Below are 72,089 nucleotides of genomic sequence, written 5' to 3'. Positions count from 1 at the left end.
CACCTCAAATCTTGAAAAATCAAAAGCCTTAACTCGGATTCGGACAGACCTTTCTTAAGGCTGAACGGGCTTTAATCGAAGTGTTTCTCAGATGAGAAACACTTCGATTAAGGTCCATTAGACCTTAATATTTTAGTTTGAACAAAACACGGACCATCGACGAAGACCTTCAAAGTTCCAAAAATTAGATCCGGGATTCGTGCTTCCCTGGTCAGATTCGGACCAAACCAAGCATGGTTTGGTCACGAGGGGGGTCTGGGGACTGTCTGGTGCGAAGTTGAGGTCGATTGGTGTAACTCGGGTTCCGACTCGAATCTTCAAATGAAGATTCGAGAAGGTGGGAAGGGATTCGAACTAAACGGCCAACAGATCGATGTTCAGGGCGGTGAGGGGGTTCTATGGTGTTCAGGCGGAGGTCATCGGCGTTCATGCCGCCGGGATTAATGGCGAGGGATAAGGGGGCGGCTAGGGTTTCGTGGGGAAGGAGGTGAAGACGGAAGCTGGGGTATTGGATAGGGGGCAGGGTGTGGTAGGAGGCTTATATATGGAATGGGGGGATTGATTTCAACCGTTGGATGAGACGAGATGGACGGCTTGGATCTGAAGGTTTAAACGAAACGTCGTCGTTTGGCTTAGTAGGGGTCAGAATTGGTTCGGGTAACGGGTCGGGTAGTGGGGTTACGGGTGAAAGATCCGGACCGTTGGATCGGCTTGGTTTAAACGGTTGTGATGGGTTGGCATCGAAACGACGTAGTTTTGGTGTTAAACTACGTCGTTTTATGGCCTGGGGGTGGGCTGTTTGGACTGGTGGCTTGGGCTGTCCGTTTGGGCATTATTTGTTTGGGCCAATTTTAATAAATTGGCCCAAATCCGGAAAGGCAAGGCCCCCCCCTTTTTTTTTATTATTATATAAAAAGAAATACAAAACTAAATAAAATCAAACACCCAATACAATTATTCACACACACGTTAAAATAATTCAAAAATGGGTAAAATTAAACAAAAAATAAAATCACGGACGAAGATGCCTATTTATGATTTTCTATTTAACGACCGGATTACGGTTTGAATTATGCAGGACACATATATTTTCGAATTTTAGTTTTTTAATAAAGTAAATAAATAAAAATGGGCCGAAGTCACAAATAAATCAACAAGGTGCCGCACAGAAATTCAAAATTGTACAGCAGGGCCAATTATTATTTTTTTTATTTCTTTTTGAAGCGATTGTCGTGCGAAACAAAAATCACATGCTCACAGCTGCCCCTCTTTGTTCGGAAACACGAAGGGTTTTCGTGCAAAGACAAAGTGAGCGTGTATGAGCGATTTTTTGCCTGTAGACCACTCCGCATGAAGCATTTTGAAAGATCCGACCGAATCTTGCTTCAAAGATTTCCTACATATCCTGGGCTAAACAGGAATCAGGTCAATGTAGTTCGGGAAGTTTTGGTAGCTGGGACTACCATGGGATTGCAATGCTTGCTGCTACTGCTGCTGCTGTTGTCACTGCTACGTTACTGACCGCCTTATTACAACCAAAGAAAAATTGAAACTGAACTAAATACTTATATGCATGTCAACTGCTAGTTACAAGATCCCTATTTATGATTCTTTGGCGACTTGATCTTGAGTCTTAGTTGATTGGGCTTGGAGACTTCGATCTGAATCTTGATGCTTGCGAGTTGTGGCGACTTGCTTAATCTCCGGGATACTCAGTGAGACGCGACTGGCAGAGTTCTGGACCTTAATCAAATCTTGGAGCGATCCGCCTTCCATTTTCTCCAGTATCTCGGGACATCTTCTTTTCTTCTTTGATTTTGAGTTGAGACTCATCTCGCGGGTCATTTCGATCCGTGTGGCTCGAGGTTAGACCTGCGGGAAAAAACAAACAAACGAACGAAATTTTCTGCCCCAGTTTCACTAGGAAAATTTCGTTAATTATTCACCAGGAAGTTCATAAAATTGATGAAAGAGGATATGAATGCCCAGTTCAGGGTTGGAGCCCCAACATCGGCTAGCTGGGGAGAGGTTCGGTTTAGGGTTTAAAACCCTAATGCTGACTAAAGGAAAATTCAGTTTAGGGTTTAAAACCCTAATGCTGATTGCATGGAAAAGCTCAGTTTAGAGTTTAAAACTCTAATGCTGGCTAAAAGGAAAAAGTTCAGTTTAGGGTTTAAAACCCTAATGCTGACTAAAGGAAAATTCAGTTTAGGGTTTAAAACCCTAATGCTGATTGCATGGAAAAGCTCAGTTTAGAGTTTAAAACTCTAATGCTGGCTGAAAGGAAAAAGTTCAGTTTAGGGTTTAAAACCCTAATGCTGACTAAAAGGAAAATTCAGTTTAGGGTTTAAAACCCTAATGCTGATTGCATGGAAAAGCTCAGTTTAGAGTTTAAAACTCTAATGCTGGCTGAAAGGAAAAAGTTCAGTTTAGGGTTTAAAACCCTAATGCTGACTAAAAGGAAAATTCAGTTTAGGGTTTAAAACCCTAATGCTGATTGCATGGAAAAGCTCAATTTAGAGTTTAAAACTCTAATGTTGGCTGAAAGGAAAAAGTTCAGTTTAGGGTTTAAAACCCTAATGCTGACTAAAAGGAAAATTCAGTTTAGGGTTTAAAACCCTAATGCCGATTGCATGGAAAAGCTCAGTTTAGAGTTTAAAACTCTAATGCTGGCTGAAAGGAAAAAGTTCAGTTTAGGGTTTAAAACCCTAATGCTGACTAAAAGAAAAATTCAGTTTAGGGTTTAAAACCCTAATGCTGATTGCATGGAAAAGCTCAGTTTAGAGTTTAAAACTCTAATGCTGGCTGAAAGGAAAAAGTTCAGTTTAGGGTTTAAAACCCTAATGCTGACTAAAAGGAAAATTCAGTTTAGGGTTTAAAACCCTAATGCTGATTGCATGGAAAAGCTCAGTTTAGAGTTTAAAACTCTAATGCTGGCTGAAAGGAAAAAGTTCAGTTTAGGGTTTAAAACCCTAATGCTGACTAAAAGGAAAATTCAGTTTAGGGTTTAAAACCCTAATGTTGATTGCATGGACAAGCTCAGTTTAGAGTTTAAAACTCTAATGCTGGATGAAAGGAAAAAGTTCAGTTTAGGGTTTAAAACCCTAATGCTGACTAAAGGGAAATTCAGTTTAGGGTTTAAAACCCTAATGCTGATTGGCTGGGGATAGAGCTCTAGAATGCTATACGATCATCTTTCTGAGTTTTCTTGTTTTAATAGAAAAATAAGAGGGAGTTTTGCGGGAACTTACCTTTTGAGTGAATTCCTTATTGCCAAAATGTTTCTTGTACCCGTGTACCTTCTTCTTTGGGCGACACCTGCTTCTTGCACGGTTGTCTTGGATTAATACCTGTTTCGACTTAAAGAACAATTGTTAGTTCGAAAATGACGGTCGGTTCGGTGACCTTGATCGTTCCCGGTTGCTTTGTTGCGTCTTCATTTCTGTTGTGAAGTCCCGCCATTGATTTGATTCATATGCCGAAACCCTTTAGACCGCTCAGGCTTGTATTTCCAGATTCTGTGATGATTTGCCTCGTAAGGCTCTTTTTTCTTTTCTCTTTTTTTTGTGTCCCGTTTTGCTTGGAGGTTCTCAACGGGGATTTTATTGGAGGTATTTTGTGGGGATTTGTACAAAAGGGAAGCTCTGTGGGGAATATTTACAAAGTGGATTCTTTGTGTGGATTTTTGTACAATGGGCATGCTGGGGATTTATTTCAAAGTGGGATTTCTAGGATTTGTTGGGGTAAGCTTGTTGGGGAATGTTTACAAAAGGACTCGCTGGGATGTGCTGGGGAGATTCCATTTTTTTTTTTATATTGAGGAGATTCTGTGGGAGATTGTACAAGACTCTGTTGGGATTTGTACAGGGGGAGACTCTGTGGGGATTTGTCCGAAGGTGGACTTGCTGGGGAAGATTTCAAGATTTCTCTCTTTTTCCTTTACTCCGGAACACCATCAAACGTCATGATTCATCATGCTTGGGTAATCATATCAACGAGATGAGGTGCTTTCCTTCATGAGACGGGATTCCGTGCAAACAAACCATGCCACCTACTCTTTCCGGTGTGTCCTGAACTCGGGGTTAAAATGCAAAAGGGATTCGAAAAGAAACAAAGCAGGGGAAAACAAATCAGAAAAGGAATACCCTTTTCGGGACGAGAAAGACTTATCTGAGGAAGATAACGCTGGCTTTAAATGACATGACATGCTCTTTGGACTGGACGTCCGACCTTCCATGAACTTGCGTTTTCCTGAACCAGAACAGATCTGTGATTCCAAAACCGGTGGAACTTTGCCGAGACCTTCTTGGGGTGGCGTCATTCCTTTTCGGCCAACAGCGCCCTTTGCGGGTTTTCACTGGCTGACCTCTCTCATTTCTCTTCCTGTCATCGCTTGATAGCACTCTTTGCGAGTTTTTACTAAACAAGCTCTCTCATTTTGGTTTCTCTACTCCCGTCGCCTCGTGGTGCCCGAAGGTTTTCACCGCCGAGACTCTCTCATTTTATTTCTCTCAACTCAGGGTGTGCCGGTTTCCATTTGTGATGCTTATTGGTTTCCCACTATCTTTGGTAATTGATTTGAAGGCTTGTACTTGGTAAAGAGAGGTAGCTGATACTAAACTTCTCAAGTGTCCGACATGCCCCGGTTTTCAATTTCAGGGTGGATGGGATTTTGTTGTTGGTGTGACTGAACCTCAGGGAGAGGCTGCCTACGTATCCTTTCGGAATCAAGTCAAACGTAGTTCAGGCCTCAATCAATGTTTTGTTTCGTTTTGTTTTCTTTTTTTTTTTTTTTTTTTTGTAAGCGGCTCAAAAGTTGGTAGAGAGAATTGGGTAGTGTTTGGGGAGCAGTGGGGAATAAACACCTTCGCCATTTTCAACGTGTCAGGACCACTTGGAGTATGATCTAGACGTAGTACCTCTTGACTGCATCTGCATTCACCGCTGTGTCAGGGTCATTTCCTTCGATATCACCTAAATACAATGCTCCTCTTGGCAATATTTTCCTTACGATGTATGGGCCTTTCCAATTTGGGGCAAACTTTCCTTTTGCTTCTTCATGATGCGGCAGAATACGCCTCAGTACCAATTGTCCTACTTCGAAATTCCGAGGTCGGACTTTCTTGTTGTAAGCACGGGCCATCCTTCGTTGGTATAACTGTCCGTGACAAACTGCAGCCATCCGCTTTTCATCAATCAACGTCAATTGCTCCAGTCGAGTCTTAACCCACTCGCTGTCCTCGATTTCTGCTTCGACAATGATTCGAAGTGAAGGAATCTCTACCTCTGCCGGTATTACGGCCTCGGTCCCATAAACCAAAAGATAAGGAGTCGCTCCCACCGATGTGCGTACCGTAGTGCGGTACCCCAATAATGCAAAAGGTAACTGCTCATGCCACTGTCGGGAACTTTGTATTGTTTTCCTCAAAATCTTCTTGATGTTTTTATTTGCAGCTTCCACAGCACCATTGGCTTTTGGCCGATAAGGAGTGGAATTCCTGTGTGTTATCTTGAATTGCTCGCACACATCTCCCATCAAGTGACTGTTCAAGTTTGCTGCATTATCTGTAATGATAGTCGCAGGAATACCGAAGCGACAGATAAGATTTGAGTGTACAAAATCCACTACAGCTTTCTTGGTGACCGACTTGAGAGTGACAGCCTCTACCCATTTTGTGAAGTAATCGATGGCAACCAGTATAAACCTGTGTCCATTCGAAGCCTTTGGTTCAATTGGTCCAATGACGTCCATGCCCCAAGCGACAAATGGCCAAGGTGCGGACATGGGATGCAGTTCCGTGGGAGGTGCATGAATCAAATTACCGTGCACCTGACACTGATGACACTTCCGAACGAAACTAAAGCAATCCTTTTCCATGGTCATCCAGTAATAACCTGCTCGAAGGATTTTCTTTGCCAAGACATACCCGTTCATGTGAGGTCCACACACACCTGCGTGTACTTCGTGCATGATCTTTCTCGCTTCCTCGATATCGACACATCTTAAGAGATTGAGGTCCGGAGTCCTCTTATATAACAATTCACTGCTCAAAAAGAAACCACTTGCATGTCGCCTAATGGTCCTCTTTTGATCTCCAGTTGCATGCTCGGGGTATTCTTGTGTCTTCAGGAATTTCTTGATGTCATGGTACCAAGGCTGCGTATTTGATCCCGCCTCGATTACACTGCAGTAACCGTGTCTTTCCTTGATTTGGATTTCCAAAGGATCGACGTGGGCGTCGCCCGGGTAGGGTAGCATAGAAGCCAGAGTAGCAAGTGCATCTGCCAGTTCATTGTGACACCTCGGAATATACCTGAATTCTATTGAGGTAAAGCGCTTGCTGAGGTCCTCCACATGTTGTCGGTATGGGATAAGTTTGACATCCCGAGTTTCCCATTCGCCTTGAACTTGCCGGATGATCAGGTCAGAATCTCCCATAATCAGTAAGTCTTTGACATCCTGATCGATTGCCATATGTATGCCCATAATGCAGGCTTCATATTCAGCTGTATTATTTGTGCAGAAGAAACGAAGTCTAGCTGTGGCGGGATAATGCTGACCGGCAGGTGAGATCAAAATTGCCCCAATCCCTATACCCTTGGCGTTCACGGCTCCGTCAAAGAACATCTTCCAAACATGAGCTTCCTCTGAGATCACTTCTACGGTGTTTACCTCTTCATCTGGAAAGTAGGTATCCAATGGCTGGTATTCCTCATCGACCGGGTTTTCGGCCAAATGATCTGCTAACGCCTGGGCTTTCATTGCCGTGCGAGTGACATAAACTATGTCGAATTCCGTAAGCAAGATTTGCCATTTAGCCAGTCTCCCAGTAGGCATTGGTTTCTGAAATATATATTTCAAGGGATCCAACCTGCTTATGAGGAATGTAGTGTGGGCTTGGAGATAATGCCTCAGCTTTTGAGCAACCCATGTGAGAGCGCAGCATGTCTTTTCCAACAGAGTGTATTTGGCCTCGTAGCTGGTGAATTTCTTGCTCAGGTAGTAGATCGCCTGCTCCCTTTTCCCGGTCACATCGTGTTGCCCGAGGACGCAGCCAAAAGAGTTCTCCAAGACTGTCAGATACAAGAAAAGTGGCCTCCCTGGTTCGGGAGGGACCAAGACTGGGGGATTCGAAAGGTACTCTTTGACTTTATCAAAGGCTTCTTGACACTCCGTTGTCCACTTAATCGCCGCATCTTTTCTTAACAACTTGAATATGGGCTCACACGTGCTTGTCAGCTGGGCAATAAACCGACTGATGTAGTTCAGCCTGCCCAAAAGACTCATCACGTCTTTCTTCGTTCTTGGGGGAGGTAGATCTTTGATAGATTTTATCTTAGTCGGATCTAGCTCGATACCTCTCCTGCTTACGATGAAACCCAAAAGTTTACCTGACGGAACTCCGAAAGCGCATTTGGCTGGATTTAGCTTCAAGTCATACTTCCTTAGCCTCTCAAAGAATTTCCTCAAGTCTTGGATGTGATTATCCTGTGTCCTGGACTTGACTATTACATCGTCCACGTACACCTCTATTTCCTGATGCATCATGTCATGGAAAATGGCGGTCATGGCCCTCATGTAAGTAGCCCCAGCATTCTTTAGACCAAATGGCATGACCCGATAACAGTAGGTGCCCCAAGGCGTGGTGAAAGCAGTTTTCTCGGCGTCCTCTTCATCCATCAGCACCTGATGATATCCAGCGTAACAATCTACGAAGGATTGTATCTCGTGTTTGGCGCAATTATCAACGAGGATGTGGATGTTGGGCAGCGGGAAATTATCTTTGGGACTTGCTCTGTTCAGATCTCGGTAATCTACACATACCCGAGTTTTCCCGTCCTTTTTCGGTACTGGAACCACATTCGCCAACCATGTTGTATATTGGACTACCCGGATCACTCCTGTTTTCAGTTGCTTGGTGATCTCCTCTTTAATTTTGTCACTGACCTCGGTTTTGAACTTTCGTTGCTTTTGTTGAACCGGAGGACAATCAGGATGAATCGGCAATTTGTGAACCACTAGATCGACACCTAGTCCCGGCATGTCATCATATGACCAAGCAAACACGTCTTTAAATTCAAGAAGAAGTTGAATTATCGCCTCTCGCGTTTTCTTGTCCGTGTGAATGCTTATCTTGGTCTCCCGGATTTCTTCCGGGGTTCCTAAATTTACCGGTTCAGTGTCATTCAGATTTGGCTTAGGTTTATTCTCGAAATATTCCAACTCTCGGTTTATCTCCCTAAAAGCCTCTTCCGCATCATATTCTGGTTCTGGGTTCATTAATTCGCAGTTAAATAGCTCATTGTGATCTGGGCGTGAAGTCCGCAAGCATGTCATATTTAAAGCCGCATTATTAGGACTGAAAAGGAAGATAAGAGGAAAAGTAATAAAATCAGAACAAAAGAAAGAATAGGAAAGCAATGATGATTTTTTTTATTTTCTTTGGAAAATTGGAAGACAACAACGTTTACAACTAGGAATTCGGAACAACAATTGAAAAGAAGAAAACGTTCAAGTTATGTCCCGGAGATAACTTGTGATACAGGAAAGGTGGCAGGACAGGTCTACCCGGACTTCCGTCTAGTTGGGAATGGCGTGATCTCCCAGTTTTGGAGCTTGGCGTTTGGCCCCATGTACATCATCTCAGCAGTGCTCGTGCCTTCGCCTGGTTGAACCATGTGGACCTCGTAGAGCATTTCCCTCATTGCCCCACATATTTCCTCGATTTCCTCAACTGTGAAGACCTCATCTTCTTCTTCTTCAGTGTACCTTGGCCTGACAAAAGTCGCATGTAAATCCGGCAGTGGTTGAGGCAACTTCCAGCCCTCATTTCTCCTTTTCTTTGCCCATTTTTCGTCTGCTGGAGTAGGTTTGAAACCTAGTCCAAAAGGTTTCTTGATGACTGGTAAAGTAATGGGTTCCGTCATTCCCTGAAGGGTTCGTCCAAGCCCCTTCCCTGGCCTAAATCCGTGTCGGATCATCTCTTTGGCCACCATAACCGAAGCGTTAGACAAGAAAGGCTGGGGGCAAGGTACTCCCTCTTCGTGCTTGCTCTGCCAATACCACCTCGAAAGCTTGATAGACCGTATGCTCGCTCCCTTCTCTTGGTTCAAGATACGGGATAGATGGGTCCCGATAAATGGCATGTTCATCTTCTCCATGGACCACGATCTCTTGGTCTTCATACTCGAACTTCACCATCTGGTGAAGAGTAGAAGGCACGGCTCCTGCCGCATGGATCCAAGGCCTGCCAAGGAGGAAATTGTAAGATGTGTCCATGTCGATCACTTGGAAAGTGACTCGAAATTCGACTGGTCCTATGACCAGCAGCAGGTCTATTTCTCCCATGGTGTCTCTCTTGATACCATCGAAAGCTCTTACGCAGACGTTGTTGGGTCGGATTCTTCCGGTCTCAATTTCCATTCTTTGCAGCGTGGAGAGCGGGCAAATGTCAACACCTGATCCCCCATCCAGCATCACCCGCTTGACATAGTAGTCCTCACATTTGACTGTTAAATGCAATGCCTTGTTGTGTGCTGCTCCTTCCGGGGGTAGATCGTTCTTGCTGAAGGAGATTTGGTTGACGGCGAAGAATCTTTCTGTCATCCGCTCTAATTGCTCCACCGAGGTTTCAACCGGCACATATGCCTCATTCAGGGTCTTCAGTAAGGATCTTTTGATGCTCGGCCGATCTTGTCAATAATGATAGCATGGACACCTGCTCAGGGTGCTTGCGCAACTGATCTATCACTTCGTAATCCGGCATCTTCATTTGTTGGAAGAACACTTCCGCTTCTTCAACACTCACGGGCTCCTTTGGAGGGAAGCGCCTTTGTGTGGCGTTGTTCAGTTCTTGGGTATTTGAGTACCCTCCAACGAAAGTATTTTCTGGAAGTTCTTCCATGACCTCCTTACCTTTGTATGTTACCAAAGTCTTTTGATAATTCCACGGCACTGTGGACGGGTTGGTCATTGGCTTTTGTGGCACGCGTCCGATAACCACTGGCTCATTCAGCCGAGGTGGTTGAATCGTCCCCCGGACCACATAGGCCCCTTTTGGCACGTACATAGGTTTTGTCTTTTTGATCCCGAAGTTCTGCGTCTTCTTGGCTTGACCCCGCGGTATGTAAAGAACTCCACCCTTTGCTGGTACCACTTTCTTCTCCACCTTCTTTTCAGGCTTGCTTTCTGCAGCCTTGACCTCCTCCCCCCTTTCTGATTTCTGGTCTATTTCAGGCCTCCTCCCCGTGTCGACAATGGCAATTATGGCTTTCAAGGCAGGGTCGAACTCTTTGTCTTCACAAATCATGCCGACCAGCGGCCCATTATTGTGAGCGGGCAATGGATTGTTAGTCACATTTGGGATCTCTTCGTCCCTTAGCACTATTTTTCCCTGCTCTATCAAATTTTCGACCACTCTTTTCAATGACCAGCAGTCGTTTGTATCATGTCCTTCGGCCCCTGAATGATAGGCGCATCTGACTCCGGCTTTATAAGAAGGAGATGTCGGGTTTTGCCTCGTTTGGGGAATTGGTTGCAAGAAACCCAACTGGACTAGCTTAGGGAACAATGTGGAGTATTGTTCACCGATGGGCGTGAAAGTCCGCCGTCGAGGTGGCTCCTGGGGGCGGTAGTTATTCTGCGGGGGTTGTGGGTTATAGTGGTTGCGGTAAGGAGGCTGATTTCTGGGAGGTGGAGCTGGGCCTCGGTTGGCTTGTTGTGGTGAATGGTTATAAGGTTGGGCATTCATGACCATATAAGGTTGATGAGCATATGCCACATTTGAGTGGGGGTAGTAGTGTTGTGGGGCCCTTTCCGGAAAATGGGGCCTGGGATGACGATACTCCCTTGCTTCAGAGGCTGCCATAGCCGTTTCTTCCTTCTTCTTCCCCCTTGTCGTCCCTCCAGACCCGCTTTGGACGGCCTGGGAGGTTGCCCTTAGGGCTGCTTGACTCAGAATCCGACCCGTTTTCAGCCCATTCTCTACCATCTCTCCTATCTTGATTGCTTCCGCGAATGGCTTACCCATGGCCGACATCATGTTTTGGAAATAGTCAGACTCTTGAGCCTGGAGAAAGGTAGTGACCATTTCCACTTCATCCATGGGAGGCTTCACTCTCGACGCCTGTTCACGCCACTTAATAGCATACTCTCTAAAGCTTTCCGAAGGCTTCTTCTTCAAATTCGACAGAGAGTTTCGGTCTGGCGCAATGTCGATGTTATACTGGAATTGCTTTACAAAATCTCTGGCGAGATCATCCCATATATGCCATCGGGACATTTCCTGATCCATATACCATTCCGAAGCTATCCCTACTAAGCTTTCCCCAAAATACGCCATTAGCAGTTCTTCTTTTCCGCCGGCTCCCCGCAATTGGTTGCAGTATTTCTTAAGATGTGCAATGGGGTCACCGTGCCCATCGTATTTCTCGAACTTGGGGGTCTTGAAACCCGTCGGCAGGTGCACGTGAGGGAACATGCACAGGTCGGCGTAAGAGACGCTCTTTTGTCCGCTCAACCCTTGCATATTCTTCAAACTTTGTTCAAGGCTTCTCATTCTCTTAGCAATCTCATTTTGTTCTGCAATCCTGGGGTTCTGATCCTGTCCCGGTGCGAGTTCGCACTGAGGCGGTAGAGGATTATTGTTGGTAGCGAACCTGGTTGGTTCCATTGAGAACGATGGTGCTTGGAATGTAAAAGAGGATGAGTCAAAGCTTGGCTTGTATGTGGCAGGCTGTGCCGTAGCTGGGCAAGGCGATGCAGTAAAGATGTTCATGCTTGCATCAGTGGCCGACATTCGGGGATGAGGCTCAGAAGGTGATCCTGCGGAGAAAGCGGAGTTGGCTGGGTACCCGAATGGGGTAGCAGGGTAATTTATGGGGACATTAGAAGTCCCACCTGACCTGGAGAATAATTCAGGGAATCCGGGGACGACACTTGGCGGCTCTTTCCCATTGTTCCAGTCATCCAGCATTTCCAACATGCGGAGCCGTAGGATTCTATTTTCTTCCGCAGTTGCGGATTCAGGCGTGAGGACGGCTGAGATTGAGCTCTCCTCAGAGACGGGGACTGTTTGCAATGGAATTTCCGAAGACATTTCCACACTTCCTTTTGACCTGGTGAAGTAAGTGTGAGTACTGCTTCTAGTCCTAACAACAGGTAGTTGAACACCTCTCCTTGATCTCGTGAAGTATGAATGCGAGGCCAGACTTTCACCAAACCAACCGTCTTTTCAAAAACCCTGGAAAATGCTCAATGACAAGTGCACGGTTAATTTGCAGCAAATAACGGATAGTTAATCTCACGTTGGGCATGATGCACCTATACAGTTAAGTGGATTGCTATATGTCTGCTACGAGAGCATGCGTCATTCCGGTATTTTTCCTCTTATTTCCCTTTTTTTTTCTTTTCTTTTGTTTTCCTTTTATTTTATTTACATTTATTTTTCTTTTATATTTTTTTTGTAGCAAAAGAAAATGCGATCGGATCCGATGAGGATTGCCTACGTATCACGATACTCAGTGAATCAGATCATTACGTAGTTCGAAAACACAAATGAGCGTGAAAGAAGCAAACTCTTTATTATTGAAGCAGTCTATTACAAACTACATTTTGCAAAAGAAAAAGCAAACTTTGAAAATAAACCTAGACTCAAAAAATAGACTAAAAATCACCCTGATGAAAAAACAGGCAGAAGATGCTAAGATACAGATTTGACCTATGAATGCATTATGGTTTTAAAAATTGGTTTCCGCGGGGCGTCGTTCGGCCTCGCCGCGGTCCTAGGCGTGAGATCCCTCTCAAGTTGCTCTAGCTCGTGCATAGTCTGCTTGACATAAACCATTACTGCCGAGAGGAAGGTAACACTAGACATGTTCTCACATCGTAGACATCGTCTGGTGATGGCGTGGGCAACGGCTTTGATCCTATCTCTGGTTTGCTTCTTCTCTACAAGCAGGTGCTTTATCTGATCGCTGCATATCTTGAAGACTTGAACATCTTGCACGTGTTGATGCTTCAATCGCCGTACTTCCAATTTCATATGGGCTATTGTGTCATACCAGTATCTGCTTTCCATTTGGAAATCCTTGGCCTGACTAGCTGCTTTGATTTCAAGTGCTGCCATCTCTCTCTTTATTTTAGCAACAGTCTTCTCGTGGTCGCCTTCCAATTGATTCAGGTGTCTGCGATGCTTATCTGCTCTTGTATCCCACTGTGCCTTGAACTCTGCTATGATGTTTTCAGATTTCTCCAAACCATCTCGCCATTCCCTGATTTCACCTTTTAGCCCTTTTATCAGCTGCTCGTCCGATCGACGCCTTGGTTGTCTATCTGCGTCCAACCTTATTTGTTTGATCTGAGCTCTGAGCATCTCATTTTCTTGAGTTAACCTGTTCCGCTCTCCCAGATCGGTAGCAATTTGCACGCTGTGCTCGTATTTCATGCCTTCTACTTGTTGTTTTAATCTGCTGATTTCGGCACAATAACCTCTTTCCTTTGCTAACCAATCCCAATGCCTTTTCGATGACTCGGTGAAATCCCGGATGTGGGGTCTCTTAGCTGGCCTTTCATGCTCGAGTTCCCTTCTATACCATGCAAGGTAACCTGGCGCCGTTTCTCCCTTGGCTCGATCCCGCACGCAAGTATCTGATTTCAAATATTGACCCTCATTCCAGATTTGGCGAATCTTCGCTTCTGGGAATTGTCCGTTAGGACTTATCTCAACTGTTTGAGTGCTAAGATCTTCCTCATGAGGTACTGTCTGGCACCTTCCGAACTGTCTCAAAACTCGGCAGGGTGCGTAAGGTTGAATGCTCTTAAGCCCCATCAGTAAGAAATGAGTTTTAGCCGCCGACATATATAAGATCTCATCAACAGGTAACCATCCCAACGCCCATTGTATTTGGCTGGCAGTAAGAGCTTGCAAGAACGAGGTCCATGCCAGGACTCCTTTAGGCCAAGTGATCTCTCTGGTTCTCGTGTAAGATTCTTCTATGCGGGTTTTTTCCGGGGAACCATGGCTCAATACCCCGGAATGATGGCAGAGGTGCTCGGTCATCCATATCTGTAGGAGCAAGTTACAACCTTCGAAGAAATTTCCCCCAGCTTTACAAGTTGTGAGAGCTCGAAAGATGTCAGATACCACCATTGGCGCGAGAGTGCTGCCACTTTGCGTGAGTAAAGTGCTGGCGACCCCAGATATCTTCAAATCAATGTTTCCATCTTTTCTCGGAAATACCAGAAGACCCAGAAACGTTATCATGAACGCCACCCGTCTGTGCTCGTCCCACTTCTGACGAACTCCTTTGCTGCACAGTTTGTTGATTGGATTATTGAATCCCCCCTCGTGACCGTATCTATCATATATGAAGCATGGAGTACAGAATCCGGCTGCTAGATCCGGGTTGTGGACCGTTCTAGGTATTTTCAATGAATCCAGGAACCGATGTACCGTGACGACTCTTGGGGCGACCAAGTATTTTTCCTTCAACGGGAGTTCAGTATTCCCGATGTATCCAGCCATTTCTTCCAAAGTTGGGGTGAGCTCAAAATCAGAGAAATGGAAAACATTGTGCGCCGGGTCCCAATAGGTAACCAAAGCTCTTATGATATCTCCCCGAGGCTGGACTTCCAACAGACCCACAAGACCTTTCAAATATTTCTTAACCTCATTTTGTCCTTCAACACCTAGATCATTCCACCATAGCCGTAACTTGACAGGGATTTTGGTCATTATTGAAAAATGTTCATTTTGCATCGTGCTCATCCTGCACATTTATTAAGGTGATTTTAACAAAATTGACTGACTCAAAAAATATATATTTTTTTAGAGAGGATCAAGCTTTGCCCACGGCCTTTAAACACTTCAGAGACAAAGATTTTAAGGCTGTGCGGGTCTAAAAAAACGCTAAACAAGACCCAAAGGTGGCTGTTTATGCAAAGTCAGCCTTCCGGCGTCCCTTTCGGGAACATTTGGCTATTTATGATAAAACAATGTCACCTGACTTATTTACGACTCTATTAAAAATTTGACACATCTTTTATTTATTTATTTACTGATTTTTGGCTATTTAGAAAAATGGGGTTGAACCCGACGAGGGTTGCCTACGTATCTCACATCCGGTGAGAATCAAACCGGCGTAGTTCGGGCATATCATGAATAGAGAAAACCTAGAAATCAAGAATAAGTATTATTATTTTGAAAAAAGATAAAGGCTTAAGAAAAAATATTTTTTTTTTTATGCAATATTTGGATCATTAGTCTGAATTTATAAAAGGGGTACTACAAAAGACAACACACTTTTTGAATTATGGATTTTCCATTTTTTTTTTACTTTTAAAATAAACACTTTTTCTTTTTTTTTGATTTTGAAAGTGATAAAAGAATTTTTTTTTTTTATTATTTTTTTTTTTAATAACTCTCAATAAAAGACAGTTTTTTTTTTAGTAAAAAAAATTCCGGCGAGGTTTTGACACTACTTGGACATTGGTTTTATTCTCCAAAAATAAGTAATTATCTCCCCTACGCTGCTATTTTCCCCTTTTTAGGAACCGGTCGACATGCGGAACCGAAGCAAATAAATGCACAACACAAATAGGATGCACCAGGGGGTCTTTTTCGTTTCAGGCTGCCTGTCCTAGACGGACCCAACCCCTGTGTTGAGTCCCCTAAGTCAAATGCAACATGATGCAGATAAGCGTTCCTACTAGGGATCCGGCATGAAGTCAAGTTATTCTAGGTTCGTAACCTGGGTATTTGTTCTAGACTGTGCACCCGAGCGGACAACTCGAGTCGAGGAGGGGGCTACGTACCGGGGACCCGCGAGATCGTCCGGCTTTGTAACTTGTCCGTCCTCTTTCTTATTTTAGGTATTGACATTAACAGAATAGGGAGTCCCGACCAGCGAGCTTCTCCCCGGAAGTAAGAAGAGAAAGGTTTCGGCACAGTTTATATACAGTTCAGATAATATCAAAGCGGTAAAAGACAACATTTAGCACGTTACGCAAAAAACATGTAATAAAAATCAGATAATAAAGCCAAATATAACAATTATTCTAAGCTCGAATTCTTGAACCCTGAACCAGTGGTTCTGGGTGTACAATTCCCCAGCGGAGTCGCCAGAGCTGTCACACCTCTTTTTTGCGCGCCCGCCCCGAAGGGTTAGAAATGCGCGGGTGGAGTTTTTCCAATTTAAGTGACAATATTCGAAACGGGATTATTTATTTAATTTAGAGTCGCCACTTGGGAAAGGTTTGGCTTTTGGTGTCCCAAGTCACCGGTTTATCTTGAATCCCAAATCGAGGAAATTTTCGACTTTTCCAAATGAAGTCTGCGAACCAGAAATTCTAAGTAAGGAATTCTGTTGACCCGAGGGAAGGTGTTAAGCACCCTCGAATCCCGTGGTTCTAGCACGGTCGCTTAAATTGTTATAATGGCTAAATATCTGATTCAAATACATGTTGTGACTTATGTGCTTTTATTAAGTTTTAACCGCTTTTATTATTATCATTTATTTTTATAGAATTGCAACGTCGTGAAAATGTATCTCGAACCACGTCACAATCAATGCACCCGTAATTGTTAACACATTTCGACTCCATTGAGATTTGAAATTGGGTCACATAAATGCGCACCCGAATTTAGGAATGTAATTTGATTAAGTCGCGCCTAAAGAATCTAACGCGTTATTGTCTTCGGGGAGGGGAGTGGAATTCACTAAACAGCCCGTCCCAAATTCTAAGTATTTATTATGACCAATTATTGAGGGCCCCGCAATTTGCCTTTTGATTCGGCGAGGCTCGTCTCATTATTTTAGAAGGGTACCCTACAAGGACTACATTTTTACTACATTTATCTTTAAAGGGAAGGATGATGCCGAATTTTGCTGGTTTAGACAAATACGGACTGAATCCTTATTATGTTTGCCGAACCTAAACTTGTTTGATTACCTGATTGATTGTTTATGAGGCGAAAGCTACGGCATTCTTTGTCTTCAACAAGTGAATATGCTTATTAATTCGCTAAGTGAGATTGCAAACAAACTAACAACATATATTGAGTTATGTTTTAACGACCTCCAAGTTCTATTCTTAACACTCTAACCTATTTGAGATTGATAAAGAAATCGGCTGTTTTATTAGGAAAAATTACTACTAATTGAACTCAAAAATGATTATTAGTTTTTCTCAACAATCATTACATCATTTCGAAACGAAGAATCTGTACCGAAACCTGATATCAAACCGGCATTGGAACAAATAAACTGACAAGCGAAACTGGCATTCATAGCCAGACTTTTAATATGACTGCATGAGAGTTTGTTTGGGATACATCTATCCCAGACCTAATACCACAGATTTGTCGATTCAGTGGTCTAGGCAGAAATACATACAAGTGTTTGCCCTGACTCTATGTTATACAGTCGTAACTAAACCAAACAGTATTATACTGAACTGAACGTATCCCAAATCAAACATGCTGTCTATCATATTGTTATTGCTATTGAACAGCGCTATCTAACAGTCCATCTCAGCAGAATGTATGCTAGTTTTATACAAAGTGTTTGCAGTTTGCAGTAAAATACAATCCCACTAACATTCGACCTATTTTTAACACCAATGTTATAACATGAACAGCTGTTCTTTTCTTTATTTCAACTTCAAACTTTCAACAATACAAAGTTTCAGAGGTTGTGTACCTGGAAATATTTGACAATTGAAGGAAAGGGGGAGTCAGCAGAATATAATGACAACAAAATGCAGCAGCAATCACAGCACTATCAGTAGCAGCAGGGCAGAAATAGCAGCAGACAAAGCAATACAGCAAGAACCCAGCTCGAGTGCAGAGATGCAAATATAGCCAATAGAAAGCAATAGCCAAATAACAGCAACACCCAGTGGAGTAGAATCAGAAACTCCAGATAGTAGTAGACCAATGAAAGCACTCAACTAATAGACACAACTGAGATTTCAAAGGATCAAAATTGGCTTGAACAAATTGAAACAACTGAAAACCCAATAACAATAGGAGGAAGAAGGTTTCTGATTGTTGGTTGTATAGCTTCTATCCCTTAACCTCTCTCTATCTCTGTTTGTGTTTTTCCTATTCAGCTCTTAAGGTTCAATGTCTATCCTTTTGTGTGTGTGTGTATGTATTTCTATCTCTCAATCCTGTCTCTAATTCTGTCTGTATCTCCAGAACTTCAACTCTCCTCTATCTATGCTCTCTCTGACCTCTATTATCCGATGGTATCCTCTCCTTTTTTCCTCTCTATCTCTGTATGTCCTCCCTTTTATAAGCTTTCACATTACCCCTTTTACAGCCTGTTTAGACCAACAGAAACCCCCTCATGTGCTGCCCTCTTTTCAGTTCCACTTAGTCATTTAAGTATTAACCAAAACCCCATCATATTCCCTTGGCAGGCTTACTTTTGTAATGTTTATTATTTCTGAAACTAAAGTAGGGTGTGGGCAGCAGGATGTATCTGACAGCATATGCTGTCAAAACATTTTTAAATCAAACAAAAGCCTTTATGCACATGTTGTGCACAAGTGCACAAATGCACATGTTGTGCACAAGTGCACATGCCCTCCAATTCTGACTGCAACTTAAACAAAATCAAACCCTTTACACTTCTGATTCAGATTAACAACTATAAGTAGCTAAATTCAATTCCCAACTGATTCATACAATGCTAAACAGGAGCAAATCAATTTGTATATTGTTCAAACATCTGAAACTAATTGACGACATATGTCGACTCGACTATACTAGTTATAACTCGTACAATCGAGACCAAAGTCAGACATTTAACAGTATCGAACACATGATTCGAATTGTACTGACTACGCAAAATTACATGGGAAGAATCAGTTGGTCAGTTCACATTTGAAACCCAATTAATTGCACAACAAATACATACATACAAATTATCAGAACAATTAGAAGAAAGACTCAATCAAACAACAAAGGTTCAGGCGAGATGGACAGGAACAGTTGATAAAACTCAAAACACAGATTAAAAACAAAACCAGAACAAATCTTTTAAACGAACATGGACTAACATAAATAAGCAAAGAGAATCAAAACTCACCTCAAATCTTGAAAAATCAAAAGCCTTAACTCGGATTCGGACAGACCTTTCTTAAGGCTGAACGGGCTTTAATCGAAGTGTTTCTCAGATGAGAAACACTTCGATTAAGGTCCATTAGACCTTAATATTTTAGTTTGAACAAAACACGGACCATCGACGAAGACCTTCAAAGTTCCAAAAATTAGATCCGGGATTCGTGCTTCCCTGGTCAGATTCGGACCAAACCAAGCATGGTTTGGTCACGAGGGGGGTCTGGGGACTGTCTGGTGCGAAGTTGAGGTCGATTGGTGTAACTCGGGTTCCGACTCGAATCTTCAAATGAAGATTCGAGAAGGTGGGAAGGGATTCGAACTAAACGGCCAACAGATCGATGTTCAGGGCGGTGAGGGGGTTCTATGGTGTTCAGGCGGAGGTCATCGGCGTTCATGCCGCCGGGATTAATGGCGAGGGATAAGGGGGCGGCTAGGGTTTCGTGGGGAAGGAGGTGAAGACGGAAGCTGGGGTATTGGATAGGGGGCAGGGTGTGGTAGGAGGCTTATATATGGAATGGGGGGATTGATTTCAACCGTTGGATGAGACGAGATGGACGGCTTGGATCTGAAGGTTTAAACGAAACGTCGTCGTTTGGCTTAGTAGGGGTCAGAATTGGTTCGGGTAACGGGTCGGGTAGTGGGGTTACGGGTGAAAGATCCGGACCGTTGGATCGGCTTGGTTTAAACGGTTGTGATGGGTTGGCATCGAAACGACGTAGTTTTGGTGTTAAACTACGTCGTTTTATGGCCTGGGGGTGGGCTGTTTGGACTGGTGGCTTGGGCTGTCCGTTTGGGCATTATTTGTTTGGGCCAATTTTAATAAATTGGCCCAAATCCGGAAAGGCAAGGCCCCCCCCCCTTTTTTTTATTATTATTATTATATAAAAAGAAATACAAAACTAAATAAAATCAAACACCCAATACAATTATTCACACACACGTTAAAATAATTCAAAAATGGGTAAAATTAAACAAAAAATAAAATCACGGACGAAGATGCCTATTTATGATTTTCTATTTAACGACCGGATTACGGTTTGAATTATGCAGGACACATATATTTTCGAATTTTAGTTTTTTAATAAAGTAAATAAATAAAAATGGGCCGAAGTCACAAATAAATCAACAAGGTGCCGCACAAAAATTCAAAATTGTACAGCAGGGCCAATTTTTTTTTTTTTTTTTATTTCTTTTTGAAGTGATCGTCGTGCGAAACAAAAATCACGTGCTCACATTAGCTACTAGTAATACATTTGAGTAATTGAATGCAACTACTTCTATGAACTTTTTACATTACACATTAACCGTTCCTCCCTTTGAGTTACTAGGGGCATTATGGGGTTGGGGGGGGGGAGGGGGGCAACAGGGGCAGACTTACCAAATATATTATAGGTTCAATTGAATTTAGTAATTTTGGCACTGATCCTGTATTTATGTTAAAAAACCTAAGTATAAATAATAGATTTTGAACCTAGTAAACTAAATAGATTGAGCCATTGGCGTAGAACAACTTGAACATGTTTAAATTTTGGATCTGTCTTTAGGGGAAGAGGAAGAGAAGAAGGGTCCAATCCAAGTTTGACGGATTACCCAAAAAATAAAAATTAGCAACGGATAAATTTTGTAGCTAAACAAAAAAATTCGTCGCTAATCCTATTTAGTGATGGATTAGTGATAAATTATCAAGAAATTATGTTAGCTACAATGATTTAGCGACATATTAGCACGAAGTTTGTAGCTAATTCTATTTTATTTGTAGTAGTTTGAAATTCTTGAATTAGTAATTTGTTTTTGCTTTTTTTTTGGTTGTGGCTAGTGATATGATTAAATACCATAATGCAATAATAATTGATTGGTTTGGTGAAGCACCAAACGTAGTAGCCTCATACGTTGTAAAGCCTTAATTGATTGATAATTAGATTCTTGCTGTGAACTGAAGGGACATTTTAATACTCATAGTTAAGTACAAGGTTTGAAACAGACTTGAAAAAGGGACATGTCACCTAAATTTAGTGCTTTGCAAGAAAATTAATCCTATGAAAATTGCACTTTTATGGAAGTGATCATATAGGACCATTACGTTTGACATATCTCTAGTCTTGTCCACATGGTCTATGTCTTTAACTTTTGCAATCACAATCACTAGATAGTGTGATTAAAAAAAACAAATAGAAGAAAGAATGAACTATTTGTTCCTTTCTCTTTGGTCTCTTTTTTCTTTTTCTTTTGAGATATTTTGAGGAAAATATCATTAAGGAAGAAAAAAATTCCCTCAATGCGAGCTTGCTCTTGTTGCCAGTTCCAAGTACGAATATAATACGGGGTCCTTGTAGGTTCATTACGCATAAACTTGCTCGAGATTATGATGAATCGCCACTATGGTCTTTGAGGGTTAATCATGTAAACTTGCTCGAGATTGAGATACAGTTATTATTGTTGGTATTGGAGGAAAATGGTTCATCAGTCACTAACTGACGATCCTGAAATATCCGAGTTATTAGTTGGTACACCTAATATATGTGTAGTACCCCTACCCTATGGCTTGAAAAACGATTGTCTACAGAAATATTGATGAGTTTCTTAGCTTGCATGATTTTTTATTTTTTTTTTAAAAGAAAGAATTAAAGACGTGAGAGTTTGTAAGATGGTTTGTGGGAACAGCAACAACAAAAGGTTCTCTCATCTCATCTGGACTTTAAAAAGATTGATGGAATGGCTAAGCACATGTTATGCTGGCCGAGGGACAAATTTTCTTGAAATGATAGGGGGTGGGTGCTATTTTTATTTTTCACATTTCTCATTTTTGGTAGGTATATAGAACTAAACTTAGATGAAAAATGCTTCATATATAGAGGACATAAGAAGCTGTGGGGGCCTATTATTAGTGCTTTACTGAGTTGTTTCCCAACTGGAAGTTGGTGTAACAAGCTTCTATGTTCTTTTTTTTTTCCTTCGTATAATTAAATAAATGTAAATGTTCTTGGTTGTATATATTAATTTCTCTTAAATGTATAATATATACTATACGAACTAGGGTTTCTCTTCTTCTTGGTTTCACCTGCACTTTGTTTTGTTGCTAGCACGTTGTTATGTATCATTATTTCTGTACTAAGAATGAATTTCTAGTCCTTTATTTCTGGTATTATGGGAGAGGTGAACGTGCTTGCACATAAAAAGTTGTTTGTGTCTTGAGGCCACCCTACACTTTGAGTGTAAAACTCTATTGATATCCTCAATATTTTCCCTTTTTGGGTTGAGCAAGTAGTCATGAAAAACTAAGAGTGATTAAAAGAAAACAAAAATGGACATCATATGTACTTACAGATAATCCAATATTATATAAAGTAATCATGTAATAGAGAAGGGGAGTCTTAGAGCAATGGTAAAGTTATCTCCGTGTGACCTATAGATTACGAGTTCAAACCGTGTAAATAGCTACTATTACTTGTATTAGAGTAGACTGTCTACATCACACTTCTTGAGATGCAGCCCTTCCCGAATCCTACGTGAATACAGAATATTTTGTGCAGGGCTGCCCTTTTTAATCAAGTAGTAAGAGACATCCCTTGAAGCTTGGAAATGATTTTGGCAACTAGGTCCATCACCCCTTGTTCTCAAAATTACGACCAAAAGCTGTATTTTTTGCTAAAATAATGTTGAATTTCACTTTTTATATGATATAGTATCTAGTAAAGTAATAATATAATGGTCATTCATATGGAAGTACATTTTGCTATAATCGACCTTTGGAAAAAGGTCATGATCTTACGACTCAACTACCCTAAGAACAATTCCTCTAAGCTGTTCTCCAAAACTGGATTCCAAAAAAACAAAATAAATAAAGAAAAAGGGGATCAAATTAGTTGTTTCCATCACCTGTTTATTCTTTGTCGTTTAATAATTATTAATATTCCAAATCAATTCTTACGAGAGTTCAACCAAAACACTTTTTACTTTTTTTTTCTTCTGATTTTTATTATTTAATTTTCTAGCTCAATCAGGGACACATATTGCTACAGAACGACAGGATAATCGAATTTTATTTAGACAATTAAAAGAGAAAAAAAAAAAAGGAATAACAAATGTTTGTTAAACAAGAGATCTAGAAGTACATCATTATTGTCATTCTACACTAAGATTAGACTAGTCAAACTTCACTTATCTGTCTAATCATGGGGTTGATCTTAATTAATCATTTGTCTCCTAGAGTAGTTGCCACTTTAAATGTAACCAGTACTATTATTTCTTCTATTTTTTTAATAGACTCCAATGCTTTTCAATCATCAAAACAATTTCGAGTAAATGTTCACCCTATTTGCAACTAACTCCAATGAGAAAAGTAAATCCTTCTTTTGATATATTTTCTTCCATTTCATGCAATGGATTTATTCATCAATGATCAAATTTTACATTAATTGCTCGTGAGCGATTTTAAAGATATTTCATCCTCCAAAATTCATCTTAGTTTATATGCAGCTGTTTGGTCTTTTTTGAACATATCATTTTATCTGTACGTTTTGAAATATAGGAATAAATACAAATACAAGTTTATAATGTACATAAAATGTTAAGTTGTGATTAAAATAATTTAAATATCTTGTCATTTGGAAAAACAGGAAAAGGCAAATCTAACAAAATATCATTTTAGAAATAATCCAATTGACCAAAATAGTCAAACAAATCGCATAATTTGGCATGCCTATAGTATTCAAGAGTATTATGCTCGTGATTTGTATAAAAAATCATCTAAAAAACATCCACAATCTACAAAAGAAAAAGAAAGTAGTAGTAGTTCAAGTTGAAAATTGAGCCAAATAAACCAATAAGGAAATAAAAAAAGGCCTCAAATTTGAGAACCATGCCTAACACACAGAAAAATAGTCTTATTATTTTCTTTATTTGGCAGATTAATGCAAGAGGTTAATTAAATAATGGGTTTATCGATTCTGAACGGATCCTATACTGAACAGTGACCAGCCCCCTTCACGTTTCTTTGGCAGTTTTTTGTCTTCCCTATCCCAAGTCCCAACCATATTACTCTTATTATCTTTTTTTAGTGCTATAGAATTAAGCAAACATATCAGTGCTAAACAATTAAAGATTTCATTTTTAATTAAAACATATGACAAAATGAAAAAATTTACTGTTCATTTCTTTTTCTTATCTTTTATTAACGGTTGGGGCAGCTTGTAAAATCAGAAAGGCTTGAGTTAAGGCGTTCATCTCTCCTTTTAACACATGACCATGTGGAAACCCCACCAGCTTATTTATACCTTCAATAAAGAACCCCTCAAAATAATTAGAAATCGTGCAAAATAGGAAAATGATAGTTTCAATAAAAATAGCTCAAACGAATGTGCAATTTACATCCTACAAATACGCGATAAACAAAAGATTCACTCCTCATTCTGCTATTTTACAAAATAATCTTGACTTGTCTAAAGTACAAAAATCAAATAATGTCAAGTTGATAAGATAAGAATCATTAGGAGACATTATTTATGCCTATCTCAATCGGTACAAGTCGATTGAAAGAGAATGAAGCAAAGAAACACTTAAGTGATCAAGTAGGGTTTGGATAAAGAAAATGATAAAAAGTTTATAGTAACATGTGGTTATGAAGTGAGATCTTGTTTGGTGTTACCATCTTTTCGTGTTGACACTTTGGAGCTTTTATTATTAAGATAAATTTACTTGAAATAGACTTGAGATGTAGACTAAGTTAAGTGTCATGGACCCATTATAGCTAGCTAGGGGATTAACACATTTTCATTAGTGATACACATGGCTTGGAGATAACACAGCAACTTCGGTCTCACAAAGTATCAACATTAGTACTGTTTTTTAAGATGCCAAAATCTTTTGTACTTTGTTTTTAATTGATTTGCCCTCTTTGGCAACCTAGACCACGTATCTTCCCGATTTTTATATCTTCTTATCAATATAGTTAGAGATTTTTGGCATTATAGCAAGGTCTTAGTCTTAGGAATTCATCCTCTATTACGCAAGAGGGTCACACTTCAAGGGGTGTGATGTAGGCAGCCTATTCTAATGCAAGCATTAGTGACTGATTTTACGTGTCGAACCTGTGACCTATAGGTCACACGCTCCAAGGCTCGAATCCATCCTCAATCTATTGAGCAAAAAAAAAAAATGGGCGGATCATCAACATCACTTTGTGTATATGAGACATTATCCTTAGCTAACTACCAGTGGTGGAACCAGAATTTTTATCAAGGGAGTTCAAAATCTACTATTTTTGCGTAAAAAATAATTTTGATCTTGTATCTACAATATCGGCAATGGGGATTCAGATGAATTTTCGTCCACCATCCTAGCTCTACCCCTGCCAATTACGAGTGTAACATGATTTCATTATGATATTTAATTACACTGTATTTAGTCCTTAAACACCTTTTTCATTGATCATTGGTGTACAAAAAATACAATTTGAGTTTGGCATCCTAACTAAAAGTAGTAAAAAAACAATTACCATCACGTTAATGCAATATTTACAACCAACTACAAGAAAAGTTTTTACGAGCTATACGCAATGAAGTTTAGCTTAAATGGCAAAACTGAAATGTCAAGATTTTTGAATTTCCTTGAAAGTATGTTAACTTATTTTACTTGTTTCCTAATGTGGATAACTTTACGAATAATGTGTTGCATTACAAAATTACTTCAACAAATTGTATTTTTTCGATAGTAGATTACTCGATGATGTTACCCAAAAAAACTAATTTACCTACTTTTTTACGTGACGCGTAGACTGACGTTCCTTAGCCTAATGGCTTTGGCGCAATTTACGTTCAAAGACTTGGTAATTTGTGGGATTCTACAATTCACACCAAATATCACATTTTACTATGTTCTTCATCAATATGAGAGCCAAAATATCTGTTGTCGAGAATCATTTATAATTTAGTTTACCTATTTATTTTAAGGACATTGGATACATGTAAAATTTTCCTCTTTCTCATTATAGCGTGTACGTTGGAGGCAAAAAAAAACACAAAATTTGAAATGGTCCATAGAGATCACATCAGAGCGTTATTGTGAAAATTGAAGGATTAGTGATCAGAAGTTGAGCTGAAACTCAACTGCCATGGCTGAGGGCCATGAAACTCAGAGAGGAAGGAGAAGCTTCGAGAGACTTTCAGATTTGGGAAGATATTTTCATTAATTGGAAATCACAAACTCAACTCGTCTATATACAAGACATTTTACTTGTACAGTTGTCATCCTCCACTAACCGCCTAAACTACCACTAACTAATATTCTGACATCAACTAACACTAACAGCCTAACTAACTAGTTACAATAATAGCCATAGCCACAGTTACAAATGTGGCCACTAGTTAAATAATTACAAAGCACTACATACAGCTTCACTATTCTAATCTTAACACCCCCCTTCCCCCCTTAAGTTGGAAGGGAGGTACTCACTGCCAACTTGTAAAGTAGTGAGGAGTGTTTGATGCTTGTCAACGATTTAGTGAGTATATCAACCCGTTGGTCATCTGTGTGAACATAATGCAGAGATATCTGACCTTCAATGAGTTTGTCCCTCACAAAGTGACAATCGACCTCTATATGTTTGGTCCGCTCATGAAACACTGGGTTCCTTGCAATATGCAAAGCTGCTTGATTATCACAGTAGATTGGAATGGGTAAAGTTAGAGGCATAGTCAGTTCTTCCAGAAGTTTAGGTAACCAAACAAGCTCTGCAACTACCTTCCTTGCTAACATGTACTCTGCTTCAGCAGAGCTTAAAGATACAATTGACTGCTTCTTTGATTTCCAGCTAATTGGACTGTCCCCAGCAGCACAATAAAACCACTGACAGACTTTCTTGTCTCAGGACAAGCAGCCCAATCTGAGTCACAAAATGCTCTCAATCTATAATCTGCATTGTTTGACAAGAAAATCCCCATACCAGGATCACCTTTCAAGTATTTGAGTACATGTATAGCAGCTTTAAGATGGGAATCTCAAGGACTCTGCATATATTGGCTGATATGTTGAACACTGTAAGCAATATCAAGTCGTGTGTTGGTGAGAAAATTCAGCTTCCCCACTAGTTTCCTATATTGAGTGGGATCTGTGAGTAAGTTTCCTTCATTTGCCTTTAGCTTTGTCGAAGGATCAAGTGGAGAGGACATTGGAGGACAATGTGCACATTCAAATTCTTGTATCAGGTCCCTTGTAAACTTTATTTGTGTGATTATTACTCCATCATGTTTGTATAATATTTCCAAACCTAGGAAGTAATGCAATCTCCCTATGTCCTTTATCTTAAATGTCTCATGCAGAAAGGTTTTCAATGCCTTAATTTCTTCTAAATTTGTTCCTGTCAAGAGCACATCATCCACATAGACTACTACAAAGACCACTAAATTGCTTGACCTTTTATAAAACAAAGAGTAATCTAGCATGGAGTGCATATATCCCCTGGAACATTGGGCCTCAGTCAACTTGGCATACCACTGCCTGCTTGCCTGCTTCAACCCATATAATGACTTATTTAACTTGCATACCAAATTTTTTTTGTCTACTGATAGCCCTGGTGGAACTTGCATATATATTTCTTCATTCAGATCTCCATGTAAGAAGGCATTATTTACATCAAGCTGAAAAATCTCCCAGTTCTTCTTTGTTGCTATGTTAACCAATGCTCTGACAGTTGTCATCTTCACAACTGGTGAGAAGGTCTCAGTATAATCTATTCCTGCCTGCTGAGTATAGCCCTTGACAACCAGCCTAGCCTTAAATCTTTCAACACTCTCATTTGCCTTATGCTTAATTTTGTATACCCATTTGCAACCTATTGCCCTATTTCCTATAGGTAGTGGAACAAGATCCCAGGTACGGTTGGAGTAAAGTGCATCAAATTCCTGGTTCATAGCCTATTGCTAGGCAGGTATGCTTGATGCCTCTTCATATGATTCAGGTTCACAGTCAGTAGAAAGAGTCTCAAGCAAATGCCGACTATCATTACTCAGTGCATTGAGAGATACAAGTTGTAAAAGGGGAACATGTGTGTGAAAAGAAAAGGAAGGTGAACTATGACTATCATCTGCTATTTGTTTCCCACTATTAATATTAAAAGTGGGTGCATTGCATATGTAATCTTTCAAATAGATAGGGAGTTTGAGGGTTCTTTGAGGTCTGTAGTGAGTTAGGGACACAGTTTGCTCAGATTGTGTAGAGATTGGTGAATTATTTAGAAAGGATTGTTCTTGGTTCTAGGAGTGAAAACAAGGTTCAGGTGATGTGTTGCAGGTTCTATTTGAGTTGGAGGAGCTTTGGTAGTCTGGTTGAGATGGTGACACAGGTTCATGAATGTGATCATTAGTACCATTGCCAAGTGGAAGTCCAGGTGACATTAATTGTTGGTGTGAATCACCTCTATTATTATTAGCAGTAGAATTAACAGTATCAACATGACTCATGCAGGGACCTATATGAGGAAAAGAAAGAGACAGATGCTCACATTTGGATGCTAAGTCAATGTGCTTTCCTGGCAATGCAAAGGGAAAAACTTATTCATAAAAGGTCACATCTCTTGAAACATGTATTTTTCTTGTGGCTAGGCTCAGAACTTTGTATTTTTTTTATCCAAAAGGGTATCCTACAAAGACATGGGGTGATGATATTGGTTCAAATTTATCTTTGTGTGGTTTCAGGTTTGTAGGGAAACATAGACAGCCAAAACTCCTGAGATGTGAGTAGTTTGGTTTCTTTTTATATAAAATTTCAAAGGGGCACTTTCTTTTGAGGGATGTAGATGGAAATCTGTTGATCATGTAAGTGGAGGTTAGGATGCACTCTTCCCAATACTTTAGGGGTAATTTGGATTGATATACCAGTGCTCTTGCAGTTTCCAGTAGGTATTTGTGTTTTCTCTCCACTATGCCATTTTGTTGTGGAGTGTATGGGCAAGTTTTCTAGTATATGATTCCTCTGGTTTGGAAAAACATGGTTGTTTCAGTGTTCACAAATTCTAAATCATTATCAGTTCTGATGGTCTTTATTGAGGTGTTGAACTGGTTTTGGACCATTGCATAGAAGGCTTTTATGACATGTAAGGCATTACTTTTGCTGGTTAGTAGGTGTGTCCAGGTGCACCTACTATAGCATCAACTAAGGTAATGAAGTACTTGTGATTATCATGAGTTGGTGCATGATAAGGATCTCACATATCCACATGCAGAATTTCAAATATCTTGGTTGTAGAGGTGGTTTTCTCTGGGAAAGGAAATCTAGTTTGTCTGACCATAGGGCATATGGAACACAGAATAGGTTGTTTATTTGCAAAGATTATTGGTATAGAATTGATACCCTCCATTTTGATAAAAGGCACATGTTCCAACCTATTATGCCACAAGAAATCCACAGAGTTTTCATTAGAGATATATGCATTGCACACTGAGTTTGAACTTTTATTAGATTTCAGAAAGACTTGTACACTTTTATTATCACAATCATGAGGAGAAGTGGATGCACTAGGTGCTGAATTACAAGGATGTTAATAGTGTACATTATTGATACTATGACTATCTGAGGTGGTTGCACTAGGTGCAGAATTGTGTGTGAGTGATGTGGTGGAAACTCTATTTACAGTAGAAGAATTGTTCTTTCCTGAACTTGAATGGTGAAGATAGAGGCTGTCTTTAGCCTTACCAATCTCCAGAGGCCTCCTCAGTGAAAGGCCTTGTAGAAGAATACATGAGAATTTAGTGAATATGATGATGCAATCAAGTTGGACTATCAAAGAGTGAATAGAAATTAGGTTGAATTTGAAGCTAGGCACATATAGAACTCTTTTTAGAGTGAAGTGAGGTCTGAGAATGACATCTCCAATTATTGTCACCTTTACTTTATAACCATTTGGCAAAGAGACTAAGAAGGGGTAAACTAAAGTTTTGATATTGCTTAATGAGGTTTTGTTATAGGTCATTTGGTTAGTAGCTCCTGAGTCAAGAATCCAGGAACCAGCATTATCTTTGAAGCTTTCATAAGACTGTTTACTTGATTCAACAGAAGAGTGACAACCAGTCATACCTGCAAAATTAACAGCTCCACCAGTCATGCTTATGTTCCCTGAGTTGTCTCCATTGTTCCCATTTTTAAAAGTCTCCAATATGCTCAGCAGTTGTCCATATTGCTCTTTGCTCAATTGCTGCATAGTTCTGTCTTGCTCTTGATGATTTCCTCCTTCATCTGCTATGTTTGCTCCATCGCTTGTTGTTTCAAACACATTAGCTACTAGTTTTCTTCCCCTGTTTCCATTGTTGTACTTCAAATTCTAAGTATATCCATGCAGTTTATAGCATTTTTCTTTAATGTGGCCTGGCCTTTTGCAGAAATCACAGAATGGTCTAGGTCTATTCCCCATGTAGCCTCTTCCATAGTTGTTGTTCCTAGTAGTGTTTGTGTGTTGATTATAGTTTGTCCTAAAGGTATTGTTTCCTGGACCATTAACATTCAATGATGTGGACTCAATTACTAATTGATGATTGTGTGGTTTGACCTCCTTTTGCTTCTCTTCTTGTATGAGAATGGAGAAAGGTTGAGCTAGGTTTGGAAGAGGGTTCATCATCAGTATGCTCCCTCTCACGACAGTATACACCTCATTCAGCCTCATCAAAAATTATATCAGTCTTCTGTCCTGCTCAGACTTGTGCATGTTAGCTTTAGCTCCACAGGTGCACTGTGCATGTGCATTCAATGTGTTCAATTTCTCCCATAATTTTTTCATCTTTGTATAATACCCCGTTATATCAAGGGTTCCCTGACTCAAATCATTTATTTCCTTCTGAAGCTGATAGAGTTTTGCTCCATTGGTTTGATCATACCTATCTTCCAACTCCTACCACAGCTCCTTTGTATCATTTACATATTGCAAACTATCCGCTAGATCCTTCGAAAGGGAGTTTAGGATCCATGAAGTTACCATATCATCACATTGCTCCCACTGATCAAAAGTTGCATGTCCAATTGTTGGCTTATGATATTTTCCTGTTATGAAGCCATCTTTATTCTTTACTGAGAGGGCTCTAAGTACACCTCTCCACCAAGATCTCTATCTTGTGCCATCAAAAGCCAGAGGTACCAATACTGAACCTGCACTCTCCGATGGATGCATGTAAAGGGACTTGAGGTATCTAAATTGTCCTTTTCTACAGTGTTTTCCTTATCTCCAGCCATTGCTTGCTTAGATCGCAAATTTCAATTGATTTAACCGCGAATCGAAGATGAGAAATAGAAATTCAGCAGATACAACACAGATAATCACGCTTCATGAAAACCACAAGCTAAGAATACTAAAAATTTGTTGCTATCAAATGATATTAGAGTGACTATTACAGTTTGGAACAAAATTTCAAGCGATTTAACGATTTCGAAGAAACCTAGACACTTCGATTCAGAATTGAAGAGCAGATGAAGTGACAAGCTATGAATTACCTCAGAATATGACTCATATACTCTGATACCATGTGAAAATTGAAGGATTTGTGATCAAAAGTTGAGCTGAAACTCAACTGCCATGGCTGAGGGCCATGAAGCTCAGAGAGGACAGAGAAGCTTCGAGAGACTTTCAGATTTGGGAAGATATTTTCATTAATTGGAAATCACAAACTCAACTCGTCTATATACAGGACATTGTACTTGTACAGCTGTCATCCTCCACTAACCGCCTAAACTACCACTAACTAATATTCTGACATCAACTAACACTAACACCCTAACTAACTAGTTACAATAATAGCCATAACCACAGTTACAAATGTGTCCACTAGTTAAATAATTACAAAGCACTACAATACAACTTCACTATTCTAATCTTAACAGTTATGCTTCTGCTTACGGCATATTCATCAATTTTCAAAGAAAAGAAAGAAGAGAAATTTTCATAAAGCATTATCCTTTAGTGGTAATTAGCTATCTATAGATACCATTTGCTATATTACGATCTGTAGATACGTTTTCTGTTGTTATAAGATGTATTAGATGTATTTAAGCTACCGTATTCATGAATACAATAGCAAAAATAGGTGTGAATTAGTGAAGTCCAACTAATCAGTTGTTGTATTCGAGTGTATTCGACTGTATTCATGGCGTGAAACATGGAATTTTAGTTGGACAGATTACTGTATTCGACTGTATTCACGGAGTGAAACAAGGGATTACATTGTTTTTAAACGAAAAGTGAATCAATTAACATAATATACTCCTAATATAACTCAACAAACTCAATTATAACACACAAATTTTGTATTTCAAGTTATAAAAAAAGAATTTTAACGGAAAAATACCCCAAAAATATAGCAATCTTTGGAGAAATTATATAATACATCTGAATACATAAATTATATTAATTAAAAAAACATATGAATACATTCATGGCATATAGCGAGACAATGAATACAACGAAATACATAGAATACAACGGGATACATTGAAAATATAATGAAAAAAATAGTGAATACAATGAGATACATTGAATTACAATGAAAAAAAAGACAATGAATACAATGAAATACATGAAAATATAGCGTAAAAACCAAGAACCAGCAACTCTTTTCATCGCAAAAACCATAAACTCAGCAGATCTTCGTCCCTCATATTGTCTTCCTCTGGCTCAAAATTCATTGTCTCCAAGTTTTAATTTTGACTCTGATTCTTCATCTATTTACTAAATAGTAATGAAGATGAATCTTCATGTGGCTCAAAATCCATTGCGTCCTCTCTCTTTTTCTCTCTGTTTATGTGTTTTGGACCTCCTTTCCCTTATGTGAACCAGACTCAAAGTAAAAAAATTGATGATAAAGTTGGAATTTTGAAGGCAAATCAGAGCACAATTGAGGCTACAAAGTCTCCAGTTAATGTGAATCAGACTGAAAATTCAGCACCAAAGACCTCTTCTGGGGACAAAATTGCAAATGGGAATGGATAAAAGGGAATTATAGAGAAGGAAGTGAATAAAAATTTCACTTCTTCTTTGGTGAAAAAGCAGATTAATGGGACAAATTTGGATGTGTCAGTGAAGAAAAGAGATGAAGATTTGCTTAAGTCTTTGTTGAATTGTGATTTCTTTGATGGGAATTGGGTTATAGATGAGTCTTATCCTTTGTACAAACCCGGTTCTTGTTCTCTTATTGATGAGCAATTCAATTGTGTTATCAATGGTAGGCTTGATAGTTTGAAGATCTGAAGGGTCGTCTGAAAGTGCAAGAGGGAGGAGAGAGCGTGGGGGGGGGGGGGTTGACTAATGGTAGGTGATGTGAGTGAGAGGAATTTTGAGATTGATCATCGTGTTTTCAGGGAGCGGGGGAAGATAATGACATGTATCAAAGTAGAGAGAGAAAGAAAATAGTGTAACTGAATAACGTATTTAGTGGCTTAGTGTTAGGAGGTAACCAAAATTAGATATTTTGCTATAAACATTAAAAGATATCTATAAAATATAGTTTTTTAAAATAAATAAGGTGTTAACTTTTGCTATAGGAGGTAAAAATTCCAAGAAAAAACGAGAGATCTAACCTTGTTTGGTCATAAGCCATGATATATTATATAGTGGGGGACTTGCAATTAATTCTACATTTCCCCACCTCTGCAAACCTATTAAAATCACAGGTCCCATGTCTTATGTTGTACATTTTGGTCCTTTTCTTTTAGCAAATTACAATTTCCCCTTCTATGAACGTGGTTGACAAAAAAAATCTTTTTTTTTTTAAATTTTAAAAACTACCATCTAAATTACATGTACGTAGTTTTGGTATATTAATACATTCAGTCCCTTTTCGACTTCTTGAGCCGTGGTTTTATCTAAAACAACTTTTCTGTCCCCTCGGGGTAGAAGTAAGGTATGCGTACACGCTACCCTCCTCATACCCCACTTGTGAAATTTTATTGCGTCGTTGTTGTAGCCTTATGTATAATATGAAAAAGAAAAGAAGAACCAAAAGTAAAAGGGGAAGAAGCGAACAAATAATGGGGAGACAATTACATAGATGATTTTCACTTTTTACTTTTGTTGCATTCACTAGTCAATTTTATATATTGGAAGTGTTGGAAGGGTGGAGCAGAATCCTAGTTGAGTAGATATTCTAAGTTATAGTCAACAAAAAACATGTCTCTGCAGTTTGGAAAGCTCCTAGTCATATTGACTATGGTCTGGTCTTTGCCTGAGTTTCCGAGCAGGTGCTGCTAGCCTGCAATTTTGTCTTGCTTTAGATGGTCCCAAAATTGGATTTTCCTTATAAAAAAAAAAAAAAAAAAAATCTCTCCTTCCTTTTCCGACTTCATTCATAATATAAAAAGGTAAAAATTTACAATTTATGTTTTAAAAAGTTTGCAGCTAGTTGACTGAAATAGAGAAGGTTTAATTGCATAACTCTAACTCGTACAATAGGTTCGAACTATGACCTCTTGACAATTATTAGATCATCTTTTAAAAACATAGAAGGATCTTACAAAATTGTGTCGAGTTAGCAAAAGGTTGATAATAAGGTATCCGACTACGGTAGTTGCTAAATAATATCTGACTAAGTTTCGGAAAACGTATATTATTTAATTAAATTTTTATTTAAAATTTCCTACTACTGTAGTCGAAAAGTGTCCGGACCATATGGCGCAAAATTTTCCGCAAAACTTTACGATAATAGCAGTCGAAAATGTAGTAGGCAAAATTCTAAAAAAAATATAAATATGAATATGAATTTTCTGACTACTGTAGTCGAAAGTTTACGACTGACATTTCGTAGTCGGAAAAAAGCTTTTTCCTAGTAGTGCGGTGACTAAGGATACTTTTATGCATGAAATTAAGGGAGAAATTTAAAAATAGCTAGATTTACAACTGGTCGTTCAAAAATTGCCCAGTTTCAAAAAGAATCGAAATTTAGCCACTTTTCATGTAAAGATAAATCTGAGCGAAAACATTGTTCAAAACCCGGAAAATACGCCAGTATATTATATTGGAGTTCCAGCATAAGTATGCTTGAACTCCAGCATATTATACTGGAGTTCCAAGATAAGTATGCTTGAACTCCAGTATAATACGATGGAGTTCCACCATAAGTACACTAGAACTCCAGCATAATATACTGGAGTTCCAGCAAGTATAATTGTCCAGTATAATATACTGGAGTTTGGAGCACCGGTGCTCCAGTCTCCAGTATATTATACTGGAGTTAGCAAAGTATACCGGTCCAGCATAATATGCTGGAGTTCATACACATGTGCACCGAACTCCAGTATATTATGCTGGACCGGTCTCTGTTGCAGCAAAATAATGGTTATTTTTCATTGATTTCGTAAATGCTGACTATTTTTGAATGACCAGTTCGAAAACTGGTTATACCGTGCTATTTTTACGGAAATTAAGCACTTGAAAACTAATGATAGACCAAAATTAATCCCTTTAATTAAGAACTTGATGTCGATAAATTTGTGAATTTAAAATAATTTAACTTCACCATTAATTATATATAAATTACGATACATTATATTTGTAACTTTTTTTCCATCTCGGTCTTTTTTCTAACGAATACATTTTTAAATGTTAATCATCTAAAAATTACATATCTGTCATTATAATAGCTATATGACAACTAAATCTTATTTAACGAAAAACTATGTCCTTGAGCTTGAGGTTTGAATTTCAAATTCAACTCAAATATTATCCAAAAGCCAACCATGTGAGAAACTTGCCTGAAGAGAATAGGTAGAGGGCAAGAGGACGTGGGACTATGTAGGGACGTTGGGTCGGTTGGAGGTATTTCTTTATCGCAAAATTACATTGTATAATCGTTTTCAAAATAATAATAATATATATTACGTATGTTGTATATAAAAATTATATAAATTTTATATTTTTCAATTACCAAATATAAATAATTTCTCGCGCGAGATAAAAGTAATAATATCTCTTTTTTTTTTCCTCTCCTTTTTTTTTCCTTCTGTGAGGAGACAAGAGATAGGGATCTTCAAAAAGACTTGTGTAAACTTGAAGCTACCGCTATTTACCTCATCATAAGGCACGAATATCCGAGTTGGTGAAATCCGAAAATTGAGGATATAGTATAAATTAGATCTTATGTGATTTATGCCCATTTCAAATTTAAAATATTAAAAATACAATAATATTTAATATTATTTGATATTCCAATGACCTAATGAATAATATATTCTCTATTACCATTAGTATAATCTAAGTCAATTTAACCTTAAATATGTATATACTGAAAATATTGTGATATTTAAAAAAATAACGAAGTACCTAGTTTCATTTGGAAGGCTATAAGGAAAATCCTTAAACAAATGGTTATGTTAAATTAATTACAGAATATATAAGGTAAAATTTGAAATGAAAAAATAAATTAATAACATAACATCAAGTCTGAAATAATATAAGATAGAAAAAAGAAAAACTACTGTAGTAGAGAAAAAGAAATGTGAAGAAGCGTGGTTAGTAGATTTTCGTGCCACATGTGCACGTGTCAGAGTGAAACTCAGTTTTCCTCCCACTATGATGATCTGCTTCCAAGTTATCCCTTTTCCTTTTTGTTCCCCATTATTTCCTTTTTTTTTTTAATATTCATAGTATTCGCTCCAATTTGCGAGTAATTTTATTTATCAATATTTGGAGAAAATAAAAAAAATACCTAATACTTTTGTTTTTGTTAGGGATTTCAATATGAGAGCTTATAATTCTCAACTTATTTTATTTACTAATAAGTCACACCCTTAAATTGCTCTCGTTATTTCTTATCTTTAACTTTGTTAAAGAAAATAAAAATTTAGTGTGTAACAAATAAATCAAGTAATTATTCAAGAATACAAATGGACATAAGATGAGTATTTGTTAGGTGTTTGTCCAGATTTTCTTATCATAATTGGTTTTTCTATCTCATGAAGGAAATAACAACATATTTACCATAATTGTGTTTCCTTTTCCTAGAAAGAAAATATAATTCTTCCATATTTGGTTAGTCTCTTTTCTTGTAAGAAAATGTTTGGAGTTCTATCTGTTCTTCTCATTTCGCAGCATCCGCAATGTAGCCATATAAGATTTGAGAGTCGTGTTTAGGGGGAGAACTTTATGGGACAAGTGTTAGTGTGTCACTTGTGTTTGCCTCTTCGTGAGGTTGTTCTCTTGATATTTTCTACTCTCTTTTTATATAGTGGATTGCTCATCTCCGCCATTGACGTAGGTCAATTGACCGTACCATATTAAATATTTGTGTCTCTTTTGGTATATTTTTCTTTTGTTGTTTGATTTATCGTTGTTCAAGTGTTGCTTACTAGCTTCCGCATGACACCTGACTTTTTTTGATCCTAAAAGGTAGTATCAGAGCGAGGCTCAAGACAGGTTCATCTTGGCAGATTTAGCTAGCTACATTCTATTTGACAGTAATCATAATTTTTGTCAAAGAAATTTGACCGATGTGCTACGCACATTAAGACAAACTTTGTGGTGAAAATTTGGAGATGCAGCATGTTGAAGGCTCTGTGAAGAAGGTGGATCAAGTTTATTTTGTCAGAAAATTCTGACCAAGGTGGAGAATTGTTAGGTGTTTGTCCATATTTTCTTACCATAATTAGTTTTCCTATTTCTTGAAGGAAATGAAAACATATTTACCATAATTGTGTTTTTCTTTTCCTAGAAGTAAAATATAATTCTTCCAACATTTTGGCTAGCCCTTTTTCTTGTAGGAAAAAGTTTGGAGTTCTATAAATTAAAGATCTATCCTTCTTATTTCGCAGCATCTACACTGTAGTCATATGGGGTTTGAGAATCGTGTTTAGAGAGAGAACTTTACGGACAAGTGTTAGTGTGTCGCTTGTGTTTGCATCTTCGTGTGATTGTTCTCTCGATATTTTGTACTCTCTTTTTATATAGTAGACTGCTCATCTCCGCCGTGGACGTAGGTCAATTGACCGAACCACGTTAAGTGTTTGTGACCTTTTTGATATATTTCTCTTTCATTGTCTGATTTATCGTCGTTCAAGTATTGCTTACTAGCTTCCGCATGACACCTGACTTTTTTTCGATCCTAACAAGTATAATCTAAAATCATATACAAATAAGATTACACTTTGTTGCCTTAATCAACGTGAGATATTCTAAAACACTCATTTTTTTACTTTAAAAGTTTCCGATGGAGGAATTATGATAACCATAAAGAGAAGACCAAAAAATATCATGTGAAATTAGTTGGAAATATTAGAGTGTAATATCAATTCATTTACTTACAAAAGAAAAGAATGATTTTCACAAGAATGAGTTGTTGTACGATGAATACGATGTAGAAGTTTAATCTTTTCTGTATGACATCTAATGACCTCAATTCTTTGATGTTTCATTATTTTTAGTACTATTATATTACTAGAGTGCAGAATTAGTGGTTATAGCTTGCCAATTGTGAGTGTGAGACAAATGAAAATTTTCTTCCCCTAAATTAATGTTTTGCCCAAATTGTAGGATAATAGTTTCCTAGTTGTTCTAGAAGAAAAACCCGGAAGGAACAAAAAGCAAAAAGAAAAAAAATATGTAGTTACTTCTACAATAATAAGAAAACCAAACCGATTTGGAGCCTTATATTTAACTTTTTCCATCTCACTATAGGTATCCTAAGTTGACTTTGAATTATTAATCAATTTGTAGATACACTGATTAAAATATATTAAGAATGCTATAATTTCTTTGTCAAACTATAATAGGGTATTGAATAGTCAATTACATAGTTTTGGCCTTCATTATTTACGGACCAAGAAAATTGCATTAGACATAATTTTTCTTTGTTGCTTTCTCCGTATTAAAATGATCACTGAAAAAGAGAGAAAAGACTTGGAAAGTTTCACCTTGTGAATTTCGTTTGAAGAGAGAATCATTCAAAATGTAGTACTCAGATTGCGTGTTCATTAAACTAAGTTGAAAAAAAGTACACTATATCACGATGTAAAGTTGGACATTCATTCAACACATTCTACTTAATATATTTTTTTTATACAAAAAATTGGACAATATATTTTTTGAATCTATATTTGTTGTTAGAGGTGTACATGAACCGAGTTGGTTCGGTTTTTATCAAAGTCAAATCAAACCAATTATATCGGTTTGGATAAATTCGGTTTTATGTTGGGTTTTTCGGGTTTTCGAGTTTTTTTATTACACGAATATTATTTCAACCTTACTTTGTTTAAATTTTTTATAAGTAAATATAAGTTTAGTAAAAATTAAAAAAATTAACAAACATTCGATCTATTAACAAATTTTTATGAGAGAATTTTCTTTGTAACTTATAATAGTTATTTTTTTTAGTCGTCTGACAATATTTTTTGTTGATGTACACTTTCAATTAACTGAATTTAATAATTAAACATAAAAATCAATATGATACCTATATAATGATATGTTCTATTTGATTTTAATTTATCGAAATACCACTTCAAATTCGAAAAAGATTAAGAATTTAATAGATCTTGACATATGAATATGGAAGAACAAAGAGATCGACGCATTTCACTAACACTTGATAAGAAAGTGATCATACAACCCATTATTTAAAGCTAATAAAAATAGAGCACTTCATATTTAACTAAAAATTATATTTCATAAGAGAATCGCAAATATTTCTAGGTATTTTTAATTTTTTTATGAAAAGTCTTAAAAGTATATATAAAATTATGTATTTATATGTCAGTTTGGTTCGAATTTTTTTTACTCAATACCAAATTAAGTCAAACCAAATTTAGTCGGATTTTTTAATCGTTTCGATTTGACTTTTCGGTTTGGTGTGATTTTCCGGTTTGGTTTGTATACCCTATTTGTTGTTATTTTTAGAACTTTGTTGCAAAGCATACATATATACCATTGCTAAATTAATGCTTCCACAATTCATAACAGGATGTAAATAAAATTCATTTCTATATCTAGATACTAATACTGTTGGCAAGAGGAGTTTTGGCTGTACAAAAGTTGCTATAAGTGGAACTATATACCAGATTAAAAAAGTTGTTTGTTTCCCTAAAGTCCTCCTTTAAGCCTGATTTTAATATTAATCCGATAAGTTAAGCTTCTTATTAATTGTATGCTTTCTTTGAATCAACATTATAGAATGTTTAATCACCATATTCATGTTTCAAAATAGTCATGCGTATATTAACAAATCATATTAAACATATTAATAATATTAGTTTGCTTTTGTTTAATTAGAACCATAATAAATTAACTGTTGTACTTTTCTAGTTTTACAATATAAATGAATTAAAAATGTTAACTGTATGAAAAATAGAAAAAAATTTAAAATCCGTCTCGCACGTTACAGGTTAAGTAAATAAAAAGAAAATCAATATGTTAACTTATGATTGCAGAGTTGGCAAAAGATAGACATTTCAAATTAAGTATAGTAATTATCATTTTTTTCGTGAAGTCTGTTCTTGAATGAAATCTTTTATTTCTATTTTGAAACTTCTCTTCAAAATCATTCAATTTATCCTTCGCTAATAAATAGAAAAATCAAACTCTAACGCAATCAACCTTTCCTTAGATGAATATCCTACATAATGTAAACTCAATTTTTTCTTGCTATATATTATTTTTTCAATTGCACACCATAATTATATATGGTAAAATCATGGTACGACTACTAAAGCATTATGGTACAATACTCCTGAACTTTAAACATCCTTCTTTTCCCCTCTTAAATTAGTGGTTAGGTAAAATTTGCTTTTAATGGATGCATTATTAATTTGTTACAAAGTGAAGAAAAGGCAAAAAACAATTACTCATAATAAATGGGAGGCAGAAAAATAGAAAATTAAATCCACCAGCAGAAAGATATTTGACAAGACAGATGATTACAAAGAAGAGTAAAAGTGGCATTTAAAAACCCCCTCCCCATCAATTCCTCTTTCCTTCTCCATTACCATTTTCCACATTTCCACCATTGATCTTCCCCCTTCTCCGCCGCGCTCCGCCGTAATCGCCTCCTTACACCACCGTCCCCCCGCCGTGAACAATTCCAAAACCATCACCCTTTTCTCTTTCGCACATACAAAAAAACAATAAACATACATTCTCTCTCTCTATCTCTCTCTTTTTTGTTTCAAAGTCTACTTCAATGGCGTAAATGGAAATGACTATTCTGCCACTATCTTGATTCCCTACCTTGCCTACAACTCTATTTAAATTGTTTTATATAAAACCATAAGGACTCAATTTTTTACTACAAAATTTGTTTATTTTCTTTATTTCTTTTCTCTAACTTCAAGAATATTCCCTTAGTTCTAAACCTCTTTCAAGTCCTTCTCCACAACGTAACCCCACATCCATTTTCCTACACTTACATGTTTATACACAAAATCCTCTGTATAGATACATGTAATAAGTACTAAGTGGGTGTCGTGTATTTTCTTGTAAATTTTCAAAAATGCGGATTGATCTTTGGCATTAGTTGAATTGAAAAAAATTAATAATTGGGGCCGTGGGATCAAAATGCGTGTAAAGGAAATGCATCCACTTTGCTGTATAACATTAGAGAGTACATCGGAGATCGGAGACCAGTCGCCGGAGCCGACGTTATTACGGACTGGCTCCGCCGTAGTTTACTCCAATATTAATGGATCTGACATCATTAATGCATCCGATGTTGCCGGAATCTTGTACAAGTGGACTAATTACCATAAAGGTTGGAGATCCCGTTGGTTTACTCTTCGTAACGGCATACTTTCATATTCGAAGAATCGCCGCCCTGACCATATCACCGGTGATGACGTCAAACTCATCGGTAACCTCCCCGCCGGTAACAACAGCCGCCGTAAATGTAGAAAATCCGTCGGCATTGTTCACCTCAAGGTAATATAAATGGTGTAGTAGTAGTAGTTGAAAACTTTGATGTAAAAACTGGATAGTGTGGATTTTGTCGTTTTTGGTGACTGGTACAAAGATTAAAACTTTCTACAATTAGCAAAATCTTGAATTCAGAATTTTTACTCTTGATTGTTTTTACCCTCTATTGTGATATTTTGTTTAGATATCCGAGCCTTTTTGGTTCATTTTGATCAATTTTGCATTGTCCGGTGGTTAATCAAGTGTATAATTTGTTTTTTACTCTTAGTTTTCCATTTTTACTGCGGTATTTTGACCCATAACGGGTCACATCAGCAGGTGAAAGGGAAATGGGGGAAGTTTTATAGGCCACAATAAGGCTAAAAGAATCATCTATTCTTGTAGGCCTACGTTTATGGTAAAAAACTATGACAAACATTGTCACATTTTAGATAAATGCTTTTTTTTTTGGGAGTTTTCTCTTAGAAAAATCAGACCTTTTTTCTTCCATGTTTTTCTCAGAAAACTTTGGAGTGATCGCTTAGTTAGTATCCATTTGTTTGTTTCCTTGATTTCTTTGTTTTGTTTCATTTTTTGCTGTTACAAAAAGTTGTGTTATTTTCTTCATTAAAAATAGTAGGGAGCAACCAAAAGAATAATAGTGGATTCTCTCTCTATCTCTAACTCATTTTTCTCTACTGTACCTGTAGTTATCATCTTTGTATTTTATCCTTTTTCCTAGAGGTTTAGTGGACTGAGAGTTTATTGTAAACTTAAGAAAGTTTTATATATTTTTGTAAAGAGAGAATAAGGGAAACTGGGAAAGGATATTCTTGTTCTATAGTTGATGTGGAACTGATGGCCTCACCTCCATCCTTAGTGAAAATCTAGCAACAAAACAACATACTAGTGCCCACAAGTGAGGTTTGGGGAGGTTAGTATGTACGCCGACCTTACCCCTACCTTGTGAAGGCAGAGAGTCTTTTACCGGAAGACCCTCGACTCAATAAAGTAGTGAAAATCTAGCAACAAATCATAATTTGGTTATTCTGTCAAGTGTGTACTGTGGTAGATGGTTGTAGTAGAACTTGGCTTCTTTATTGAAGTTGATCTGTCAGCACTTATGACATCTATTCTAGGTTGTCTGGCACCAGCTGTTTCTTGACGTACTTGTTGATGTATTAATCCCAGTTTATTGCACTTTGTTACTATATCAGTATATGCTATGCTATGTAGTCTCTAGAACCTCTTAAATGACATTGCCAATTACCTACTAGATAGCTAGCAGTGACCTCTTTTCTTTGCCTAGATATTGACCTATATTTGCCTAGATATTGACCTCTGAAACTGATCACACAACAAGTCGTTTTGTTTGGTACGACGGAAGTCATTTTCAAGAAAATGTTTTTTGAAGTCATTTTTTAGTGTTTGATTGCTCGAAATTGGTTTTCAAGGAAAATATTTTCCATTAAAATGAGGAAAATGACTTCCTAAAATTACGGGACATACTTGACGTTTAACTTCATATTATCTGCTCTAATTAACACTTAGATTTTCATCAAAACACTCTCCTATTTGCTAAGTATTAATTTTTTTTGAAAAATATTTTACGCTCACCAACCTATCTCCACAATGATGATATCTTCTAGAAAGACCATTTTTCGTGGAAAATGATTCCATCAGTACCAAAAAATTCTTTTGCCATTGACATGTGTTTGGGTGGGATTCCTTACAGGTTTCATCATTCCGTGAGAGCAAGTCTGATGATAGGCGATTCTACATATTTACATCTACCAAGACTCTTCATTTGAGAACAAATTCAAAGAAAGAACGGGCTGCCTGGATAGAAGCTCTGATATCAACAAGAAATCTTTTTCAGTTGAGACCTTTAAATGATAATTTCAGCCTTTTGCAAAATGATGTATCTATATCTACTGAAAGGTTGAAAAAACGGTTGCTTGACGAGGGTATTGGCGAGGGACTTGTCAATGACTGTGAGCAGATCATGCTGTCCGAGTTTTCAGAAATAAAAGGACAACTTAAAAGTCTTTGTGACGAGCGCTCCAATTTGCTGGACACATTAAGTCAGTTGGAGGTAACTTTATTACTTTCTCCACCTAATGTGCACACTTATCTTTCACTTTATGTTTCGCATAATGCCCTTCTCCATTTCAACCATCTTGTTTTTATTGTTTGCGTAACATCTTCATCTACTATAACACCTTATCTTGTATGACCTGCTCACCTTATCTTGTATGACCTGCTCGCTGCTTCAGAATTAATTTGAACGACTGTTGCAAATCTCTTGTTTTTTTTAGAATTGACTACCGGTATTCGTTACTGACCACACAAAAAAAAAGCAGAAAAATTGACTTACACTTTCCTATTGTTATGTCAGTCATATACAAGGTTAACACACAGTCATCTAAAGCGTCTAAAATAGTCTGTTTGGTATGACTTATGTTAAGCACCAGGCAAATGTATTGTATTCGCTACCTTTTCCATAGCCCATCTTAATTTTTCATGAGTTTTCTACCCATATTTCCGGTAAACTTTGTCAGTTATGCACTTATGAAACCTTTCAATGAGGTTGCATTGCAGCTAAGTTGCTTAGACTCTTCACTTTGGGTGTCGCACCCGTGTCGACACGACTTGGGTGTAGGATCCATACTGGATCTGGTCAACCAATTTTGGGTACTTTGACCAAAATCAACGAAGAAATTAGGGACAGATACATGATTTTTGAATTCAAAACAAACGCTAGGGTGAAATTGAAGAAAATGTAATTCTTTGTATATAGAAATTTCTTTGTCAGCCATTTTCCTTTTATCTCCTTCTCAAATTTTCCTGTTGATCAATATTTTCTCCTTCTCGGAATACCTTATAAAGTTTTACACATAATATTTCATAATTTAGACATACTTTTATAACTCCGTTTTTAGATATTTGAATTACTTTTAGCTGAATCCCCGCACCCGTATCCGTACCCTCGAATCTTAAAATTTAGATCATGAAGGATCCAACCTCTAGATACGCACCCGTATCGGACACCTACACCCGAGTCCGAGCAACTTAACATTGCAGGACAAAAAAGTTAGTTTAGTCATATTATTAAGTTTATTTATCTGCTTGAATTTCCTATTTAAGTTGAATACATAAAGTACTGTTTCCGGACGTCTGATCAATATTAATTTTCATGCGGTCATGTTACATGTGTTTAACTTTTTTTCCATGATTTGTATATTGCTGTAAAAATGAGCTCCACTATCTCTAACTTGCGTAAGTTTTGCTTCTGAAGGCAGCTAATATCGAAGCTGAAGCTTCCGGGGTTCATGATGGTGAATTCCAACTGATGAAGCAACTCTCCAGTATAGGGCGTGGCAAGTACAGCGGTATGTTATACATATGCTTGATCTACTTCCACCTGTACAAGTACAATTTACTAAACAACACATTCATAAATCATTGCACATTCTGCTTTCTAGGCCTAAGGGATTAGATGAATTATAACTTGATTGTGTGTAAAATCTTGAGGTTATCTTCCGGTAAATATTCCCTTTTGCTGAAGAATATTGCAGCAGAAATACTAGCAGTTGTTAGAGGGAAAAAATCTCTTGCTATCTGCAGTTTAGTTCTGTTAATAGATTTTCTGATTTATGGCTTCATTATTCAGTTCTATTTCACTTCATTATTCTGACTTCATTATTGTTGTAAAGAGCTAGAGGTTCAGCAATGTATTTGCAGCTGGCTTCTTTCACCAATTTTTTCTTGCTCACGTTGTACTGGAATTCCACCACACTCACTAAAATAGTTTCAGTTAGTGCCCTCACAGCATATGTTCAAGATTGCTGAATTTGTCTTGTATATTGGTGGAAGTTGAATATCCAATGAATTTGGCATAATTTTAGTGGCTGCAAACAAGTGTAACTTCTTTAAATTGATTCTCATCTCTCCTGCTCAAGTACATCCTGTTTAAAGTTTATTGGACACTTTTTAATTGCGCACACATATTATATATTACATTGTTTATGAACACAGAATATAAGATTGTAGTTTAAAATATTTATTGTATTTATGGTAGTGGAAGAAATATTAGAGTAATGATTAAAAGGTTAGTTTGACGTAGAAATTATCACTTTAAAATTTTAAATGATTTTGAAATCTTTAAAGCTGTGAAAGTTATGTAGAATAATATTATTTGTGGAATAATGCCACGTATTCTGAAATGTCCCTAAATTGGGCTAGTGTTATATAAATTGAAACTTTAGAAGTATTTCCTTTTCCTGATTGTATTAAGCTAAGTTGCTTAATACAATAATAGTCTTGCAATATTTCAGAAAAGAATTACGTATCAGTTGGCATTGCTAAAACATTATCAACCGTTACAGGGGGGAGACATCAGATATTCGCATGTATGTCTTGTACTAACCCAATAACAGACAACTGCAGTTATCTCACTTATATAATTTCTTTCTGTTAGAATGGTCAAGTAAAAGTTGCACAAATATATATTCATGATCTGTTGGTAGCTAAATCAGTTATGGGCACACCAAAGAATGGTAAGAATATGCCTAAATAGATATAGCTCTATGAAAAGTCTCATGAGATTTCGTCTAAAGGAGCTTAGTATCTTAAATACAAAATATTGAATATCTTTAAATGTTTGAAAGCTGTACATTACTCCTGCAAACTTGTGTTAGCTTTGGTCAAACAACTCAATAAAGTTATGAGACCCTTTCAGTTTGAAAATTTATGAATTCTTAGTCAAAAAGGTACAAATTGTTATGTGGAAGAAGTGTTGGGTGTATGCACATTGTTTGACCTCTTACATTTTATTTCAGAATGGAGTACGACTGAATCGTCCGATGATATTGAGAAACAAGAGCTTGATGAAGCGTCAGATGAAGAGGAAGCCAATTATCTTGACGCAAATGAATGTTTCTCTGAACTTCATTTATCTGGTGGGTCAGTAGTTGTGGACCACATGGCAAGCAATTCCATTGATGCATCTGCACAAGTTACACGCAGAACGAAGCTTCCGGATCCAATTGAAAAAGAGAAAGGGGTTAGTCTTTGGTCTATGATCAAAGACAATGTCGGGAAAGATCTGACACGAGTTTGCCTGCCAGTGTATTTCAATGAGCCATTGTCGTCCCTGCAAAAGTGCTTCGAAGATTTAGAGTACTCATATCTCTTAGATAGAGCATACGAACATGGAAAATCGGTACGATCTTTAATAGTTTCACCTCTTGTTACTAAGAGAGCATGACTAGGAAATTGTGTTCACCTTCTTGCTTTCTATTTAAAAGGGTGCTTATCAGGCTCTTTTTTGGAATAATTATTTCAGAACACAAATTATAAACTTTTATTTTGATGAATAACAAGTTATAATCTTATCGAGATATTTTAATAGTCTTCGCATGGCAGCTAAGCTTCAAGACTTGATATTGCGGGTATGAGCCGAATTTGTAACTTTGTATGTTGTGCTGAAGCACGACTGTTGCTTTTATTCCTCTATGTGTCTTGTTTCCCCCCTAAAGGTTTATATAAACTTCTTTTCTCTCCCTAGGAGTAGGCATCTTTATTAGTGAGTTTTCCAATTCTTGGTTAGATGTATAGCATTATGTTGACAACTTTGGGATTGTCTTGCTCTTCCAGGGGAACAGCCTTTTAAGAATTCTAAATGTTGCTGCTTTTGCTGTCTCTGGTTATGCTTCAACCGAAGGCCGGAACTGTAAACCTTTCAATCCTTTGCTTGGAGAAACTTATGAAGCTGATTTTCCTGAGAAAGGAATCCGCTTTTTTTCTGAGAAGGTACTTTATCAAGAATAAATAGTACTATTATTTATTGAATTGATTGTAGACATACTAGGTTTATATTTTTGTATGCAACTTCCCCTTGCAGAACTATTTTGTTAGCAAAACTTAGTCAGTAACAATTTGCGCATAATCCATACTCAAAACATTCTTGAGATAATGTTCACAATGAGATAATTTTTTTAAAGTTTCCTAGTGGTTGATGAGCTGGCCTTGAGTAACGTATATGTTTATTCATGGCAATGCCAGTAGTCCTAGATCTTATCAGGCCTTTTGGATGCTTTAAGTAAACCTACAAGCTATGTTAACTCTATTTTGTTGTGTAGTGTATGAGAGACATTACGATATTATGACATAAATCACGTTCTTAGAGATATTTCACAATTTTCTGAAGCCTTTCAGCCCTTTCGTAGTTTACATGAGCAGCTACAATCTGAGTAAGATGATCTAAAGCATTGGAATCTTGGATCCTTCACGGCTTCATCTACCTTGATGTAGCCATGTCAAAAGGGTGTCCTATGACTATGGCTAATTTGTACGGATTCTCCATATTTCATTAAGAATTAGCAAAATTAGATATACCTATATCATATACTTACACCACTTGTATCGGTTTTGTTTCCAGAAATCTGTCTAATATAGATTGGAGTTCACTTATTTGTAGTGTATCTAGGATTGGACATAACATGGTTTGAGACTGCAGGGTGCAACATATTTTCAACACACTAGGTCGGTCACGGAACTCCATTGCCGGTTCCTTTTCCATGTTAAGTTTCTACAGTGTGGGGATTCACTCTGTCAACTTCTTTTCTTACAAAGCTTGAGGGAGCTTATTGTATGGAAAGTTTTCTATGATAGAAGAGATAAACATAGTATCAGAGAATCATAACAAGAGTAAACATCTTGTACTTTCTTAGCTTTTGCTACCAAAGTGAATTGCTATGAAAAATAAATAGGCACACTTGGTAGTTTAACTTGCTGAATAAAGAATTAATTCGGAACAGGGGAAGTTGTAGCTGGAATTTATTACTAAGTCTCTGATTGCAATGAGTTGATATATATGATAGTAATTAGCCAATTCTTGAAACAGGTTAGTCACCACCCAACACTTATTGCCTGTCACTGTGAAGGTAGAGGATGGAAATTCTGGGCTGACAGTAATCTTAAGTCAAAATTTTGGGGAAGATCAATTCAACTTGATCCTGTTGGAACACTTACCTTAGAATTCGATGATGGGGAGATCTTCCGGTGGAGCAAGGTAGGCAGAACTTCATGCTGCTGATCATTTAGCAGTTTACTAGTTAGTTTGGTTGCTATTGAAGTTCTCGTTCTGTTTGTTTAATTTGAGACTTTGATATCCTCAGGTCACGACAAGTATCTACAATCTTATCCTTGGTAAGATATACTGTGATCATCATGGAATAATGCATATACGTGGCAATCGCCAGTACTCATGCAAGCTCAAGTTCAAAGAGCCATCCATTATCGAGCGTAATCCTCATCAGGTAAATGAGGAGAAATCCTGTAAATAACTTGAAAATATTTTTTTTGTCTATTCTTCCCCAGATTACTATTATGTCTATACATCTAGATTTTGTTGTACTATTGGTCGGATAATTCAAAATTCAAACTAATTCTACAGGTTCATGGATTTGTTGAAGATGTCTCTGGGAAGAAAGTTGCCACATTATTCGGAAAGTGGAATGAGAGCATGTACTATATGAATGGAGAATGGACCAGCAAGCCTAAGGATTCATCTGATTCATCTTTATTGTGGACAAGGAATAAGCCACCCCTAAATCTAACTCGATACAACTTGTCTTCTTTTGCAATTACACTGAATGAGTTAACACCAGGACTTAAGGTACAACAGTGTGTTAGTGAAATCTTCTCGTGAAAGATCAATTTCCTTTTTATGCTCAGCTAATTGTCGTTTATAGCCTGGCTAATCTGCTTGTCTAATCTCGGATAAAGGAGAAGCTCCCACCTACAGATTCAAGACTCAGACCTGATCAGCGACATCTGGAAAATGGGGAATACGACAAGGCAAATTCGGAGAAGTTGCGGTTAGAAACACGACAGAGAATGGTACGTTTGCTTCCACTTGAGTCTCCTCATCTTTCTCTATGTATTCATTCTTTTTTGAGTGTTATCATATTATTTAGTCTTCAAAATTGTTGTCGATCTGATAGTTCAAAATTTGTCTGACAATCTCGTTGGAATTGTCACTCTTATGAGTGGAATAGCAAAGTTGGATCCTTGGGCTTAGTTAGCTTCTTAAATTTGGGTCCTATATACCTTCCTTAAGAATGCACAGCTATTTCAAAGTCTTACAGGACTGAATGTGGTTCAGAGCTGATCTTGTGATATCTTACTCATCGCCTTACTGAGCTGAATTTATCAATTTTACCACAGTATCACTACCTACCAGAATCTAGATAGTATAATCAAGCTCACTTACTAAGGTTACTTTTTATTGTTTTCCTTCTGAATCTCTACTCTGAGAAATAGTTTCTGTGGACGCGACATGACTGCCTAATGAACTTGCAGAAAGCATTAATTTTGAACAACTAGGAACTTGTAACCTTATATCATAATTGACCGGAAGCAAAATTTAACACTGAAGGCTTACATTATATGCAATCAATCTCTCCCACCATGTTTTTATTTAGAGAACAGTATTGGACTGACGGATTGGATTCTGTTGACTTTTAATTGGGTTTAGGAGTTTCAGGCCCCATAATTTTTTTCCTGGTTCTCTAAAACCGTGAAGCTGGAGTATCAATTTATGAATCTTTATAATTGTAGTCTAAATAAAGCTCTTTTTCTTACCTTACAGTCCAGGAAATTACAAGAGAATGGTTGGAGACCGCGATGGTTTCAAAGAGAAGGTGAAGATGGGACTTTCCGGTATACCGGTGGTTACTGGGAGGCGAGGGAGACGGGTACTTGGGATGGCTGCCCAAATATTTTTGGTGAGATTGATCAAGAGCTCCTCACCTCCTTTGAAGGATCCTGATGTTTTAGAAGGTATAAGTTCTGAGAAACTGCTTTTCATAAATGTTACCATTCTCATGTCAAGACATCCATTTTGATATGGCTCGGTTCTAGTTACATGATCAATTTGTGCCAAGATATGGCTCGGTTCTAGCTAATGTTTTTAGAGCTCTTAACACATTTCACTGGTTGGCCAAAAATATTTACAGTCGCTAGCCAAATATACAAAAATATACAGACTAATGACTATGTATTAAATATGTATTCTATACACAAAGATATACATGTGACGGCTATTATTTTGGGGGCGGCAATACCGTGTAAAAATCCCATTATTTATCACCTCATCAAACACTGTTATCCTGACTCAATACTTTCTTGAAACATGTCAGATTCATCGATCATATCATGTTTATATTAATCTCATTATCTTTGTTTCCATCATAGGCACACAATTTGCCCTTAATTACCAAAATATTCAGGTAGCTAGTAGTATAGTTAAACTGGGGAGCCGTTCTTGATGCATTTTCATGCCTGTTTTCTCCTGATTGTAAAGAAATATCAAAAGGCAATGTGGTACATTTTTCAGGGACCTGAAGATTTGTAGATTTGCTGATTAAAGACAAACCCTTGAGCAGAGTATTATGGAGAATTCTGTAGGACAGGAATGGAGTATGCAGGCAGTCCGCGACAGCCCAAATTTTTTAGTTGTTTAAAGATAGTTCTCCGAGTTGACATAAGTCAATCCAGAATCCTGAAGGCTATTTTAGGATGAAGAGACAATCTTGCAAGAGTCGACCAACGATGGAGCACATACTGGAGAAGTTTTTCTTTGCTACATATGCATCAAGCTGTTTTGATCATGCTTGTATTTTGTGTTGAATTCATCCCATTTTTCATTATGCTTCATCTTTCTGCGGCTAGGCATTAGTTTAGGTTATTTTTATTATTATTATTTGTACTCTATGTTGAAAATAAAATAGCAAAAATTTGAATGTATTAAAGAAATGAACAGAGCACAATAGCTTTTGTAAAGACCTGAAATAGATAGTGCTTACACATGTTGAGATATACACAAAGAACAATGATTCTCCTTTACCCAAAAAATCCAAAGTTCTCTTAATGGTCCTATTTTTCCAATTTTTGGCTGTGAACATTTTGGTAGACATTCAATGGTCAATAAAGGATAAGATTTTGGACCATCTAGTATTCAAGGGAATGACTGTGTTAACACATAGGTATAACAACCAAGAGAGGCAGACTTAGGGCCCTCTTGGTATACAGGAAAGGAATAATTAGTTTCGGGATTAAATTTAAGAGGAGTTTATCCCATGCTTGATTGGTAGAAAAATACGGTATAATTTATTCTGGAATTAGTTATTCTGGGTTTATAGTGCTTTTTATCTCCATGAAAAAGTAGAATAACTAATCTCGGGATAATTAATCCCGAAATAATTAATTCTGGGATAACTTCTTTACAACCAAACGACCCTTAAGTTCTTGTTATAGCGATTGGTTGTAGACTTGCGGTTGCTAGTTGGGTACTTGGGGGTCGTTTGGCTCAAGACAAGGTTATACTAGGATTATAGATTATAATTTCACTTCTTATATGGGATAGGTAATCCCACGATTTTTCAAATTCTAAAATACCTATTTTCAACTTAACTCCAAATACTATTTTTTCTTTTCAAAAATTATTATTTTTATGCCCAAACGCCTACTTACATGACGTTTTTTTTAAAAATATCAAAAAATTAATCTAAAAGCACCGATGCCGAAGAGAAATCGAGATGATTGGCACGATTTCAAAAGTCTAATTTTGATTATACAAAATGGAATAACCGAAAAAATGTTATGGTATAAATTTATAAAATAATCGGCCGAACCGAATCATTGACATCCTAACCTACAGCCAAATGTTGGACAAACTTAATTAACCCCCTAATCCCTATAACCAAAGGGCCTGAAGTAGCCGTGCAAGCGTATGAATATCATCGTCAAAAAAAACATATAGGAATTTTGAACTATCTTATTGTTGAACCAAGAGAAAAAGGGGAAAACACACAAATAGCCATTTTTAGAGCTGCTATTTTGTACTTATTTTTTATTAAAAATTTAAACTAAAAATCTTAATTTCAAGACGTTGTGTCCTGAAAATTAAACTGAAAAATTAAAATTCAAAATCCATTGAATAATTCCTAAATAGCAGTCCTTAAAATGGCTATCTGGTGTCATTTCTATATAGAAAAATCTCAAAATGATTTTAGTAGAGGGAGATGAGCTGCTTATTTTTTAGAGAACTTCATTTATAGCCCATCGGGCAAAACAAATATCATCCGGTAGCCCATAAATTAACCCATACAAGTCATAGCCTAAAAATAATGACAAGTGCTAGCCGGAAACTTCACTGAACGAATTCCCTCGCCGGAAAATCTTAGATCTAAGAAGATCTGGACTTTTACCCGTTAAAACAACAGCAAAACGCCGGAAAATCCTAGAATCGGCCAGATCTAAGAAGATCTGGACTTTTACCCGTTAAATCAACATCAAAACAAAAGAAAAAGGGGTGTGTGCAAGCATCTGTTACCAGCAGCACAGAAAAAACAAAAAGCAAAACAATTGTAAAAATGGAGAAAGAAAATGTGTCCTTGGAGTTGAATATGTTCCTGTACATCAACATATTTCAGTAGCAGCAACCTATAGGGAAGAAGAAGAAGAAAGCAAGAGGAGCAGTGTGTAGCAACGAGAGAGACATCCTTGTCTTCTTTCTCTGATTTTCTCTTATAGTTTCTGTAAATATGTAGATAATATTTTGAAGATGTTTGGCTAAAAATTTAAAACTCTGGCGATCTTGTTACCATTTTCGGCAACTGTGACAGCCATGGACGTCGGTGGCTCAATGAGAGGAAGAACAGAGGAGATGACTATGAAAAAAGTTGAAATATCTACAAAATAGACTGGTACTATACAAAAATTATACAAAATATACTGTCACTATACAATTTATATACAAATAGAGTGTCACTATACAAAATATATACAACAATATAATGTCAGTATGCAAAAAATATACTAAATAGACTGTCATTATATAAAATATGTACAAAATAGACTATCACTATATAAAAATATACTAAATAGACTGCCACTATACAATTTATATACAATTAGCTCTCACTATACAAAATATATACAAAACAGACTGTCACTATACAAAATATATACAACACAGACTGTCAATATACAAAATAGACTGTTACTATACAAAAATATACAAATAGACTGTCACTATACAAATAGACTGTTACTATACAAAAAATATACAAAATAGACTGTTACTATGCAAAAAATATACAAAAATATACAAAAATAGACTGTTATTATACAAAAAATATACAAAAATAGACATTTCATATATGACATGCATTACATATTTCATTCAATTGTTAGCTAATACTTATCAGATCCAGAAGTACATTTAAAAAGGCAAAAAAGGGTTGCTCTATCGCGCCAGGTGAGGGTCGAACCTGCGACATTCAACTTAGGAAACAAGTGCTCTAACCACTGAGCTACAGGCGCTTGTGTTGTCATGATTATTCCTTTCGGCTACTATATGCAATACGTTTGGGCCGAAGGGCCATTTTTTGTAAGTAGGACAAAACATGAGCTATTTAAAAATTTGAGGGGCTATAGAGGGTAGTTTTGTAAAAATAGCACGGTATAACCAGTTTTTGGACTGATCATTCTAAAATAGTCAGCGTTTACGAAGTCAATGAAAAAAGCCACTATTTTGCTGGAACAGAGACCGGTCCAGCATAATATACTGGAATTCGGTGCACCTGTGTATGAACTCCAGCATATTATGCTGAACCAGTATACTTTGCTGACTCTAGTATAATATACTGGAGACTGGAGCACCGGTGCTCCAAACTCTAGTATATTATACTGGACAATTATACTTGCTGGAACTTCAGTATATTATGCTGGAGTTCTAGTGTACTTATGTTGGAACTCCATCATATTATGCTGGAGTTCCAGCATACTTATCCTGGAACTCCAGTATAATATGCTGGAGTTCAAGCATACTTATGCTGGAACTCCAGTATAATATACTGACGTATTTTCCGGGTTTTGAACAGTGTTTTCACTCAAATTTATCTTTACATGAAATGTAATTAAATTTCGATTACTTTTAAAACTGAGCTATTTTTGAACGACCAGTTGTAAATTTGGCTATTTTTGAATTTCTCCCGGTAGTTTTCTCCTTATTTTTGTGGTCAGCTTAGGGCTGGCCCATGGGTTATATCTGAAATTTATGGCCCATTTCGACAATATTATGAAAAAGATTTTTAGATTTATAGATATTTTAGGGGTATTATTATTTTTAGCCCATGCCAGAAATTATTTAGATTCACTAGCCAAAAAAGTGAATAAAATTTGTATAATTTTTGTATATAACATACAGAATGTATATATATACAAAAAATATATATATATTTCGGTTATTATTTTGAAAACGGCTATATAATGTCATTTTTCCAACATTGTATATCAGAAAGAGAAACGAAGATGAAATATTCTTTTGAAAACAAGCTACCAAATGCAAGTGGGCAAAGTCATTTTCTTATTTTATTGATGGCAAAAAGTCTAATGAAGTAAAGGACAGGACAAACATTAAAGATGAATAGATGTGGGCATACTATATATAGATCTAGGTATGAAATAGCATTTAAAAAGCTTGAATATAGTGAAAGAACGAGTTATGGCTCAACTTTTGTGTTATTTTTTATTGATGTCTGGTGAAAAATATTATATAATTGAAATAATGTGTATAATGGACTACAAGAGTCAAGAGGACATGTTAAGTGTTACCCAGCAGAGGGGGCATAATTGTTTTGGAATTATTAATTTGACAGGAGAGTATAACGAAGTACAATTAAAGACATGATAAACGTAGAGATGAATAGATACGGGTGGGGGTGTCTAATTGACGGGTTGGACTGGTTTTAGGCGGGTCAAAATTAGTTAATTCAATAAGTGGGCATATTTACGACTCGCCCAAAAGTAACTTGGGCAGAGATGGGTCTGAATCAAGTTGGACTAAAATTTGGGTCATATAGCCCAACCCGCCCAACTCTCATCAAACTTTAATGGAATTTTAACCTCCTATAGCAAAGGTCGATACTTTATTTATTTTAAATAAATACCTTTTTAAAAAATTATATTCTATAAATACCTTTTGATTTTTATAACCAAATATCTATTTATGGTTACCTTCTACTCTTAAGCCATAAAATACTGTTTGTATTATTTTTCTCTCTCATTCTTTCATATTTTTCTCCACCCCCTCTCTCTCAACGCCAGTATTTCTCCATGGTTATCTCCTCTCTCTCAATAAATGTGTATGCATTAAAGGAAAAAAACAGATACTGATTCTGATCGGATAACGAAGTTGGCTTTGGTTCAAAATCAAGAAACGGGAAAAAAGTTGGAAATTGATAAAAGACCTGCAAATAGAACTCGTACGGACATCCATTGATCTCTCGCTGATTTGTAAGCCCAATAGTTTTGAGTCCACTATCCACGTTATGTCCATGAACAGTAGCCTTATCAAGAGCCTTTGCCATACAAATCCTCACACTCTCCACAATCTCCATTGGGTCGTGTTTTCACTACCGGCTTTCGGTGAACGGCGGATTCGCCGAAAATTAGGTTTGTTCTTGAACAAAGACGACGGAGTTTTGGGCTGAGCAATTTGATTTTCTATTAATATATTTCAATGTATTTTCATCTATTTCATTGTATTCATTGTCTTTTTTTTTTCATTGTAATTCAATGTATCTCGTTGTATTCCATATAATTCATTGTATTCACTGACTTTTTTTCATTGTATTTCAATGTATCCCATTGTATTATATATATTTTATTATATTCACTGTCTCGCTATATGCCATGAATGTATTCATATTTTTTTTTAATTAATATAATTTATGTATTCAGATGTATTATATAATTTTTCTGAAGATTGCTAGGTTTTTGGGGTATATTTCGGTTGAGAATCTTTTTTATAACTGAAAATACAAAATTTGTGTATTATGTTATTTGAATTTGTTGAGTTATATTAGGAGTCTATTATGTTAATTGATTCACTTTCCATTTTAAAAACAGTGTAATCCCCTATTTCACGCCGTGAATACAGTTGAATACAATAATCTGTCTAGCTGTAATCTCATGTTTCACTCTATGAATACAGTCGAATACACTTGAATACAATAACTGATTAGCTGGACTTCCCTGATTCACGCCTATTTTTGCTACTGTATTCATGAATACAATAGCTTAAATACATCAAATACATCTTATAACCACACAAAAGGTATCTATAATTCATAATATAGCAAATGGTATCTATATATGGCTAATTACTACCAAAAGATAGTGTTTTATGAAAATTTCTCAACTTTAATTAATGTGTATTTTCTTCTTATAAATTGTTTAATTATCAAATACGACTTTTTTTCTTTTGTTATGGTCATATATAACATATCAAACAAAAAAAATTATTTTAAAGATATTTTAACAAAGTTACTCAAGGATTAACTTGGGCTAAAATCAGCCCAACTTTAGATGTGTTGAAATGAGTTGGGTCAAAATGAGTTGGTTCAATTAAATAGGTGGGTCAAGACCAGCCCAACCTTGAACGAATTGAGCTTGTCAAATGGATTTGGGCTAAAATTGTCACCTCTAGATATGGGCTTGCAACTATACATCTATGTCTAGATTAGTGTTCAAATATGTCAAAAAGAAAGAATTTGTTATGATAAATATCATATTATGGTTGATGTCTACTCTTCCTCCATGATCTTCATGTCAAATACTTAATGACATATTCAATGACATATTTTCTATGTTCAATAACATATTCCATGACATATTTTCTTCACTTTTCATGCCTATATAAAGGCCTTGTAATAGATAGGAAAATACACACAATTGAAGAAGAAAATCTCTTCCTTTCTCTCTATCTTTATTTCTTATTCATGTTTTACTAAATTGCTTTTATTTCATAACACGTTATCAGCACGAGTCTCTAACCAATTGTATATATATATCTACAAAAATTTTCCTACATCCGGAAAGATTATAATTAGAAGCCATACATATCATCAGATGGTTAAATGTAAAGAGAAACTACATATGGTAAGTAATGAAATGTAAGAAGGTATGATTATCTTATACTTGTCATTCCTTTAAAATCTCATATGCACACAACTTCGTACTACACCTGTATTGCATAAGCACATATTAATATTACATCTTTTATATCACATGAATGGAATAAAATTTTCGAAGTTCTATATGTGAAAATCATAGTAGCAGTTAATTGTTGATATGATGCATGTCATGGTAACCAAGGATATTTTATATAAATTGTCTTATGCATATTTATGTGTTAACTATCTTCAATCTGTCCTGCCGCTTTAAACATTTTCTTTTACTTGGATGAATAATTTTTTTTCCTTTTGGATTTTTACACTTGCATATAGTACAAAAAAAAAGGAATAAAAAATAAAATAAAATTGATCATACTGATTAAAAGCATAAATCATCTTGAAGAAAACAAGAAATACTTCACATCTTTATCTAGGTTGATTAATTACTTCTTTGATATTTAGAAAACAAACCAGCTATTGAGAAAGTATACTTCATAATTTATGGTCGTATCATTTGAAAGTAAACAATGATTAGTATGACTACTAGAAGATGTATTTTTGAGTATCCATGACCTACTTGATGCTTGCTACTGACTTACTACTTGATTTGCTCCATTCTTGAAGTAAATGTGATAGCAGTGCATAATAAGTTTCAATGAAGACAAGTGGTTGAACAATGAACGTGGGTGTTCCAAATATCAAAATAATAATAATCATCACTATGATTATAAAAGGAGAACAATAAGGGTTCTCAAAATAGTCCTTCAAAATGTGAAGGCAATGCTTACCATCAAATTGGTATGAAAATAATAAAGCACGTCACTGATTATGATCCATTCCTTGAAGAGAATGTGACCTGTGATAAGCATTGAGAATGCAAACTCATTCCTAAAGTTGAATGTGACAATATGTGATAAAAGCAATGAATAAAGACATGCAATTCATGATTATATGAATACCACACAACTCACTTCCAAGGGAGGTTTGAGTAAAATAAAGAGAATAAATATTATTGTGTGGTTACATGAATATGTCATTGGTCGCGTACATGTGGTACGCCAAATATTATTTTGTCATGCCTTATAAAAGTTATTAAAGGCAAAGTTAAAGCAAGAAATGATTTTGCTTATGATGATTTTGACCATGACAATTTATTATGATATAATTTTATCCGTGAATGAGACATTTACCATATGAATGGTATGATAAAAGATTTTATAGTACAAAAGTTGTTAAGAACTCCGAAAAACTAATTTGTTACTACTCGGATGAATAAACTTATTCATGACATTGATATTGTAAAGTCTCAAAAGAAACTTTTGAGTTTCAAATATATAAGTCAAAGTGATTGGCATATTGAGACTATAAATGAAAGGAAGATTGAATATCTTCATATTTCTATAATTATACTGGGTAAATATGAAAGCTTACCCGATCTTCTTTCTATTTGTACTACACAAATATAAGAATGATGCTGGAAGCATATGCCACAAGTAAACTAGAGGTTTACTAAAACAAATATTAATTGGCATGATCAATTGACTATCTCGGTTCAATTATGATGCAAAAAATTAATTAAGAATTACATTGACATATATTGAAGAATAGAAGATTCTTCAAGAATTCTCTTGTACTGCTTATTCTCATGATATACCAATTAAAGGTTGGGATTGAATCACTTGATTTCTGGAAGGAATAAAAAGTGTATATATATATATATATATATATATATATATATATATATATATATATATATATATATATATATATATGGGCCCAGTCACCTGCCATGTGGACCATTTACTATTATATGATCTTAATAGATGTATGTATTTTATGGTCATATGTGCATTTGTTATCAACTTGCAGTTTGGTTTTTTGCAAGATTGCTTGCTCAAATTATTAGAGCACAATTCCAGAATATAAATTATGATGATTTATCTTGATAATACTGGTTTAAATTCAAGTTGATTTATCGGAAATTGTATGCCTCCAATTATAGCTAAATCATTGGTTATGAGAACAAAACTCCCAAAAATAAAATTTGGTATGAGATGTATTATTTAATATACACCAGCACTTGTACGCATCTAGCCAAGTTATGAAAATTTCTCCCTATCACAATCGGTTCAGGGTCAGGAACCAAATAATTTCTATATAGAAATATGAATGTGCTATATGATTTAATTATGCCACCACAATGCACAAAGATGGGTTCCCAAAGAAGGTTGAGAAATGTGTTGGTGATCCCAACATTAGGGGGAAAAAATGGATAGCTGAGAAAGTGATACGTGAAATGAATTATTATGAATAAATATAGATCCTCGTACAAGAAAATATGAACTTGAAGTTCAAGTGATAATTAATTTATAAATTATTGCCAGACGCACTTGCTGACCCAAAGCTAAATGTCATATTTCAGCTGTTAATGCTCCAAATAGAATAAAGTTCATGAAGGACAGAGTCTATGGCACGCATGAAGCGTAACACACTAATCGGTTCCAAAGATAAAACTCCTTGAAGAAGGAGAGGGGCAAAATGGTCATAATAAGGAGGCAAGTGCTCTAGAAGAGCACCACGACATAACACTTCGTAAGACCTCATGTGAGAGGCTCAGGTACCTGAAAATAATGAGATAAAGAGATCTCAATAAGTTATGTCTTTATTGTGTAATAATTGAACCGATATAAAATGATCGTCGACGATATTGTTAACATAATATAATGCTCAATATTATTAATATTGACGAGGATATTGAGCTCAAATCTGTCATGAATTTTGGACAGATAAATGATTGGCCAAATGAAAAATACGCAATGAAAATTGACTTCACTTGAAAAAATGTGAAGTTGGGCGGATAGTCCCAACACCTGAAAGTATAAAGCTAATGGAGGTATAAATGTGTTCTTGTGCAAAAAGTTCATGTCGATAGACATAAAGACGACTTGTGACACAAGAAAATTAGTAAATATCCTCACACTGATTATATGGAGACATGTTCTCTTATGGTGGATATAATTATTTCAAGTTTTAATGTGGCAATACATGAAAACTTGATATGCGTATAATGGAAATCATTGAAGGATTAAAATTATTCTGAAGCATATTAATGTTTCCAAGAGATCTATTAAATAAAGCTTCAAAAATTCTTATACGGATTGAAACAATCAAGGCACATATGGTATAATCGCCTGTGTGAGTACCTCTTGAAAGAAGGGTACAAAAATGATTCAATTTGTCCTTGTATCTTTATAAAAGATCTGGATTTAAATTTGTTATAATCTTTGTGTACGTTGATTCAAATATCATTACAACTCCCAGGCAGCTTCCTAAAGCAGTAAACTGTTTAAAGAAAGAATTTGAAATGAAAGATCTTGGAAAGACAAAATTTTGTCTTGGTCTACAAATTGAGTATATGAAAGATGAAATTTTTATCAATCAATCAGCATACACTAAAAAGATTTTAAAGCGATAACGCACATCCATTTAATACCCCGATGGTTGTGAGATTACTCGATATAAATAAAGATCCATTCCGACCTCATGAAAATAATGAAGAACTTGTTGGTCCTGAAGTACTATATCTTAGTGAAATTGATGCACTAATGTATCTTGCTAACACTAAAAGGCGTGACATAACATTTTCAGTTAATGTCTTAACAAGATATAGCTCTACTCCTACAAGGAGACATTGGAGCGAAATCAAACACATATTGTGTTATCTAAAAGGGACTACCAATATGGGCTTATTTTATGGCAATGATTGCAGTCCCGATCTTGTTGGTTATGCCGATGTAGAGTATTTATCTGACACACACTAGGCTTGATCTCAAACATGCTATGTGTTTACATATGGAGACACTGTCATATCTTGGCGATCGACTAAGCAATCAATCGTGGCTACTTCTTCTAATCATGCTGGTATAATTTCTATTCATGAAGCAAGTCGAGAATGTATTTGGTTGAGGTCTATAATATATCTTATCCGAGAAAAATGTGGTTTGAAGTGTGACAAACTACCCATAATTTTGTATGAAGACAATGCAGTATGCATAGCCCAATTGAAGGGATGATTCATAAAAGGAGATAAGACAAAGTACATTTTACCAAAGTTATTTTTCACACATGATCTTCAAAAGAATGGTGATATCAATGTGCAATAGATTCGTTCAAGTGATAATATGGTTGATTTGTTCACCAAATCTCTACTGACGTCAACCTTCAAGAAACTGGTGTACAAGATTGAGATGCGAAGGCTGAAGGATGTGAACTGGTACTCTCATCAGGGGGAGTTAATACGCGGTGTACTCTTTTTCCCTTACAAGGTTTTGTCCCACCGGATTTTTCTTGCAAGGTTTTTAACGAGGCAACCAAAAGACGTATTTCTAAATATGTGTACTCTTTTTCTTTCATTAGGATTTTTTTTCCCATAGGGTTTTTTCCTAATAAAGTTTAAACGAGGCACATTATTTATGGACATCCAAAGGGGAGTGCTATGATAAATATCATATTATGGTGGATGTCTACTCTTCCTCCATGATCTTCATGTCAAATGCTTAATGACATATTCAATGACATATTTTCTATGTTCAATGACATATTCCATGACATATTTTCTTCACTTTTCATGCCTATATAAAGGCCTTGTAATAGATAGGAAAATGCACACAATTGAAGAAGAAAATCTCTTCCTTTCTCTTTATCTTTATTTCTTATTCATGTTTTACTAAATTACTTTTATTTCATAACAGAATTAGAGTAATTTTAACATAAATCATAAAAAAGTAAAGGGACAAGATGAACGTTGCAATAAATATATGTGGACCTAAACCTACACTTTTTTTATCAAATGAGGTGTTAAATGGGCGGGTTAACCTAAATATAGGTGTTTAAGTGTATAGCACCAATAATCAAGTTGGGTGATAATGTATCTACAAATTTTTTTTGGACTAAACGTTGGATTATAATCCAATCTGCCCGACTCAAAATCATATTTCTTTTGTTTATTCGTTCTTTCTAAATTTGATTTATCATGACTCTATCTATTCCATCAACCCAACATTTTTCTTTCTATGTTTTGATAAGTTTTCATATGGGTAAATAATTTGGAATACATGACTGCTCAAATTAGTCAAAATCAACCTGTTCAATGGCTGCTCAATTGGAATACATTTTTCTTTCTATGTATTTCCATGAGTTAAATTTAATACCAACTTCTATATTAAAAAAATTATTTAAAAGTTCAAGTATGCTGCAAAGAAAGGTGGGCATTTGCATCTATACCCGCTTTTTGGATCACGTTTTAACTTGTGCCCACTTTGCAAAAAAAAAAAATACAAGCGTACCCACTTTTTCGCGTAAGTTCAGCATACGGTGCTGAAGTAGCAAAGACAATCACGCAAAACTTCAGCATTCTAGTAGACGGGCCTGAAGTAACAAATGTGTTGAAACTTTTGTTTGTAATTGCTGAACTTAAACATAGTAACTGAAGTTTTGTTCTCTATTTGCTGAAGTTTTTGTTTGTAATTGCTGAACTTAAGCATAATAGCTGAAGTTTTATTCTCTATTTGCTGAAGTTTTTGTTTGTAATTGCACTAAATAAGCTGAAGTTTTTTTTATCCTGGATTCATTAGTTTTGTCATTAAGATTTTTCAAAAACTTCAACAGAAGATGCTGAAGTTATTTAGTTCAATTATAAAAATTTCAGCACTAAATAAGCTGAAGTTTTTTTGTCCTAGATAAACTTTTTCAAAAACTTCAGCAGAAGATGCTGAAGTTATTTTGTTCATTTGTAAAAATTTCAGCACTAAAAACTGAAGTTTTTTTGTTCTGGATTCATTAGTTTTGTCATAAAGCTTTTTCAAAAACTTTAACAGAAGATGCTTAAATTATTTAGTTCATTTGTAAAAACTTCAGCACTATATAAGGTGAAGTTTTTGAAAAAGCTTTCTAACATACTAGATAAATAATCAGATTGTCAACAGTATCTAAATCATAAATGTTGGAAACAATAAACGTCAAAAGAACAGAATTATCATTGTTTACTAACTTACGTACATGGAAATATTCACAAATTATTGTCTACTAACTTACGTAATATAGTTTATTTTTAAATAATCTAATAAACATATTTATGGCAATCATCCCATGAACTGAAGTTTCATAGCAGCACCAACAGCAGCAGAAGAAAGAAGAAGAAGAAAACGAAGGAGGAGAAGGAGGAGGAGAAAAAGGGCTGAAATTGTTTAAAAAGTGGATACAAATTAAAACTTTTTAAAAAAATGGGTATAGGTTAAATGGGGGCGACCAAATAGCGCGCCCCGTGCAATTTTTACAGAAAGGTGGGGTATTATCACTTTTAGCCCGCGCCGGAAACTATTTATATTTGGTAACCGAAAAAGTGTATAAAATTTGTATAATTTTTGTATATAACATACAAAATGTGTGTATATATATAAAAGAATATAAATTTTATACATTGTTTTGACTATTATTTTTACAACGGCTATACAGTATCATTTTCTCAAGTTTCATTCAAGGAGGTAAATGTGGGATATGTAGGCATTTTGTGGTTTCTGGGTTTTAACAGACATTTTCTGCAAAGTCTTTTTCTTACTAGGTCCTTTATTCCCTTTTTTCCTTCCTTTTCTTACGAATTACTTTTATTAATATGATCAAAAAGCATAACAAATTAAAAACACATATTAACAAATTAGAGGGACCAAAAACGCATTACGAACTAAAGGCACAGGACAAACATTCAGATGAATATACACATTTGGACCTATAACTATACATCTATGTGTAGAACAACATTTAAAAAGTTCAAGTAACGAATTAAAGGGACCAGAAAGCAAAACGAAGTAAAGGAGCAGAATAAAGACGTGGGCCTATAACTATGCATCTATGTGTAAAATAGCACTTAACAAGTTCAAATATACTTTCATTATTCATTAATTAATTTGACCAAAAAGCATAACAAATTAAAGGCAGAGTCGGATAGAAGATATAAACCCAATTGGTAAATTTATCGGTTCAGACCTACCATTTGTGATAATTTTAATAAATTTGCTGGGTTCAGATGAATCTGACTCAGCTGCTCTACATTACGTTGAGATGAACACGGCAATAGAATATTTTTTTTTAACTGGATAAGACCTCTTGTAACATCCAGAGATCACTACAGTTGTACAAAAAATATCAGTAGCTAGTTGATTCAGTGAATAGGAATCTCCACTTGTGAAAAATAATTAACTCTGTAACCTGCAACACTTTGATTCTTTTTTATTCCTGGATACTGAAGGGAAGCCCGTGCACTAAACTTCTGCTATGCATTGGGTCTGGGGAAGGGTCGGACCCAAAGGTCTATTGTACGCAACCTTATCCTGCATTTCTGCAAGAGGCTGTTTTCACAACTCGAACTCGTGACCTCCTGGTCACATGTCAGCAACTTTACCAGTTACGCCAAACTCCCTTTCTTTTTATTCCTGGATACTCTTGTTCTTTTATTTAAAATATGTACAAAATATCTGGATCTTATGTCATAAAATAAGAAATAATGCAGTAGAAGACAGAGAGGGGCGTCGGGGAGTGAGGGGACCGAACCAGTAAGAAGGGGAATATATATATATATATATATATATATATATAGACCCCTCGGATTTGCTTCCCACAGTTTAGGAAAGTGGAAATTTTTACAAAAACAGTGTTAATAAACAACTTGACAAACACGACACATGCATGTTTCTGGCAGTATTTGCTGTACCTAGTAGTAGTAGTTTTTTATTGAGATCGATAAAAATCCAATTGAAGTTGCAGTTGTTCTGAGATTGAATCTTGTTGTCCAGATTTTTCCAAACCAAGTTGCTTCTTTTTTTTATTTAACCATTTGGTATTCAGAACTGATCGGGCTTAATTAATGAGGATTTATGCCAGGTGAGCCGACTAACTAAGGTCGGATCTTTTCGTCTCGATAAATCGATCTTGGGCCTGACTCAACCCCAAAGATAGTTCATGAGATGAGGATTGACCAAAATCATATAAAAAATCACGATCGTAAGACATGAGCTTGTAACATGTGATCATGTTGTCATAATAGTTGTATAATTTGAATTTTTGGTTCAGAAAAAAATGATTTTGGTTTAAGATTCTTATACGTGGTTTTTCCCCTTTACGGTTACTACACAGTCATATATACGGTCGAAATCGAGCTCGCCTACGATATGATAAGTCAAGCTTGGAACATGGCAATAAAGGACTGAAGATCGACCCCAAATCCTACCGGGCTAGAACCCAAGGTCAGAACGCCTGCCTTCGAGAATATCGAGGCCGTAATCCCGGAATCGACCCTGTTATTACATAGTTAACAGAAAATAGAGTCGCATGAACTGCAAGACTATAACCATAAGACGAAGTTTTGAATCTTGTGCTGCAATAAAAACATTGAGCTAATTGACTATTGAACTGTTCCTTTAAGAATCAAGATCCTAAATTGTTGAAATTTGATAAGTTGGTGCACAAAACTTAAGTTTTCAGATAAAATTATCATATTGTTATGAAATACATATTTATATGGATGTTCACTAATCAAATATAACTCTCTATTCTTTTCCATTATGTAGATAGCCCCACTATATCTCACTATTATAGTTGTAACTTTCACACCTCCGTAACCTTCTCATGATCTTTTTCCATAATCTCAAATGTTATATTGTTACTTTGAGCAGATTTTTTTAACACATATAATGTTTATTGTCACTACAAGAAAATTTTAACTTTTAAGTATTCAAATTCTTATTATATAGTCGCTTAATTACATTGATTAGACACTTTTTTTGAATCACTATTTGGGATATAAAGATTACTTGCTATGTTTTTCTTTTGTCTTTTGAATTACTTCTGAATTATTTAAGCTATAGTTGGTTATGTGCCAATCGATAGAACAAAGCACAGAAAGAAAAACTATGAGTGGAAAATAAGGGCACGTGAATCATGTGGGAACTCGAAATTCAAGGTAATTTATTATTTATTTGGTCCACCTTTTTGCCTTAGAAATTCATGTTCCCGATATTATTTCATCTTTTCTTGTTTAGCCAAAATGGCATGTGATATTATGCGTACCACTCGTGCAAATTAGAACCTGAACAAATTAATCATAAAAATTACTTAAATATCTATATTGTTTTTTTTTTTCTTCTAAACTTAAGTTCTGTACAGTTTCCAAGATCTAGCTTTTTTGTTATTATTTTTACACCTAACAAAGTAAATCAAAGACTAATATAATAAAACATTGAATAGTTTGATTATCACTGATCTAATAGTTATGATAATACAGGAAAAGTAAAACATAAGGGGAAAAAAAGAAGGAAAACAATAATAAGAATTATACTAGAAGAAAACGATACTTTCTGTGGGAAGCTGGCTCTTGCATTGAGATTTGATTTATATTATTTGGGTTATTCTACAGATACAAGGGAGAAAGGAAGAGTAAGAGCTCTATAATTTTTCATTAACTAGGCTCTTTCCCATTTCTTGTACATATACATCTAGGTTACCATACACACGTAACCTTTCCAATAAAGTTAAAAGAAGCAAAAAAGAGAAAAACCCAAAACCATAAAAATAAAATAAAATAAAAAACCTAATTTGCTTTAAAGAACATAATTGCCTTGTGCAATTTAGTGGCAAGCTGGCTCTGAATCCTCCATTTCAATCCCACATTCAGCAAGTCTCTTCTCCTTGTACACATACCGTCTTGAAATAAACAAGAAAATCATCAAATTCAACACACTCAACGTTGCCAATAGCCAATAGAAATCATAGAGTCTTCCTTGGTTTAAATTATCAGCTAACCATGGGTTTTTCACTGTCACCTTATGCACTATAGTCACCAAAATAGAACTAAAGAAAAACCCTAATGAAAGTGTACTCAAGAATAACCCCGTGCTCATTGTCTTCATTCCTTTAGGACACTCCCTTAGGAAGAAATCAAGTTGTCCGATATAAGTAAATGCCTCACCTGCCCCTACTAGCAAGAATTGCGGAACTAACCAAAAAACACTCAAAGGAACCTTGGCATTTGCATCATTGGTCAATCCATGCAAATGTGCAACATTCAATCTCTTCACTTCAGTTAAAGCAGCAGCAACCATGGCTATAATTGAAAGGATTAATCCAACTGCAATACGTTGCAACGGGGTTGTACCGTGAGGATTGTTTAGGACACGTCGACAAACCGGTACGACGGCACGGTCGTAGAATATGCACGTTAAGAGGATACTTCCGACGAAGAAAAGTGTCAATGAGGCCGGAGGAATTTCGAAATTTCCGATGTGACGGTCCATTGTTGTAGCTTGTGACACTGAAAATGTTGTCATTTGAGCATAGACAGTCCAAAACATAATGGTCGTGGCCCATGTTGGTAACATTCGGACTACCAATTTTACTTCTTCAACGTCGGTTAAAGTTGATAAGTTCCATTTATTTACCACGGTAATTCCAGCGGATTCAGGGTCCTGTACTTTAATAGCTGCCTTGTCCAAGAAACTGCAGAATCAAAACAAAATCCATAGTCAAAATCTTGGCCCACAATATAATTGGAATTTAATGATATATTTGTCTTTCATTGTGGACATTATTGTTAATAAAATTTCAAGTTAGAAAATGAAAAAAAAAAAAAAGAAGCACGAAGCTAATTCTATTATTGTCCTCCACTTGTTTTTCTTTATATATTTTTTTCTTGATTTAAAACTTGACAAGTTGTATGGGCACAAGGCAAGGGGCGTGAAGATCGATTAGGTGACAGACTGGCTAAGATGGTCTCGTGATCTTAGTTTCCTTTTGATTCTTAAAAGTCCAAGTGTACACTGCATCTTCATCTATAGTATAGTACAAACATTTCTTTCTTTTTGATGAGAAAAATACTACTATATGTAATTTTATCTGACAGGTGACGTTATCTTTCTACTAGATAAAGGAACTCTAGACCCCCAGTGACTTAAACAGCCTTTAAGTTCAGAAATTTATCAGTTTCTGTTGATATTTTCGACTCCCACCCCCTCTCCTCATCCCACTCCATCCATCCCCCAACAAATAATGCAAATTCAGTTTTTTTCCCCTAAGACTACTTGTATTGAACAAATTAGTACAAGAATTAGGAATCATGTGATCATAAAAGAAAGAGAGGGAAAAAGATAACAAAAGGGTATATTTTCATTATTTTGTTAAGCGTCAACGTGTGGTAGTTTTCAAAATTTATTGTGTGGTCAAGTCGTTATCAAGGAAATGTTAGTGTGACAGTATTATTTACCTCTTTTTGTTACTAACTATTTAATTATTAAAAAAGGTGTATGATTACCACCTTTTGATTTGAAAGCAAAATATTACTTTGAAAAGGAAACACAGCGATACTGTTTTTATAAATATAGCTACCACACTCTCCGTAGGCAAAAGTCGGCAAGGTCTACTATCAAATATTAAAAAAGATTAGTTAAGAGTTAGAGAGGGTCTATTCAAAATTCCTTGTGTAGGGGAGGGTTTAGGCTAGTGTATATTCAATAAGTTTCAAGCCAACTTGCAAACAAGAACAGCAATAAACCCAATCTAATCCTATAAGTGAAGTACGCAATCATTACTTTTATTGTGTGAAGATAAAAAAGCTATTTCCGATAGACCTTCGGCTTGTGATCAAATCAACTTGCAAAATGTTCAAAAACTTATATAGCTTTGTTGTCCATATATCCTAAAATATTTCGACAAAATGGAAATAATTTTGGGATTTGATTGGAGATGATGTTGAATTGGTTGATGGTTAGCTATCAAATATTTGGCCTACCATGGGGACATGTTCAAAACATTTCAAATAATGCAAGGAAATAATCAAGCCAACCAGGAATGATAACTTGCACATAAAAACTTCATTTCCAATTCTTAGCATGATCTAGAGAGGACATGGCACATGGTTTAAAAGGATCATTTCACTTTCTAATAATGCGTGAAATGGGAGTCAATAGAAGGATTTAAGATAGTATTTGGAACTTGATTAACTTTTTGTTATTAGAACTCAAATTATTCTCTAGAAATTTGAAGTCTATTCTTTTTTAATATATTTATAATTAATTAGCCTACAAGAGGTTGATATAGGAGTAATAATTTGGTTGCCAAGAAGAAATAAGAAGTTGCTTTTTATACTTTTAAGAAAAACAACAAGAAAACAAAAATTATTTCAGTCTCAAAAGGAAATATATATAACAAAATAAAAGGAAAAAAGTGAAGAGCTAGATGACAATAATAGTGAAAAGACAGTTAATATATACTAGCAGTTAAAGGATTAAAAAAAAAAAAAAAACTCACCGGAATTCCTTGCTGTGAGGCAATCTCTGCTTAGCTTTTTTATTTCCATCCCCAGGAATATCATCAATATTATATAGAAGATAAGAATCAGAAGGCAAATCCATATGTCTTTTGTTCCAAGCAGCCACAAAAACTGAAGCAATTTGTGTCAATGGACTTCCCACAAGTTTCTTGAAACGATATTTTCTTGTGCCCGATAAGAATATGACCAAACCAATAACAATAGCACAAGCACATATTCCATAACCATATTCTCTTCCCAAATTATCTTGAATATACACTAGTACTGTCACTGCACCAAGGGATCCCACGTTAATGAAGAAAAAGAACCAGTTGAAGAATTTTATCATCTGTCCTCTTTCTTTCTTGTCGGTTTCGTCGAATTGATCGGAACCGAAGCCGGAGACGCTGGATTTCAGGCCGCCGGTGCCGAGCGCCGTCATGTATAGTGCTATGTATAGAACCATGAGTTGTTTGGAACTTGCTGGAATGCATGTTGAGCTCCCTGGGGAACACTTTGGTGGTCGTAGGCTTGGGATTATGGTGGAGATGGTCAATATGGTAACACCCTATTTTTCATAAATAACAAGAAAATCAATTAATAATTTATTCAGTTATAGTGTTATAGTAGGTTAATACTAACTTTTAAGTTACGAAGAGTTATTTGTTGTAATAAACTAACTTTATAATATAAAAATCTATGAACTATAATTAGTATATTAGGTTTAAACTCTATTTGAAGAAAGAGAAATGATAAATAGAATCTTTCTCTTTTAAAAGATTCAACTAGTGGAGGTTATATGTATTTTTCTTCTTTCTTTCTTCTTCTTCCTTCTCTTTCCACTTTCTTATTTCATAATAATTGATCTTTCAACGCCCATGTCCAATTCATTCTTCATAAAAATAGTTGATTATTAAACCAAGTGTTATTAAACATTTTCTCCATCTAAATTCCCTTCTTATTCGATTTTCCTCTTCACAACATCTATAATATGACAGGTTTTGATGCAATCTAAACATGGTGTTTTTCTTGGTTTTCTTTATTCCATTGATGGTTGTCATTCTTACTCTTTCCATTCTCCTCATCACAGATTCTTAAAAAATTAAGATCATTTTACATGCATCAATCTCACGTAAGAAAAAGAATCACCATATATGATTAATTAGTCCAACTCCAAAATGATGGCACTCAAAAAGGTGAGTGAAGTCACTTCAGAAAATAAACATTTTTCTATTAGCCAATCCAATCAATTAAGATGTAAAAAATGGAACGTACCATGGCTTGAATAGTGGTAAAGATACCAATTGTAAGATACCTGAAATAATTAAAGTAAAGAACAAAGATGTTAATTAGTGACAGATAAATTTTAGTATATGAACTTCCAAAGTTTAAGGTATATAAAGGTTGACGAACCGTCCAAGAAAAGTGTCGGCTACGAAACCACCAAGCAAAGTGAGCATAAATGAAGTTCCAAGAAAATTAGTAACATTGTTGGCCGAACTAGCATTTCCTAAATGCATGGTTCCAGTCAAATATGTCACCAGATTTACAGCAATACCTAACGTCGTCAGCCTCTCCACTGCCTCAATCCCTATAATATTTTTTTAAAAAAAAAAGCGTAGAAAAAACTCAAGAGTTAGTGATTTCAGAACAAAGGTGATCTTATTATATCGATATATATTTTTCATTGTATGTGTACATTTTTCGGGGCTATAGCAATGATTCAGTTATATTGAACTCAC

At 36.2% G+C, this 72,089-nt stretch overlaps 2 protein-coding genes and 1 non-coding gene across 4 annotated transcripts in view; 1 reads left to right on the top strand and 2 right to left on the bottom strand.

Annotated features, from left to right (window-relative positions):
- Positions 1-25,888: 25,888 nt before the first annotated feature.
- On the bottom strand, positions 25,889-26,042 carry LOC138876737 (5.8S ribosomal RNA). Its single transcript, XR_011402068.1, has one exon. It is a non-coding gene; the product is annotated as a 5.8S ribosomal RNA (ribosomal RNA).
- A 14,966-nt stretch (positions 26,043-41,008) lies between these two features.
- Positions 41,009-51,909, top strand: LOC104219122 (oxysterol-binding protein-related protein 2A). 2 transcript variants are annotated; one of them, XM_009769752.2, is made up of 11 exons: positions 41,009-41,994; positions 43,703-44,062; positions 45,266-45,359; positions 46,809-47,191; positions 47,626-47,781; positions 48,875-49,042; positions 49,149-49,289; positions 49,427-49,648; positions 49,759-49,872; positions 50,624-50,814; positions 51,371-51,909. In XM_009769752.2, the coding sequence occupies exons 1-10, from the start codon at positions 41,635-41,637 to the stop codon at positions 50,801-50,803; spliced, it is 2,178 nt and encodes a 725-aa protein (XP_009768054.1). In that variant the 5' UTR covers positions 41,009-41,634; the 3' UTR covers positions 50,804-50,814; positions 51,371-51,909. The 2 variants fall into 2 exon arrangements, with proteins under 2 accessions (XP_009768054.1, XP_009768056.1); XM_009769754.2 differs by lacking the exon at positions 41,009-41,994 and having other exon boundaries at positions 43,973-44,062; positions 45,270-45,359.
- Positions 51,910-67,399: 15,490 nt separating this feature from the next.
- The window catches only part of LOC104244516 (protein NRT1/ PTR FAMILY 6.3-like), a 4,905-nt gene continuing 215 nt past the window's right edge, over positions 67,400-72,089 (bottom strand). Inside the window, exons 2-5 of the mRNA XM_009799958.2 lie at positions 71,761-71,938; positions 71,623-71,662; positions 70,347-70,915; positions 67,400-68,540 (exon numbers count right to left, since the gene is read on the bottom strand). Of these exons, the coding sequence (XP_009798260.1) occupies positions 67,673-68,540; positions 70,347-70,915; positions 71,623-71,662; positions 71,761-71,938 (1,655 nt within the window). The 3' untranslated portion in view covers positions 67,400-67,672. The remainder of the gene's footprint in view (positions 68,541-70,346; positions 70,916-71,622; positions 71,663-71,760; positions 71,939-72,089) is intronic.

Source organism: Nicotiana sylvestris, chromosome 8 (genome assembly GCF_000393655.2).
Source record: "Nicotiana sylvestris chromosome 8, ASM39365v2, whole genome shotgun sequence".
Lineage (NCBI taxonomy): Eukaryota > Viridiplantae > Streptophyta > Magnoliopsida > Solanales > Solanaceae > Nicotiana > Nicotiana sylvestris.
Note: the sequence above shows the minus strand (reverse complement) of the source record. Positions and strands in the feature narration are given on the sequence as shown.

Bases quoted from the DNA above. Each gene is read 5' to 3' on its own strand.
- LOC104219122 (XM_009769752.2), top strand. From the start codon at position 41,635: ATGCGTGTAAAGGAAATGCATCCACTTTGCTGTATAACATTAGAGAGT. The intron at 45,360-46,808 runs GTATGTTATACA...ATTTTATTTCAG, and splicing joins AGGGCGTGGCAAGTACAGCG to AATGGAGTACGACTGAATCG. The intron at 49,043-49,148 runs GTAGGCAGAACT...TGATATCCTCAG, and splicing joins AGATCTTCCGGTGGAGCAAG to GTCACGACAAGTATCTACAA.